This window comes from Pelophylax lessonae (assembly GCF_965119305.1).
Source record: "Pelophylax lessonae genome assembly, chromosome: 9".
Classification (NCBI taxonomy): Eukaryota; Metazoa; Chordata; class Amphibia; order Anura; family Ranidae; genus Pelophylax; species Pelophylax lessonae.
In genome coordinates, this window is record NC_138776.1 from 235,112,953 (window position 1) to 235,185,041 (window position 72,089).

Here is a 72,089-nt window from a genome sequence, read left to right on the forward strand (position 1 = left end):
GTCATGTTAGTTGCTCATATTACCTTGACGCTTTGAGGTTTCAATTTTGTATGCATTTACTGGAGCCCTAAGCCATGGAACCGACCATGAGGATTATTCTTTTCACTGTGTGGTATGGCCCATATCACTGTTCATTTTATTGCTGATCTTTTGATTTGCATTCAGTTTCATATGTCATTGAGCAGTTCTTTGTATTTACTGAATCTCAATAAAAAAAATGTATGAAAAAAAAAAAGAAGTGTACTGTATGTGGTAATCCACATTTAGGGCAAAATATTAGTTGCTCTATGACGGTGGTACTCAACTTTGTCCTAAATAAAGTAGCAATTAGGTTGAGATTTTTATGCTTTTGATTATTCTCTTGCAGGGAGAGTGCCGCAGCTAAGCCATAATTAAAAAAAAAAAAATAGAAAATCGCTAAAAATGTATGATGGTTTTCCTTTAACTTCTAAAAGTGTTCCCCGTATCTGATTCCAGCAGCACTTTATCTTTGTTCCTTTGAGCTGGAAGCTTCAGTAATGACGTTAATCATTCTTCCATTTAAACACAAAAGGCTAAAGAGCCAACATTTTTTAACACATATTTTAGCTGTTATGATGTGGAATAACAAACCACAAAGTGCAGGAAACATCAATCCTTTGTGAGGGATATTTTTAACTGACCTAAGGCTGAAACATCATTAAAAGTTCACAAAGATGCACAGCACTTATTACACAGTATGCTGGGGTCGGTACGGCGCTGGATTTAGGGGCTGACACTAGCTATAGATGTGGGCTAGCATGTTCTTTTCTTATAAGGAGGGTATTTATATTTATTAAAAAGTTAGGTCCACATATGCTGTACCCAGTCCAGTTCTACAAAAAAAAAAAATGGCGTTAATCTTTTAACCACTTCAGCTCTGGAAGGTTTTACCCCCTTAATGACCAGGCCATTTTTGCCACACGCCACTGCGTTGCTTTAACTGACAACGGCGCAGTCTTTCGATACTGTACCCAAATAAAAATTTCCCCACAAACAGAGCTTTCTTTTGGTGGCATTTGATCACCTCTGCAGTTTTTATTTTTTTGCGCTATAAACAAAAAAATACCAACAATTTTGAAAAAAAAAAAATATTTTTTACTTTCTGCTATAAAGCACATCCAATAAATTTTTTTTTTTTTTTTTAAATCAAAAATTTCTTCATCAGTTTCAGCCAATTTGTATTCTGCTACATATTTTTGGTAAAAAAAACAAAAATCCCAAAAAGTGTATATGGATTGGTTTGCGCAAAAGTTATAGCATTCACAAACTATGGGATAGATTTATGAACTTTTTTTTTTAATTTTTTTCATTAGTAATGGCAGCGAATTTCAGCGGGACTGCGACATTGCGGCGGACTAATCTGACACAAATTGACACTTTTTGGGGACCAGTGACACCAATACAGTGACTAGTGCTAAAAATATGCACCGTTACTGAATAAAGGATACTGGCAGGGAAGGGGTTAACAACAGGGGCGATCAAGGGGGTTAAGTGCGCTCCTAGGGAGTGCTTTCTAACTGTAGGGGGAATGGACTGACTGCAGGAAGAGAGAGATCTGTGTTCCTTGTTAGTAGATCTCCCTCTTCCTGTCTGACAGAACGGCAGTCTGCCTTGTTTACATAGGCAGACCGCCATTCTGTCATTCTCCTGAACGATCGCGGGTGAACATCGCGGGCGCCGGACCCGCTGATTGGCTCTTGCTGTGTCCAATCACAGAAGGAGCACGGTTTTGGTGGCGAGCGTGCGTCCCCTAGAGCCCTTTTACAAAATCAATACAGGTACGTGATTTTGCGCTTAAGGGCTGCCCTGCCACAGTAAATGTACGTGGGGTGTTCCTTAAGTGGTTGTAAAGGCTGAAGGTTTTTTTTTGTCTTCACACATTCTTTGCATGAAGAAAAAAAAAAAAAAAACACACCACCCCTCCTGTATGAAGCATCCCCCCCCCCCCCCACACACCCCACCCGAACACTTACCCAAGCCTCATCTTGATCCAGCGATGTGCACGAGAGCAGAAGTTCTCCCCGATCTCTCCCTCATTGGCCGAGACACCACAGCAGGCTCTCGCTGCTGTCAACCACAGGCGGTAAGGAGGGAACAGGGGGCGGGGCTGAGCCTCACTCTGGGTGTCTTATGGACACACAGAGGTGGCACAGGAACGAGTATGCATGAGTGCCCCCATAGCAATTGAGAACTCAACGAGTTTCGCGAGTCATATTTGCCCACTCTTTAGGAATAGATGTGCATGAGCCGGTCTAAAAAAATACATAAATATGCATGATATCAATTTATAGTATACATAATGCTGGCCAAAAGGTATGGAAAAAAGGTATACCCTTTGGCCAGCATTATGTATACTATAAATTGATATCATGCATATTTATGTATTATTTTTTTTTAGACAGGCTCATGCACATCTACCCCTGAGTGGGCAAATATGACTCACGAAACGCGTCGAGTTCAAAATAATAAGATGCGAGTTCAAAATAATAAGATGTTTCATAAGCAACACTGATACTGCAATTTCATCATCATGGCTATTATGCATTGTATTGATGTCTGTATTGGTTATTGATTTATGCATTACACCATTGTATGTTGTTTTTACCCAATAAATCAGTCATTACACTGATTACAAGTGACTATTGTGTCCACCTCAAAGTCCCAAAAGGGCAAATGTTTTTAATTTCAGTATTCAAGTAGGGATGGAGGTGTACCCAAAATTGGCAGTGTCGGACCATTTTTTTAAATTATTTTTTTCTTCTTCAACCTCTAGGGGAATGTGCCTTCATATAAAACTCACACTATTTTACCTCCCTAACCCTCCTGCTTCTCCTAACTTCTGGGGATACATCCCTTAATACTGAGCCTCCACCATCCAACTTCCACCCACTGGCACTCTCCTTCTGTCAGCAGCCAAGTTCACAAAATCAAATTTCTATTCCCTTTTTTTTCAGTCCGTTTTTCAGGCAGATCTGAACGGATGCCCCATGTATCTCTATGGGGCATCGGATGTCAGCTGACATTCGATCCGATAAATCCAGACGGATGGAAACCCTATTTTCCATCCGTCTGGCGGATCGGATGAGAACGGACAGACGGTCAGTTCTCATCCGATTCCCCCATAGAGAAGAATAGGGACCTGACAGCTCTGTCTCCGCACACAGCGCGGAGACAGAGCTACCATCCGCCTGCTCAGTGGGGGATCGGCGGATCGATCCCCCGCTGAGAAAAACAGAGTCCATTTGATGGACTCCACTGTGTCGCCCAATGTCCACTCTATAACAAGCTCAGCTGTGTCCATGACCTTTTTATCTTTAACTCTTAACCTATTTGCCCTTCCCAAAACCTGGCTTGAAGAATCTGACTCGACTTTCCAGCTGCTCTTTCGCATTGGTGGCCTCCTACTGGACTCACTCACCTAGACCCAGTGGATTAAAAGGGAGGAGCAGCACTTTTCAGGTTCTTCCCTCATCTCCCTCTCTTCTTTTGAAGCGCACTCATTTTTTTTGTCCAGTTTCTCGGAGGAGCTCTATGAACTATTGTCCTACTGGACTGCCATAATTTCCTTGACAACTTCTCAGCCCAGGTACCCTACTTTTTTTACCTCTGAAACACCCACAAACATTCTTGGTGACTTTCGCATCCCGGCTAATGTCAGCTACCTCTCAATTCCTCAACCTAACCTCCTCCAACATAATGGACACACACTTCTACTCACTCTGATGGCAACACTCTTGGACCTTGTATTTTCACACCTCCGCACTCCTTGCAACTTCTTCAGCACCCGCTTTACTCTCTCTGATCACAACCTTATCAGTTACGCACTCTCCATTCCTCTAATCGACAAACCGTTACCTGTAGAAACCTTCGCCACTAAAACTCCTCTCCTCGCTATTCTGCAAAAGACTACTTCTACGACAAAATATGGTCCCTGTCCTGGCCCAACCATGCCATTGATTCGGTCTACAACAGCTCCTGGTGGTAAGTACGTTAGATTGCAAGGTCCTTTTGGAGAAAACTGACATGTATGGGTCAACTAGTGATCGACCGATATCCGTTTTTCATTGCCGATACCGATATGCAATGGCCAAAATATCGGTAATCGGCCGATATTTTCGTACATTTTTTTTTTTTTTTTTTTTTACTTGACAGGTACTCTTGTGGAGGGATCTGGGGGTCTAAAAGACCCCGAACCCCTCCTCTGCACATAAAAGCATTCAAAACGCCAAGTTTGACTGTTTTGAATGCGGTCATTTTTTTAAAATCTGGCACCAGTACCCGGAAGTGATGTTATGACATCACTTCCGGGTTTTTGCATGGAGACCCGATTAGAGCCGAACACTGCTTTGATCGGGTCTTCGGCCGCTGTGCAGGCTAGTTGCCTAGGTCTCCCGGTGGGACGGGAGACCCGGGCGAACCGCGAGAGGGGGGGCGTCCCCTCCCGCTCCTTATAATGACAGCCGAGCGGCTTCTCAGCCGCATCAGTTGTCATTACAAGACATTCGACCGTCGGCTATGGACGCCGGTACCGGGGTGATGCCTCTAGCTGCAGGCATCACTCCGGTACAAGCACTTTCCCGAAATATTGGCCACCTTCGTGGCTGATTACGATATATCGGAGAAAGTGCATATCGGCCCTCGATATATTGGCCGATAATCGGTCCATCCCTAGTTCAAATATGGTGATAAATATAAATTATTCGTATATAAAATTCATATAAAAGATTCCATAAAGTGACTGTAATGAATAAAAGTCCAGAAAATGTTTTCAAAGTTTAAAATCCAATAAATAATCCAATAAATAAATACAGTGAGTCTCATATTGGCACCATTATCACCTTATGAAATGTATATATGAATTTTATGTATAATAATTATTGAATGAATTGATTATAGCAAGCGCTACAGGTAGCCATTTTAGACTACTTACCTGCAACACGTATACAATTTTTCTATAGCAGCTGCTACAAACGCACAACTTTGTATTTATTTAAATTATTCACTATATTAATTTACTATTCACATACCTACTCACATATTTATTCTGAACACTGGGCATATACCAAGTATATTCCTTACAGATCCCTAGTTCAAACCTACAAAAAGTTGCTAGTGAATTAACAACAAATGAAAAAGCTACAAACATTTTGTTAAACCTGCCCACCCATTTTGTCAAGTTTTTTTTTATTGTTTTATTTTTATTTATTATTATTGTTTTTTTTGTTTTTTTTTTAAAAAAAGGACAAAAACAAAGGCTCTCTTTTTATATGGTCTTGCAACATTTTTTTTTTTCTGCAAACCTTAAATAATAAAAAGGCAACAAAACTAAAACACATTACACTGAAAAACAAAAAACAAGCAAAAAAAAAGAAAAAAAAAAAAAGTTACTGCATATAAAATGTGCACATTATTCTGTAATTTGTCCAGTTTACAATGCCGATAAGATAGGATTCTGGTACAAAGCATTGGAAAGTAATTTTAATTTTGCACTTTTTTTAAATGGTAAATGTGTAAAAATATTAACAAACAAAACAAAAGTTGAATTATGAATAGTTAATAAAAAAAATAGAAAAAAACAGAAATCCACAGGAAAATGGAGACTAAGGAGTTAAAGTAAACTAAGGGATAATAAGGGGTTGTGAACAGAGGAACATTTTATTTGAAAAACAAAAAAACTTGTCAGGTTGCTTCAACTGACATCTGCAGATCTAAGTTTATCCTGCAGATAAATGAACAGAAAGATACAAAATGTAACAATGTTACTTTGTATCTTTTGGAGCAGTGTTGTTTGTAAACACTGATTCAGACTGCTGACAGTTAGCCCCCGTTCACACTGGGGCGACCTGTCAGGCGACCTGGTCGCCTGCCATACAGAAGCTGTGGACCCGTTCCAATAGGAGCGACACAAGTCGCTCCGACTTAGAAAAAGGGTCCGGAGCTTCTTTGGGGCGACCCGGAGCGACCTGCATAGACTTCAATGTTATGAAGTCCGTGCCGGCCGATCCGAGGTCGCGGTGCGAGCAGCGCGCCGCGACCTATGTGGTCGCCCGGGGAAGTCGGATCGCCCCAGTGTGAACGGGGTCTTAGAGCTGCAGACTTGCTCTCAGAGTATATTGTAATGCTGGCTCTGATTAAAAGAGGTTGCAAACCCGTACTTTTTTTTTGGCAACCTGTAAGAGAAACCCATAATGAGCTAGTATGCATCGCATACTAGCTCATTATGCAATACTTACCTTAGAACGAGCCCCCGCCGTGCAGCCCGCTTACCTGTATGACGGGCGACATGTCCAGTCGCCCGTTTTCCGGGATTGCGGCATCCAGCCATCTGATTGGCCGGAGCCGCGGTGATGTCACGCACGCGCGCGGGAGCCCACAGTCACGGCATGGGGCTCTGAAGGAACGGCACCAGCGGCCGTTCCTTCAGAGCGCATGCGCCAGTAATGTCACTGGCTGCATGTAAGGTAAATATCTCCTAAACTGTACATGTTTAGGAGATATTTACAGTACCTATAGGTAAGCCTTATCATAGGCTTACCTATAGGTAAAAGTGTCAGAGGAGGGTTTACTTCCTCTTTAAACCACAGGTGACAATTACAGTATACTTGGGGGGATCCCGGAAGCAGGACTGAGAGATTGGATATGATACACACACCCTGTATACAATGATGACGTTTTTGAGGGCATGTGTAGTAGTGATCGACCGATATCAGTTTTTCGTTGCCGATACCGATACTTTGGCCATCGCATATCGGTATCGGCCGATATTGTGTACATCCTATGTCAGGGTCCGAGACTAGTCTTCTCCTCCTCCAACCATTAGGCGGTGACTGGTGATGCTCATGTAAGGGTAAAATGAGGTCACATAGCATAATTCCGTTTACAAATGTTATTGAATATGCCACTCACATATGTACAAATTAAAGATATAAGAAATTCCACATTAGCAGATCTGCATCTCTCACCCCGGCGTGACCACGTGACCTCCGAGATCGTATGCCAGAGGGAGCAGTATCACCCGGGTGTTACTTATGGCAAGTGGATGAGAGGGATCTGTATCAGGTGGGTGGGAGATGGGGCGGGTGAGAGACAGAGCAGTATTGAGTGGATGCCAAACGGAGCGGTATCACCCGGGTATCACATACGGCAAGTGGGTGAGTGATACTGATCTGCTAATGTGGAATTGCTTATATCTTTAATTTGTACATGTACGAGCGGCATATTCAATAGCATTTGAAAACGGAATTATGCTATGTGACATCACTTTACCCTTACATGAGCAATATTTGGAATATCGGCCAGTTCCGGGGTCGATACAGATCTATCGGCAAAAGTCAATATCAGTCCTTGATATATCAGCCTTGCCGATAATCGTTTGATCCCTAGTGTGTAGCATGCCCAAAGTCTGTAACTAGTTAATCTTAAGCCCCGTACACACGTACCGATCGTCGGCCGACGGAACGTCCTACAAATGTTCGCGGCTGGTGTGTTTGTTGTTTGTCTGTTGAAAAGTGCTTAAAACTTGCCCAGGACATTTGTCTTCCGACAGAAAATGACGTCACTACGTTCCACGCACGTTCGCCGCTACAAAAGAGGAAGTGAGTGTTTGGCCGTGACCCTTCTGGGCATCTCGCGCTGATTTCGGTAGCATTTGTTTGGTTGACGACATTTCGCTATTTTCCGAGACATCGTTCGAGAATTTATTATGGCGACCGTGAATTCGTCCGTTGCTGTCGTTAGTGTTGGAGTTTTGGCTCTGAGACGACGTACGAGCAATAGGAAGAAGAAGCGGACCTCCTGGACGAAAAATTGGTTGCTTAACCGTGATCAATTTTCTCATATGTCCTTGCTGAGGGAGCTCCAGGAAAATAATCCTGATGACTTCAGGAATTATTTGAGGATGACGGATCCCATCTTTTACCGTCTTCTTGCCCTGGTGTCCCCCTATATTCTGAAGCAGGATACTTGTATGCGGCTTGCAATTACTCCTGAGCAAAGGTTAATTGCGACGTTGAGGTATCTTGCAACAGGGAGAAGCCTGCAGGATCTGAAGTTCACCACAGGCATCTCCCCCCAAGCTCTTGGAGTCATCATCCCTGAGACCTGCTCTGCCATCATCAAGGTCTTGCAGAAGGACTATATCAAGGTATGTTTGATTTTTTACATTACATTACATGTATTACTAGTTTCACCTGAATTATGATGTTTTTGGATGTACAGCAATTGACACAGGCCATTATTTGTAAACTACCCTCTGTCCGCATGCACATAGTAGTAAAGATGTAGATTATCTTTAACCATTTGTAAAATTACCCACTAACCACCCCACCATTCTCTCCTATGTGTCCCTAAACGCATTGCCTGTTAACAGTATTTTGAATTTGGGTCATTTTATTGCTTTCCCTCAAACAATTATTCCTTGGCCAATGTTTTAGTACCTAGTTAATGATTTATCTAAAATACATCAGTCCATCCATTCCCACCTATGATTCTGTATGTTTATGTAATGATGTTAAAACCTTCACTGACCACAAGCCCTAATTGATGTATAAATGCCCAGTTTTACTTACCCATCCCCCCACCCACATGCTAAATCTCAAAGTCAGCATATACCAAAGCTCAAGTTCAGAGGTCTTCAAACTATTGGCCACCAGTTGTTCACGAACTTCAATTTCCATCATGCCTAGTCATGTCTGTGAATGTCAGAGAATTACAAGGCCTCATGGGATGTGTAGTTCTGCAACAGCTGGATGGCCGTAGTTTGTAAATCTCAGCTCTAGCTGGTGAGTATAATGGGCCATACACACTAGAAGATTGTCAGAACAATTTATCCTTCCGATTTACCAAAACCAAATAATATGAGGTCCAACAAACACTTTCAAATCCTATGCAATCTGGTAGGCCCTTGCACTACATAGAAAAGGTAAATCTGCACGAAAAAGTCTTCAGAGAATCTTCTAGTGTGTATGGCCCTTTACAATATAAGAACAATAGGAGGTTGAAAATAAATGTATGTAGATGTTACATCCCCATATCCAAACCTTTGCCTTCCTGTTGTATATTTTTTTAGCAAGTTGCATAAGCATTTAACAGACAACTGTGTGTGTAATTAATAATGTGATGTGCTCAAGCACTAATTTTTTTTTTTTTATTTTTTCCCCACAGTTTCCTTCAAACGCAGAGCAATGGCTGGAGATTTCTGATCAATTTCTGGAGAAGTGGAATTTTCCCAATTGTGGGGGTGCTATTGATGGGAAGCACGTCCGCATTGTCCCCCCTCCGAATTCCGGCACATTTTATTATAATTATAAAGGTTTTTTTAGTATAGTCATGCTAGCCATAGTTAATGCAAACTATGAGTTTATTTTTTTGGATATTGGCAAAAATGGCCGCAATTCGGATGGGGGAGTTATTGATCAGACGGAGTTCGCTCGTCGTCTAAAGAACGGCACTCTGAACCTGCCATCCAGGGAGCAAACTGTTGAGGGTATGAGCTTTGTGTTTATCGCAGATGAGGCTTTTGCGCTTGGGGAGCATCTCATGAAGCCCTACCCTCAGAGGAACCTCACCCCAGACCAAAGGATTTACAACTACCGGTTGTCCAGAGCTCGCAGAGTTGTGGAGAATGCCTTCGGGATAATTGCCAACCGGTTCCGGATATTCCTGACGTCCATAAACCTGGCACTGTACAAAGTGGATAATGTGGTCTTGTGTTGCTGCATTTTGCACAACTTCCTACGCAGGAATGCACAAAATTATGTCTTGCAGCAACTGGATACTGACCCTGCTATGCCAGGTACAAGTGGAGAGGCCCAACCTTCTAACCAAGTGGAGTCCATGCCGTCAATGGAAGTTGGACGGTCAGCATTGGCATCACACAGGGCCCGTCAGATCCGCCAGGAATATCTGGACTATTTCGTGGGGAGAGGAGCTGTGTCCTGGCAGCAATCACTGTCACAAACACATTAATCTTGTTAAAGATTGGACACACAAGATAAATGTCAGAGATATATTATTTTTCAACACATTAAACAAAAATTGCAATGATTCTGTATTGTGGATTATAATCATTTGGGCACATATGCCAAACACAATTATTTGGGTTAATCATGTGTTATATATGTGTGACTTTGGAAGGGTTAATACATTCATCAGTGTGTTTCTTGACTGTAGTCTCTCACCAGCTGATCCAAAGTGATGATGGCCATGTGTTATTTTTTAGCCAGTGGTGTAAATACAAGGGCCTTCTGCACCCCACAAAATGTACACAAACCCTGTCACATTGAGAACTAGGTCACACCCAAGGTTCATCTAATGTCACCTTATATTGGTGTTCATTGTCCAGAAGTTGCCCATACTATATATTTCAGATAATACATTAGGGTATTAACAAAGTACCTACACCTGTTATGTTGTGTTCATTTATGACATCCTTCTCACTGCCCACCAATGTTAGGATATGTCAGTGTTATGTGAAACTTGATCATTGTTCATCTCAAAGTGTTATATATATAGGTAATGGAAAGTGAACTAGAGCAACGAACAAGCAATACACTATAGATTACACTGATCTCCCTACACTGATTGCTACTGGCAATATCAATGCCATATTGAATCCTAGGACTGCTAGTACCTTGAGTGTTGAGTCACACTTATGCGATGCGGGAAGTCTGCGACTTTGCAGCCTTCCAGCATTGCATAAGGGTGACCCGCCACTTACTTTTTCCACAGGATTGTATTCCACAAGTGTTAAGCACTGTGCGATCCAATCCAGATACATCAGAAATAAAGGGTCATGTGCGACTTGTATGCGTGTTCAGTGCGAATGTAGCCATACAAAGTGTATGTCTCAATTCACACTGCACATCTGATGGCATGTAATATCGTAGCGCACTGCTCCTTTATTACATGCGATCAGATGTTCATGCGAAAATCAGCTATACAGTTTGTATGGCTCAATTTGCACTGCACTCGCATAAAAGTCGCACATGATGCATTTATTCAGCCGCATCAGGATAGGATCGCACAGTCGTTCAAACTTGTGTGCTCCGATCCTGTGTGAAATGTCAGATCGCACTGTGATATGCGTTAAAACTGGGGGTATCTTTAACATTTCATTGACACCTCCAGCAACTTGCATATGGCAGTGTCCAAAATGCTTTCATTAACATGTAAATATGTGAATAGGACAGCCATCATACATTTAGTGCTTCTTTACACAGCTTTAGACCTCGACCCCCCAACGAAAGTCTAATAAAGAATTGAACACACATTGTTGAATGTAAAAATGTTTTAGTATCAAACATTCACAGGGTTAGGGTTAGGGTTAGGGTTAGGGTTAGGGTTAGGGTTAGGGTTAGGGTTAGGGTTAGGGTGTTGGAAAGTGCTTTTCCCAAACTTGGGTACACTCTTTAACATCTGAGTGTCATAAAACTGGCCTAAAATATTATATAAAAATGGGAACATCCCAATACAAACAGTAAAAAATTTTAAAATAATTATTTTTAAAATTTGGCAAGCATGTCCACAAAATCACGCATCTTTCCTTGCAATGCCGTTGCAGTCTCTTTTATTTGCTCGAGGTCTGAGCAGCATTGAAGAGCCTCACGGGTCAATTTGGCCAATGTGCAAGTGTGTAATACATGATCTGGAAAATAAAATACAACGGAGTCAATGTGAATCACCTACATGAGGTCATAATATAGAAACATTTGGTGTGCAGGTAATCTTTAAATTCCTCTCGAGTTAATACCTACCCTGTTCTTATGCTCTTTTGCCCTAGGCTCTTCATCTTCCTCCTGACCTCCTCCAATGCTGTTGCTGATGATTCTGCCGGTCTCCTGAGCTTACTATATATTCATTAGGGGTGTGAACGCATGATGACGTCATTGTGAGGGCATGGTTGTAATGTATATATATTAAGATGCAGAGACCAGAGACGGGCAGAATGCACGGCAACAGCATTGGAGGAGGACAGGAGGAAGAAGAAGAGCCTAGGGCAAAAGAGCAGACAACATAAGAGCAGAAGATTGGACAGCAGAAGACTGGAGAGGAGAAGATCCAAAGAGCAGAGTGGAGAAGACCGGATGAAGATCTTTAAGAACATTTCATAAACGTCTCCTGTCGTTATTCACATACACTTCCATTTATGTGGTTAATGTGTAGGGGTACTATGTACCCCATACCCATTCACATAGTGATTGGGGTCTGGGATCTGGGGGCCACCCTTTGTTAAAGGTTGCTTCCAAAGTCCTAGGAACCCCCTGGCCGCATGACCCCCCAAAACCACCAGACAGGGTTGTGGGGATGAGGCTCTTGTCCTCCTCTACATGGGAGTAAGGTGCTTTTGGGTGTGCGGTGCAGAGGCCCCCTGGCCCAAAGCAACAAAACCCCCCCATGTTGAGGGCATGTGTCCTGCTGTGGTCCAGGGGGTGTTTGGTCCGCTTGCTCGTTCTCTTTCCTGGCCTGACAAGCTGCATGCTTGTATAAGGGTCTGGTAGGGGTTTTGGGGGTAACCCACGCTGTCTTTTTGTTGTGGGCATACCCTCAAACTCAATACCACACACAAAAGGCCTGGTTGTGAACTTGGGGGGACACCCACGGTGGGTTGTTCAATTTTTTGGTGTAGTTCCCCCTCAAAAATCTTCACAACGCAAGTGGCCCCGCAAGTCAGAGCATCCTGATCCGACTTACGGTGCGACTTCCATTCAAATAAAGAGGCTCCCATAGGGAACTAGTGTTGTAAATTGGAGGCTAAAAATAACACTGATAAAAATCATTCTGAAAAAACCTACGTGGGCACACAATTGGCTCTTGGACACTTGGTCCTGGTTCCTCCACAGTTTCGGAAGTGGCTTCCATGCTGCTTGGCAAGTTGCCAGGAGATCGGGGTTCTGACATGGCTGGGGATGCCACATCCTGGCATGATGCAACATCTGCAATGTAAATTTGTAAGGGAATACAAGAATATAAGGTTAAACAATCATTGCAAATACACATATTTCTATGATACCACTACACAAAAATCTGTGACTACCAACCTTCTTGTTGCTCTGGTGTCTGGTCACTTGTAGGCTCCACCAGGATTATTTCCGGCATAATGTCTTCATCTACATAATACAAAACATTGGCCATATCATAAAAGTCACAAGAGGTACATTTGTTAGGACATGGTGCCCTGCTTGATAGCTCTTTTAGTAACAAATATGAAGACATGTACATGGTTATCTACGAAAAATATGGTACATTAATGTTTGACAGTGCATAGGAACCAATTACCTTTAGTGGAATCTGTGCCACCTTCTGTGCCCATGTCCTCATCTTGTTCCACAACTGCCAATGGAGCTGCCAAACCTCTCCTCCTCCTTTCCCATTGTTTGGCACGGAGTTTACGTTTTTCTCCTATTTAAAGGTTTGAATAATAATCTGTGATTAATAGGAATGTTTGCTGAGAAGATTTGTGCAGGAAAGAACGTTCGTTGCAACACAATACATATATTTTTCACTATGGCTTCCTGACTTTTAATGTCATATACTAAAACATCAACAATAGATCGATCAAATCACGACATGACAACTAAAATGAGTAATCTAACTTTTTACATAGACATTATAATCTAGACATGTTAATACAACATACACAAAATTATAAAAAACATATTGCATGATTAAAAAAATAAAGAAAAAATAAAACTTACTTTTTTTCAAAATCCGATGGATTTGGGAAAGCTGATCCTGCTCACGGTGTTTGAGGTCAGACCACCGTTTCCGAATCTGATCTTTCGATCGCTCGACACCGAATTTTTTGACCAAACAGGCCACCACCTTGTCCATGATGCCATCTTTCCTGGCATTGGGCCGATCGTAATTTGCCAACTTTCCATCGTAATCCATTTTTTCTAAAATGGAGACCATCTCCACCATTTCTGGCTTTGACATGGGTGTAGCCCTTGATTTTCGGGTGGCCCAATCACTTCGGCCCCCACTAATTGAGCTCCCAGATTGTTGAGACATGGTTCCTAATTAAACAATTATTATTCCACTGCCTCAGGTGTGAGTGTCGCATGTAGGCCTGATCTTCGGCACGTACACACCCCTGCACAAGCCCGCCACTGGAGGAGGAGTTGACGCCTGCGCTGTATTTAAAGGACGCCAGATCGTTCGGCCGACGATTCGCTAGCGGACATATCGAGAGTTGGAGCACGATCGAGCGGCGAATCACGACTTTTCCCCACAAACAAAGGTACGACTCTTTTAATAGAAAGTGTGTGTTTTGGGCCCTATACAGCTTTTATTAGGAATATCTTTATTATGTGCCAAAATACATGCTATTTTAATATGTTTTGTGTTGTTTTGTGTCTTGCAGGCATATACTGTCCTGCAATATGGTGGACAATTTCACCACCCACAACTTTTTAATAAGTTTTATTGATGAGTTCAGGCAACTGCCGTGTTTGTGGCAAGTGAAGTCCGCGGATTATAAAAATCGAAAACTCCGAAAACAGGCCATGGAACATTTGGTGGCCTTCTACAAGCCCGTCTGTCCTGGGGCAAATTTTAATTATATCCGCAAAAAAATAAACAGTATTCGTACTGCCTACAGGCGGGAGTTAAAAAAAATAGAGGAGTCCACCCAGTCTGGAGCAGGGGCACGGAATGTATATGTACCACGGCTGTGGTACTTTGATAACATGCGGTTCCTGGCAGACACCATGGAATCCAGGCCGTCAATTTCTACACTGCCTTCTACTTCGGCAGAGGGCTCAGTGTCGGTAGATCCAAGCCAGGATGAGGATTTCCTGGAGGAGACTTTTACTCAGGTAGGGCATTTTACAATATATTGTCTGCTAAAATGTAATCATGTAACAAAATTATAAGCTAAACCATAATTGACCCTTTAGGTAAACGGGCAGAGCAAGGGGTTGGCATGACAGGCAACCGCCAGGGGCGCAGGCCAAGGGGGGTGGGTCACAAAAACATTGGCATTGTTTTATTGTTTATTTTAACAATCCACTCAGCCTGCACACCCCAGAACCCCCAGTTTGCAGGCGGATTCATGCAGGTGTAAAACATTGAGAGCAGCTTCATGCAGGTGTAAAACATTGAGAGCTGCTTCATGCAGGTGTAAAACATTGAGAGCTGCTTCATGCAGGTGTAAAACATTGAGAGCTGCTTCATGCAGGTGTAAAACATTGAGAGCAGCTGAGCCAAAAGACCAGGAGACTGAGACTGCCTCTCACTGCATCCCCAGCACACCTCTGGTCTTACAAACACTGCTGCATCCCCAGCACACCTCTGGTCCTAAGAAACACTGCTGTAGCCTCAGCATTCCTCTGGCTCAACCTTTTTTAATACAAAACTAACAGCTCCTGCAAATGATCCATCCATCCTTGCTTCCATGTCTCTGGTCTCTCACTCTGGGTCAGCAAGGCAGGTGGCTTCCTTATTCATGTTTCCCTGCACTGCTTCACCCTCAATGCCCTACATCAAGTCCTCTGCAAGTTCAGGCCCCTCTCTCTCTGCAACCCCCTCCTCTCTCTCTCACACCCCCTCTTTCTCTCCCTCTCTCTATCTCTCAACCCTCTCTTTCTTTTTCACACCTGAGACAATGATTGCCCACTAGAGAGCTCTACACTGGGCAAACAAGGGGCAAATTAGAAACTTTTAATGCCCTTTAATTTTTTTTTGGGGGGGTGGGTTACAGTTTTACATTGATCTTGGGGGGGGGGGGGGTTGTTGCCAAATACAGCTCCTCAACAAGGGCACTGGAGACCCTAGATACGCCACTGTATGTAAAGTCTGCTATTTGTTCACAATAATATAACAAACATGACTTTTTATATACACTATAACATTCTAATCAATTGTTCATTTCATCAACAGGGAAGTGTCACTGAGGAGGAGCCAGGTTGCAGCCAGGAGCCTGGGGAGCCTGTGGAGCCTGAGGAGCCTGCGGAACTCTTTCCACCACCACCTCCTCCTGCCAAACGGAGGCAAAAGAGGAAGCACGTGGATGACATCACAGACGAATTTATCCAGGAGGCCACCATAGCCCTCCGTAGGAAACCGGAGGCCAATGAGTCCTTCGGGAATATGACTGCCAAAATCCTGGATAAGGTGGACCTCAGGCAGTGTCAGTATGCCAGAAAAATTATTCTGGATGTGCTGCAAAAGGCTGAAAACGGCATACTTAATGAGCACAGCCACGCATGCCAGGAGCACCCGTGCCCTCCACCTCCACCACCACCTCCACCTCCACAACACCCACCACCTCGCCAAATGCCACATGGCCAGTGGCAATATGGCCAGCAGGATCCAAACCTGCCCTCATGGCAACCTGATTACAGTTACCAGCAACTTTAATTTGTGTAACCCCCTATTATTTATTTTACCCCTGTTTGCCAGTTTCTAGTTTAATTTTGTCCAAATGGAACTTTTTTATGTTTAGTTATACGGAAAGTATTGATGTTTGCTTTGTTTTTTTTTTGCTGAGATCCAAAAAATAAAGAAAATTGAAAATAAAAAATGGCCTATCTGAATTTGTTAACATGTTTAATATTGTGCATAACCTGAAAAATATGTTTTAGACATTAATTCATACAAGAATAAAGGGTCATATCAATAGTTAGATCTTTGGTGTGAAAATACAAAAATAATGGTGAAGAGTTCAAATTATTTAATTATAAAATTTGATAGAACAGATAGAATAGACAAACATTATCTTCATCATAACAGAACACATGCTTTTTTATTAGAAAAGTATGGCATTATGAGCAGCATCTTCCTTCTTCTCACATTTATCAAGATGAGCATGTGCTCCGCATTTCACCTATTTCTTGGACTTCCGCGAGCCGAAAGTTCTTTCTGAATAAAATGTTGAGTTTACTAGAGAAAATTCTTCCGGGAACTCATTTGGTTTGATCATGCGTGTTGGGATTTGTAGCTGTGTGTCGGCCGAATTGTGTACTGACAGGCGAACAATCGTCCGTTCTGGTGTCGGCATACAAATATTTTCATGTTTGCACGAAAGACTTTTGTCCGCGGATTGTGCGCAGACATCTGTCGGAGGCACCATACTAACACGCGTACAATCGGCAGATCCTTCGTCCACCGACGTTTGTATGCCGACGATCCGTACGTGTGTACGGGCCTTTAGATTGCTTAGTGTGTGTGTGTGTACTAACGTATAAAACTAGAGATTCTAAAACTGAAATCTAATTAAAAAATTGTGTAAAAGCATTTGTGACTGAGCAGCTTCAGATGTACAAGTAAATATACGGAGACAATTTATTCATTAAAATCCATTTATTTACGTCATTTCAGAAAATAAGAAGTCTGCACGACTGATATAACAAAATATCTTTTAGCTGTATCATCCATGGTAATGCAAGTTAGCCAAACTGTATCTGTATTTTGGACTGCAGAGTACATGACAGGATCACAAAGCCAAGGAAATAAATCAAGATGGGTGGACCCAGACATGGAAGATTCTTGATAGTGGGAATCTAAAATAAAGGTCTACACTATAATAACCAGCTTCTCCCTCTAAGCTTTCTGTAGCACGTTAGAAGCTGATTACTTGCAACAAGTCACAGGGGCCATCCTAAGATACTTGGAGGATCAAAATAAAGAGGAAAGTCTATACGTAGTACAGGTGTGACTGCAAAAAGAAGCATTTAAATTACAGCAACATGATACTGGATAAGGCTGGATTCACACCTATGCATGTTGCTTTTGAGCATTTCTGTAGTGCTTTTTGCTGTGCTTTCCATGTTTCTTTACTGCGATTTTGCCGCGATTTGCATTTTTGTTTTTTTTTTTGGAAAATTTGTTGTTGGGCAGATTTAAAAACTCAAAACGCTAATTGGCAAAAACGCAATACTTGCATTTTGGATGCAGGTCCATTGAAGTCTATTACTGCATTTTGCAGGACACAAAGTCCCAGACCCTTTCCAAAAATGCAGAGGCACAAAAATGCATTGATGTGAACGTGTTCCATAGGAACTCCGGTTATAAAAATGAAATGCATTTCTGTAAGAAGCATGAAAAAACGCATCAGTGTGAATCCAACCTAAGGTTTGTGAGGCCAAAATGTGAAAATAAAAGGGTAATTTTACAAAAAAAAACATCATGGGTATGTGAGGGCACTGATGGGCCAAATCATCCACAAACATTTATTTCTTTAGAGCAGTGGTCCTCAACTCCGGTCCTCGGGGCACACTAACAGGACAGGTTTGCAAGATAACTAATGGCACTTTTCCACTGCAAGTACCGGCTCGGCTCTACTCGGCCCGGTTTGCTTTTCCACTGCTGGTACCGCAGGGTACGGTGTTGGAACGGTACGGTATGGTTTGCTTTTCCACTGCTGGTACCGCATGGTACGGTGTTGGAACGGTTCGGTACGGTATGGTTTGCTTTTCCACTAAAGTAGTACTAAAGTTAAGTGGGTGGGATAACAACAGGGTGGGTGGGATTCTCTGACCAATCAGTGGCTAGTAGTGACTGCATGCAAAGGATTGTGGGATATGGTACCGGGTATGGTACCTGTTGGAACCACAATCGAGTAGGTACTGTTTTTGAGAGCCGTACCGTTCGGTTCCATGCAGTGGAAAAGCGCCGCCGTACCATACCGAACCGTACCTACACCGTACCATGCGGTACCAGCAGTGGAAAAGCACAAAAGTGAGCCGAACCGTTCAGTTCCATGCAGTGGAAAAGCGCCATAAATTACATCACAGGTGATCTCATTTGCTGGTCAGTGATTGCAGTACTCTAGTCTGCATCTCCCCAAGGTAATACTTAAAATCTGGCCTGTTAGTGGGCCCCAAGGAACGGAGTTGAGGACCACTGCTCTAGGAGGACCTTAGCAGTGAGATCTTTCTACCAGAAAGATAGAATAGGAATCCTTCGAAAGACAAAAGCCTTTGGCAGGAGCGAGGAACTTGGGTGCAGATATTTCACTACCTAAGCTCCCAAGCGGATCAAATAATTCAGTGGATGACTGAACCTACGAACCCTCACCCTTAAATGCAAGGTTTAATTTTACTGACCCTTCAAAAGAACTGAAAGGGAACAGCTTTGGCCATGGATTGCCAGAAGTAGAAGTAGAGGACACAGCAAAGACCAGCTAGCTGCAGGGATTTTCCAACACTGATAGGAACCAGAAATAAGAAATGAATGTCTATTAGGAGTCAGAAAGCTTGTTAAAGCCAAATTCCATCCACAAATGGGATTTTGTTTTGGAAAGAGGTCAGTATAATAGCATGACTAGATGATACTTATATCTTTTAGGGAAACCACAGAAAAAGGTCTCACAATCACAAGCTCCTAATTTTGACTGCCAGCCACAGCAATGGGGCAAAAAAAAAAAAAAAAAAAACACGACTCACAATGGCCATGACAGGTGGGCATAGCTGAGATTCTGGACTTGGAGGTCTGGTAGCTGGGTATAGAAGATTAGCAGAATGGCAGATATTTTCCAAATCGATTAGGAGGCCGGTAAGTGTTGTATACCGCAGGTACTCATTCAGAGCTGAAATATCAATTTTGAGTGGGATAACCCCTTAAAAAAAATACAAAGCTGGCTGGATAGCAGTAGGCTTGGTCCTTTTCATCCATACAGGAGTCAACATGAAATAGTCAAAAGGTAAGACCAACAAGTCATACAGTATCCTTGAATTTGACAGCCAGGTCACAAAGCACCCAGTAGTGTAAAATGTTCCTTCATTGCCCTCCTGTGATGGACATCTGTAGAGCTGAGCCCCCCCTGTGATGGACATCTGTAGAGCTGAGCCCCCCCTGTGATGGACATCTGTAGAGCTGAGCCCCCCTGTGATGGACATCTGTAGAGCTGAGCCCCCCCTGTGATGGACATCTGTAGAGCTGAGCCCCCCTGTGATGGACATCTGTAGAGCTGAGACCCCCCTGTGATGGACATCTGTAGAGCTGAGCCCCCCCTGTGATGGACATCTGTAGAGCTGAGCCCCCCCTGTGATGGACATCTGTAGAGCTGAGCAGGAAGAATGGAGCATCAGATCTCAGAGATATGTTTGGGATGAAGGAGTTCGTCGTGTAACCTACCCAAGTTTTGTTGAGTTATGTCAGAGTTCATCATTAGGCCTGCTTTCAGATGTCTGCGTCTCCGGTACTTCTATGTTTTCTGCATTTGGCTTCTCAGGGTTCTTATTCTTTGAGTTTTCTTTGGCTTTCTTGGTTTTCTTTTTGCCCCCCTTATTTGAAGGTTTCTTTTTACCAGAGGAAGGAGCAGAATCTCCCTTCTTACCAGCCCACTTTTCATCTAGGCAACCTGCAGGTACAAGCAATCACCATAAAAATAAATACAAACAAAAAAGGAACCTATAATGTGTTATCTACCCGACCAGTATGGTTTACTGTAACCTACCCATCCCCAGCAGTCTATACTTCCCTGAATAAGTCACGTGAGCGACCGTGACGAAACGCGTAGGGCGTAGCACCGGAAGTGACGTACGGAACGCGGAAGTTTGACCCGCAGCTATACACAAACCGCTCAGATCATCACCATTTTAGCACTATAATTATTGTACCTCCCCCCATATTTTTCTATTCTTCTACTGCATGGTTAACAGTAATAGGTACAAGCAACATCAAGGTTATTTACATCTATAACTCTTAGGACAGCGCGAGGCTCATACCCACACATATACAGTCTATACTTACCTTTCTTTCATTCCCCCAATATTTGCTCTACCTCTGGAAGCCTAATAAAATACCCAATACTCCTATGTATGGAAGAGCAAGTGACAGCAGGGAACGTATATGAAGTGTATTTTCTTTTATTATGAACAGTACTAAAACTTTGTCAGCTAAACATGAAATATTGCATATAACATTGTGTATTTTCAATTAAATCCAATGAGCCACGCATTGGTCTCCCCACCACCCATTTACCCATGATTAGTAGCTCTGTTAAAAGAAAAAGGAAAAAAAAAAAAAAAAAGTGTTTATAGAGCTCAATAGCACAAGCTATTTATATACACACAACTAAATAGAGTCAGAGCTGCAGCCCATCCCAACCCCGTTTAGATGGGGTTGTAAGTATTTTTACGGAGAGTCTGAAAAGTAAGCAGCTTCTGCTGTTCACTATAAAGTAATGTGACAAGAGGATGAGAAATACAACCAAGTGGACCCAACCCTTGGCCAGCAGCTAAATAAATTTGTTTTAGACAATCTTATATGTGTGAGTGGTTCCTGCGCTATCTGAGGTGGTGTATATTTCCTTCTTACTGCTGCACCACGGTACTGGTACCAGGAACCAGTTAATACAGGTTAAATTAGTGTGGGTATGTGGCGCGCTTCGGAAGTGAAAATAATTTAATTTATAAAACAGTGTGAATATATATATGATACTTGAAAAAAATCGTGTTCTTATTAGCTGAAAATAGGTGATCACTTAAAAATATAGCCGTGATTAATTATATTGCGAAATATAAATAAATAAATTCAATATGCCTCTGTATTGTGCTGACTGTATATGACAAAGTGCTGGGTGCTTATTTTTCAATAAATAAATAAAATTCCTGTTAACAAAATATTATTATTCCTTCAAAATAACTCAAAAGTGCTGTGTGCTTTCACTCTTCAATTTAAAATAAATAAGGTGCAGTGTTCATATTGTCCATATAAACGAATCCAGAATAAAGTGCAATTCAATTCAGTATCTTCAAACAGAATACAAAGTGCTCTCATGCAAAATAAAGGTGTTGTGACTTGCTGCCTCCACCAGGTGTCACATCTAGGTGTTCTGGACTCTCACCTTAATAAGGTGTATATTGCGCCTGTTATATATGGCTTAGCCTCCGGATGGATGGTTAAGAGCTTTTTTTTGTTCCGAAATCCTGTTATAACCTTGGGGTATTTCCTGTCCTGTTCGTTTCTGGGGGGTTTTACACTTTCTGATGTCTTTAACTCCTTATCGTACCTCGGGCTCAGTAAGCATAAAGGGGCATCATGGTGCAGTATGTCAAAAACAATTTATTGTTAAAAACGTATATTACACTTACATTTAGCAAGTCTCCCTGAGGAAGTCACGTGACGTGACGTAACGCGTAGGAGGAGCCGCCAGACTACCGGAAGTGACGTTGGAGATCGGAGCGAAGCGCTCCCAACGCTGTATTTACATTCTGCTCGCGAACAAAAGACTTGCTAAATGTAAGTGTAATATACGTTTTTAACAATAAATTGGTTTTGATATACTGCACCATGATGCCCCTTTATGCTTACTGAGCCCGAGGTACGATAAGGAGTTAAAGACGTCAGAAAGTGTAAAACCCCCCAGAAACGAACAGGACAGGAAATACCCAGAGGTTATAACAGGATTTCGGAACGAAAAAAAGCTCTTAACCATCCATCCGGAGGCTAAGCCATATATAACAGGCGCAATATACACCTTATTAAGGTGAGAGTCCAGAACACCTAGATGTGACACCTGGTGGAGGCAGCAAGTCACAACACCTTTATTTTGCATGAGAGCACTTTGTATTCTGTTTGAAGATACTGAATTGAATTGCACTTTATTCTGGATTCGTTTATATGGACAATATGAACACTGCACTTTATTTATTTTAAATTGAAGAGTGAAAGCACACAGCACTTTTGAGTTATTTTGAAGGAATAATAATATTTTGTTAACAGGAATTTTATTTATTTATTTATTGAAAAATAAGCACCCAGCACTTTGTCATATACAGTCAGCACAATACAGAGGCATATTGAATTTATTTATTTATATTTCGCAATATAATTAATCACGGCTATATTTTTAAGTGATCAACTATTTTCAGCTAATAAGAACACGATTTTTTTCAAGTATCATATATATATTCACACTGTTTTATAAATTAAATTATTTTCACTTCCGAAGCGCGCCACATACCCACACTAATTTAAATAAATTTGTGCAGTCTGTGTTCCCAATTTAAAGATTTTTCATCACTTCCTGGGCAGACCATATTCGTTTAGCTGGCTATACACTGTACAATCTCATCTGGATTTACAAACAACCTTTCAAAGCGAGGACCTGATTGGCTGTGAATTGTAACAAATGATTAGATACGCACATCACCTCTACATAGTTTTTTGTAAACCTAAGAGGAAACTGTACAGAAATTATGTAAGCTGTGTGGCCCGCTTACATTTTCTTTAGCAGAGTGTCCAGTTTCTTCTTTCCTCCTATTGTAAAAAGTCCATTACAGAGCTCAATAGCCCAAGCTGAAGTTTAGAAAACGCACTCATTTCATGACCTGCACTGGAAGAATGACAGCTTGCAATGTGCCTGATCACTATGTGTAACAGAGGCATGCGTTTTCTCTCTTTGTTTATAGAAAACCGCACAAGAGGTCAAAAGAGATTGGTCAAACTTACTTTTGTCCTGTCCCTTTAAGACGTGTTTAGCACACAGGAAATCTGTAAGATCAGCTTGCTGGTGGTTTCGATACCAGTCTTCGATGACATCATCAAACTCCTCTATCATGGCATCACACTGATTGTCAAAAGGAAAGAAAGAAAAAAATGTTCTGGTAATAATGTCCTGGCATAGAAAATGTACTTCTAAAATAATAGTTCCCGTTCCGGGGCGCCTGGGCGACAACTGCTAGAATGATTGCCGGGCGCGTCCGGCACCCGTTTCCCTACGACCTCATGGTTGACAACTACGATATTGATGGGAGAATGCGGAATGCCATGCTTGTTCCTTTCACCGAGCTTACTTGCCATGCAACTTTGGTATTTAATGTAATCTGAATATTCTGCCTTGTTTTATTTGTTTAGGTTTCAAACTTAAAATCCAATAAAAAAAATCATTAAAACTAAAAAATAATAGTTCAGTATAGAAAGCAATTTCTACGTTAAAGTGGAGTCCCGGCCACAAAAAAATATTTTCAATGAAAATACCCCCGGGACAGTCAGGGCCAGTACATTCCACAATGGCTAGCCTCTGTACTGTCCCAGTTCGCACTTACCTGCAAGAAGAAATACTCACTTATAAAATTTCTTCTCCAGCGTTGCCATCTCTGTTGTGGGCAGCTGAAGCCAGCGCGTCCTCTTCTGCGTCTTCTTCCGTGTCCTCTTCTCCCAGAATGCGCCTGCACCGGCCCCTCTCGTCACTTCCGGTGCGGCGCCGCATTCCTCCACAGCTTCTGGGCATGCCCAGAAGCTGTTTAGCAGGGAATGCGGCGTCGCACCGGAACTGACGAGTGGGGCCGGTGCCGTCGCATTGATTCCTGGGAGCGATGACGTTCAGCTCCCAGGAATCACTGCAAACCGGAAGTGACGGCGCGCGCCGCAGCCGCCGAGGGAGGGAGTGGAAGAAAGGTGAGTATGGCCACAAAGCGGATGGCCACAAAATCGATTATGTCGATTTTGTGGCCGGAACTCCGCTTTAAAGAAAATGCAACCAGGATTTCTCTGTCTTTAAACAATGCCAGAGTTGCAAAAAAAAAAAACCCGTAGAAGTTCAGCATAAATGGGTCTTAAATCTTGAAGCCCATCTTTGCGCAAAATGTATTTTTCCCCATGCAGTGGGGCTGTGCGCTCATTGTTTGGGTCAACTCATTTTGTTTCTAGGGGTGAGCACAGTTTATACTCACCTAATCCTCCAATCCTCCAGAAAACAGCACTCCCCCACGGTCCAGCAGTGGACTGTTCCGGTCTACAGAGCATGCTGATGTCAGAAATACTCCATTTTCAGGACCGCTGGAGCACAAAATGTCAGACCGGTCTTATGCGGGGAAGATCAGAGGATCAGGTAAGTATTCACGCATGCAGGGAGGCTGCACAGAGTTCAGCTTTAACAAATTTTCCACTGGTTTATAGCAGTGGTTTGCAACCATTTTTCACCTGCTTATACCTTGGCGCCCAGTCTTCATAACTGTACCCCCTGGACAGAAATTTGAATAGAGAGTGGAGTTGGGGGTGGGGCTAATACGCCAAAGGATACTGGCATTTGTACTGGTCAGTCACACACACAATGCCTCCTGCGCTTAGGAAAATGGCCCCTCCGGATGGAAATGCTTCTACCTTCATTGCCTTTAGAAATGGGTAACCATGGTCTTGGTGCCCTCAAAGACTTAGGGAGGTCTAACACTGTAACTATACAAAACACACAGAGGGCGCAGTGCATTATCCTGAGACAAATGATTTCTTGTATAAAAACATGGTAAGTATTATACTCACAAAGGCAACAGAAAATTGCGCATCACAGATATCAGTACATTCCATCCAATATATCAACAGGTAGGGATATAACAGTCACTGAAGACCCTGTGGGCTGACGCGTTTCGAGGAATTCCTCTTCTTCAGAGCCACACGAGAAGACTACCCACACCCTTCTTATATCATAATTGTAACGACACCCCAAGTATGAAAGGGGTTACAGTCGTCTAGGATAATCCACTCCCGAACACCAGGACAGCTATCGACCACTCCAATCCACCATACATGAAGCCCATATCAATAATCCCCCCCCCCCCCCCCCAAGTATGAGACACGGCTCTGTAGTGAGATTCAAGCATATAAAGTACACGCTTTATATACACGTTAGAAGTAATGCAGTCATCACAGGATAATGACCCAAATCCAGCCCCCAACATCACACAATGGTTCCATAACGAGTCCCCAATACATATTACTCTGTCTCAATACATCCCTTAGCAGACAACAGGTGAGTTCATTAGCACACCCGATAATAGGTGAATGGAAAGCCACCTCAGACAAAAGCAACATTGTTAGACAGTCAGTCTCCTCATTGAACTTCCTGGAATGACCATATTAGGAGTTGTACTTCCTGTGCCTGACAGTCTAAAGAAATAAGATAGATCTCCATATTTCCTGAGAGATATGGTTAATGCATATTATTGTCCCATTTGAAGTAGTCCAAAGCATATTCTCAGTGTACACCACCCTCCCGGTCACCCTGCATCCATAAAAGATGCAGGGTGACTTAAACATAAGAAAGCCACACAAGGCTGGACATGATGCCTCCCAACCTCTAAAGGAATCTGGGGTCCACAACCCCCATGCCCAAAGTGACTCCTGTCACAATAATATAATAATATAAGAAGGGTGTGGGTAGTCTTCTCGTGTGGCTCTGAAAGAGGAATTCCTTGAAGCGCGTCAGCCCACGGGGTTTTCAGTGACTGTTATATCCCTACCTGTTGATATATTGGATGGAATGTACTGAGATCTGTGATGCGCAATTTTCTGTTGCCTTTGTGAGTATAATACTTACCGTGTTTTTATACAAGAAATCGTTTGTCTCGGGATAATGCACTAGGTCGGCGCGCCCTCTGTGTGTTTTGTTTCTTTGTACTATGTAGACAGTCCCCGGTTAATGGAAACCCTCGATGTGGGTTGCCATCGTCCCTATGCAAAGAGAAAAACAAAGGAATCCCTCTAGGGATGGGACTATGTAGGCAACCACACTTCCAAATAAGGTAAAAAATATATTAATTTATTGATAGTAAATAAAAACAAATCATAGTACAGTAAAACCTTGGATTCCGAGCATAATTCGTTCCGGAAGCATGCTTGTAATCCAAAGCACTCTTATATCAAAGCGAATTTCCCCATAAGAAATAATGGAAACTCAGATGATTTGTTCCACAACCATTTATTCATAAATCCTTCAATTTATAGTCCATATAAAAAGATTATAGCATTGCGATAGGTTGTGGAACCATAAAATGTCGATCTACAAATAGCCGCTTCCACAAGGGGATTAGAAGCAAAATCCAGCAGGAGCTACAGAGTATCTAAGAGAAGAGAGGCACCTCTTAAGTGTAGCAATATGGTTCCATTTAATGAAGGTACAACATTTAGCAACTCAAATGGTTGATGAATAAAACAGGCACATCTAAGTATGCAGGCATCCGGGGTAAAGCTGTCCACATAGACCATCTTCTGCACCGCCGGCTGCCTGTCTGTAATCCTGACCGGGAAGACCACCCTGCAGTAAAGCGATCTGAAAGCGAGGGGCAGCATGGAAGGGAAGACGTAGATGATGGTGGATGGTCCTATCTGGACAGCTTTACCCCGGATGCCTGCATACTTAGATGTGCCTGTTCCAATCATCAACCATGTGAGTTGCTAAATGTTGTACCTTCATTAAATTTAACCATATTGCTACACTTAAGGCGCCTCTCTTCTCTTTTATACCCAGTTGTGACTTGAGGCTACTTGTATATCAAGACATCGCTTGTATATCAAGTCAAAATTTATTTGAAAAATTTGCTTGTCTTGCAAAGCGCTCTTAAACCAAGTTACTCTCAAACCAAGGTTTTACTGTATAGGGTTATGACCAAATATTGGTCACATACAGGTGCATGACATACAAAAAAAATGACATAGGTATGATAACCTAGAAGACAATAATAAAACCACATAAAATGTAAATGTTATGCAGTGTGAGTCACCGATGCATAATATACATATGAAAATCCTCCAACCCGACGTGTTTCAGGCACAGCTGCCTTTCTTCAGGGGTATATCAATGGAGAGATTTGATTTCCAGACAAATGTGCAAGGCGGCAAGAGAGCTGCATGCAGATAAAAACACAGATGGTAGGTGCCTGCTGTGGAAGATGGTGTGTCTGGACGGAAACAGCTCGTGAGTAGCACGAGCAGAAGCCGCGATCTCCTCCGTGGTTCCAACAAGTAACCCCAGAACAATGGGTCAGTATGTGTTCCCCTATAGAGCAGTGGTCCTCAACCCTGGCCAACAGGGCACACTAACAGGCCAGGTTTGCAAGATAACTGAAATACATCCCAGGTGATATCATTTGGTGCTCAGTGATTGCAGTATTCTAGTCTGCATCTCCCCAAGGTAATACTTAAATTCTGGCCTGTTAGTGGGCCCTGAGGACCGGAGTTGAGGACCACTGCTATAGAGAGAGTGACTCAGAATGGTCTGCGTCAATGTCAGTAAATTGTAGAGAAGAAATTGTGGGTAAGGTACATCCAGGCGAGTATTGTACCGCACCACAGCCGGAGGAAGAGGAAATCCACCTAATAATGCAGTATGGACCTTCAATGGCCATCTGAGGGTGGAGAGTGCACAGGGATGAGGGAATCCAAGCGCCAGCAGCAGCGAGAATTATTTGTACTGGTCAGTACTTGAATGCAGCAGTATTGTTGAATCTAATTCCTTCTCTAGTGTGCATTACCTGCAGCCTGTGCTCCCTTCAGTTATTCCTCAACGTGTGCACGTTTCCTCCTCTTCCTCACCTTCACTCTCCTGACATTGACACAACTGAACACTTTGCAGGGATAGCAAGGAATAAGAGTGCCAGGGCAGAGCATAGCGAATATCATCACTCTGCTAGTATTTACTTTTAAAGCTCACCAGGCATTGACATATCTGCTGTAGTTCACTTGCTTACTGATAGCAAAGCCAGCCGAGAGTGAAGAGGGCATAAAAAGGCTACTTCTACACCAATAGCCATGTTTGCACCAGTTAGCTTCATGCTGCTCGCCTACAGGGAACCTGTGCCTAATGGGTGCACAGGGCTTGTGCAAGAAGTAAATAGCACAGTATGCACATATAATAGAATGGGTGGCAGGAATGGTGGGAAGGGCAGATAGGCAGTGTCACAGACAGCAAGAATCTCCCAAAAGTGACAATAATGCCGCCCACCCTGAATAAAGTGTCATGCGTTTATGTCGGCCACTAGCACTATGGAAACATATGATGCTGTGCAACGGGATCGCTTGCCATTTTTTCTTATTTTTTGGGACTCATTAAGGACTGGAATAGTACCACTGGATTGGCTTAAGGCCAATGTGGTGCCTATATTTAAAAAAGGATCAAAGTCTTTGCAAAGTAACTATAGACCTGTTAGTTTGTTTAACTTCTATAGGTTGAGAAGATACTGGAGAGTTTAATAAAAGACCACATAGATGAGTTCCCTGTGGCCTGTGCCTCTGACATTTCCAGGAGTGGTTACAAGCCTGTGTGCCTCCAGCTGTCCACCAGCGCTTGGCTCCCACCAGCCTATCGTCCAGCCCGCTCTCCAAATTCCCCATGCCCAGAACCAGAAGCTACTGGACTTTCAGTGGAAGTGCCTGCCTCCACTGGAAGGGACGTCACCCGCCACCCGGAAGCTACACTGCTGGCCGCAAGATGCGGGAGGACTGGCCACACCTCCGCAGCGCTCCCCTGAGTGACAAAAAGCAGACCATGACAGCCTCGGACCCCCTGGAACCAGAAGCTGCGGGACATTCAGTGGAAGTGCCCGCCTCCACTGGAAGTGATGTCACCCGCCAACCGGAAGCTGCAATGCTGGCCGCAAGATGCGGGAGGACTGGCCACACTGGCAGCGCTCCCCCGAGTGACAAAAAGCGGACCACGACAGCCTTGGACCCCCCCTGAGAAGCTGGGGTGATGTCAGGCAGCCCCAAAAAGGGTAATCCTTGCTACCTACCCAGACCCTTAACTGGAGAGGCCTTAGCCTCCCCCTGCCAGGAAACACAGCCTCAGCCTCCCTGGCTGTTCAGCCCTGGTTCCTGGCGATTGTTTGCTGGGAAAGGAGGAGCCAAGGTCTCTCAGAGGTGGCTTTCCTAAAAGATGAGGGGGGGGGGGGGGTTTAATATCACTTTAGGCTGGCACTGGTCTAAATATTCTGCATTAAATGCTTGGCAATCTATTAGCATATTTGTTGATTAGAAACTCCAATCGATGATTCGAAGTGCTTCTCACAGCCTGCAGAGACATTCTGCTGTATTACAATATCTCTAACTAGATAACGCTGCTCCTTTTTTTCCATAAATTAAAAATTAAAGACACCCTTTCCTTTCACCATGTAAACCAAATCTATACTCTGGCCAAGTTAGACAATATCTCATGAAAAGCCTTCTCAGGATAGCGAAGACTGCCAACACAGTAAAAGGGAGTACTATCAGCATACTGAAACTCTTCATTTTATAATGTGACATTAGCAGGGCCGGTGCTTCCACTAGGCAAACTAGGCACCCGCCTAGGGTGCATTGCCACTTAGGGGCGCAGCCACGAGTCGGCACTCTCTCGCCATCATGAATGATTATTGTGAGCTGAGGGGAGGGGTGGCGGTGGGGGAGGAAGAAGGGACAGAGGAAGATGCCAGGTGTCTTGGGCAGTGGCAGAACTACCAGGTCCTTGCTTTCCACCGCTGTTGGAGGGGCCCCAAGAGGCAGGAAGGGAACCCACCAGAGTGCTGCCTGCATGATGATCCTCTTTGGCTGGAGCTAAGCGGCCTTAACCCCAGGCAGGAAGAGACTCTCTGCACTGAGTTGGTAGACAGCCGTTCATTTCCCTGGGTCGGTATTAAGCAGGGAGCAGAGGAAAGCTGAACCTGAGCCAGAGCTCGGCACTGACTGCTGCTTTTCCCTCCACCAGGAGCCGGTTGGAGCTGTGGTGAGCACTTTGGTCCAGGAGAGGAGCGTCCTGGGAGAAGGAATCAGCAGGATCACAGTGAGGGAGGGCAGAGTGCGGGTCACTCTCTTTATACCGTCCAGTGAGTGTCCCCAGAACAGGGGATCGGGCCCCCTGGGTGTTACATGGAGTATCCCTGGTATGAAAGGGAATCGGGGTCACCAGGTGTGCCATGGGGAATCTGAGTCACCAGGTGTGACATGGAGTATAGGGGTCACCGGGTGTAACAGGGGTTCGGAGTCACCAGGTGTGCCATGAGGAATTGGGGTCCCTGGGTGTGCCATGGGGGATTGGGGTCCCCAAGTGTGACACGGAGGAACATCAGGGTCCCCAGGTGTGACATGGAGGAACATCAGAGTCCCCAAGTGTAACATGGAAAAACATCAGGGTCTGACATAGAGAAACATTGGGGTCACTGGGTATGACAGTATGACATTGAGGAACACAGGGGTCCCTGAGTGTGACATGGAGGAACATCAGGGTCAGTGGGTATGACAGCATGACATGGAGGAATATTGGGGTCCCAGGGTGTGACATGGAAAAACATCAAAGTGCCTTGGTGTGACATGGAGGGACATTAGGGTCCCCGGGTGTGACATGGAGGAATGTGGGGGTCACTGGGTATGACAGCATAACATGGAGGAACCATCAGATCAGGGTTACTGGGTATGACATAAACAAGTTTTTAACCCCTTCCCTTTTTTTGGGGGGGGCGCAAGTAGCTAGTCTTGCCTAGGGCGTAAAATAGTCTAGCACCGGCCCTGAACATTAGACATGCAGGAGTCCTGATATCTGTGGTCATACAGTGTATCTGACTATTTATGGACCGTCTGTGCTTCAAATGTATAGTTTAATCCCGTTATATTACCTGTTTCTTCATGTCAGCAACTTCAGCAGAAGTTTCATTCCAGAGTTCATATGGAATGTCCATCACGACTTTCACTCCTTTATGGACAAGGTGATGCAGAGTTTGAAAGGTTTCAGACATCCCCTGAGGAAGAAAAATGACAAACAAAGCCCAATTTCCATTAAAGACTGCCACTGAGACCCAACATCAGTATTACGGTATAGGTTATATCTAAACATTTTTAAACAAGTGAAAAAAGGCACCCCTTAAAAAAACATCCCTTACAAAATGGTTTACAAGAAATAGAATATATACCCAGAAGTATAGAGTGTTGTCACCCTAGGATGACATATTGTTCGGACTATAGAACACCTCCCTCACTGCATAACATGGGAGGAGAAATTTAGTAATCCACGAGGAGAGCTGCCAACAACTTTACCATTAAAATGTGCACCTGAGAGCACAGAAAGGTATCAGCCCCTGGATTACTGTCAGGATCAATACATATTTATACCTATAATTAAACAGAAATAACAATACACTTTTAATGGAATTTTAAACAAACCAAAAAAGGGAGAAAATAAATAAATAAAAAAAAAAAACAGTATGTCTCTTCTGCATTAAAAATCCTGCCTGTTTGCATTTTTTTAACACTAAAAGTTCCACTTTAACAAAAAAGGGAAGACTTTGTGCACTAAAATACCTTAGCAAAGCGATTGCTGCCAGTTCGCTCTTTGTGAAGGCTGTACTCCAATAGTCTTTGACAGAGACCTTCTGTGACGTCGATCAGACGGATATCTCTGCAAAGAAGAATAAGAGATTTCCAATTACTTCTGCTGTCAGAGAGGGAAGACTTGGATAACAGAAATCTGCACAGATAATATTGTGTTGGGGGTCATACCGCAGCCAACACTTTAAAAAAAAAGAAATAATCAGATTTAACCACTTAAGCCCCGGAAGATTTTACCCCCATTCCGACCAGGGGGTATTTTGCGATTCGGCACTGCGTGACTTTAACGGACAATTGCGCGGTCGTGCGACGCTGTACCTAAACGAATTTGGCGTCCTTTTTTTCCCACAAACAGAGCTTTCTTTTGGTGGTATTTGATCACCTGTGAGATTTTTTGATCATGCGCTATAAACAAAAAAAGAGCGTCAATTTTGCAAAAATAACAATATTTTTCACATTTTTTTATATGAAATTCCCCCCCAAAAAATGTAAAAATCAAAATTTTTTAACATTTTCGGCCAATTTGTTTTATGCTACCTATGTTTGGTTTAAAAAAAAAAAAAAAAAAAAAAAAAAAAAAAATCGCAAAAAGCGTATTTTGATTGGTTTTCGCAAAAGTTATCGCGTTTACTAACAAAGGGAAAGATTTTTGTCATTTTTGTTGTTTTTTTTTTTTTTAACGCGTAATGGCGGCGATCTCCGATTTTTTTGCGGTACTGCGACATTGCGGCGGACAGATCGGACCCTTGACTGACATTTTTGACACTTTTGGGGTTACCAGTGACATTTCTACAGTAATCAGTGCTATATATATGCACTGTTACTGTAAAAATACACTGGTAGTGAAGGGGTTAACTTTATTTGGGAGGGAGGGGCTGTGTGTGTCCCTAGGGGCGTGCTTTCTACTGTGATTGGCTGGGGCTTGAGCTGTAAGGACACTGATCAACGGATCTACATAGTAGATCCATGTGATCAGTGTCTTTACAGCGAGGAGAATGACAGGTGGCTTGTTTACACAAGCTGCCTGACTTTCTCCCTCTCCCCCGCCGATCGCCGAGTGGCCGGCGGACATCGGGTCCGCTGGTCACACGCGCGGGGGGGGTCCGTGACCACGCGGGAGCGCGCCTCCGGCGGCGCTGGCTCGCTCCCTAGACCCTCACAAGCAAGCAATGTAGCCCTACGTTAGTTTGCCTGTGAGGGGCTGACCGCCGACGTAGATAGTCGTGCAGCGGTCGGCAAGTGGTTAAATAGCATGGAAACAAAAAAAATAAAAAATTTAATTCAAAAATGGTTACAAGTAACTTACAATAGAAGTAGAAAGAAAAAAAAGTAACAAAAACGGATGCAATCAGAGGTTTTGGGTTGCAGGCAAGGCCCTTTCTCAATAATATTGCTCAAAAGAGGACAATTCCACTTTGTCTGTACTGTATGTTGCATAGAACAGTCTTCCGCAGTACTATTACATAGTGAATCCGGAAAGTATTCACAGCACTTCACTTTTTCCAGATTTTATTATGTTACAGCCTTATTTCAAAAAGGATTTAACCATTTTCCTCAAAATTCTACAAACAATACCCCCTAATGACAACGTGAAAGAAGTTTGTTCGAAATCTTTGCAAGTTTATTAACCGGTTGCCGACCGCCGCAAGTACATATACTGCGGCGGTCAGCCCCGGCCAGGCAAAGTGACGTACCGGTACGTCACTAGCCTGTCACTTGCTTGTGAGCCAATAGCGGGCGGGCGCGTGCCCGTGGAGGCGCGTGCCCACCCCGGCTCGTTCCCTGGGAAGTCCGTGCATGTGACCGGCGGACCCGATGTCCGCCGGTCACTCGCGATCGTCCGCCGTGAAGGGAGAAAGGCAGACGGCTAATGTAAACAAGCCGCCTGTCATTCTCCCCTGTGTAGGAATGGTGATCTACTATGTAGCACCATTGATCACTGTTCCTACACCAGTAGCCATGTCCAATCACAGTAAGAAGCACGCCCCTAGGGACACACTTAAAGCGGAGTTCCGGGCACAGATGTGATTTTTCAATAAGCATACCCCCCGGACAGTCAGGGCTAGCACATTCCACAATGGCTAGCCTCTGATCTGTCCCGGTTCGCACTTACCTTTTAGAAGAAATACTTACTTATAAAATTTCTTCCACAGCGTTTCCATCTCTCTTGTGGGCAGCTGAAGCCGGCGCGGTCCTCTTCTGCGTCCTCTTCCGCGTCTTCTTCTCCCAGAATGCGCCGCACCGGCCCCTCTCGTCACTTCCGGTGCGGCGTCGCCCGGAAATTACATGCGGGGCCGGTGCCGTCGCATTGATTCCTGGGAGCGATGACGTTCAGCTCCCAGGAATCATCGCGAGGCAGGAAGTGACGGGGAGAGCCGCGGCTCCGAGGGAGGAAGTACCCTGAGGTGAGTATTTACGATCTACAATTACAAGGTGAGTTTTAAAAAAAAAAAAAAACCTAACTATTCAATTCCTTTTCCGGTTAGGCTGAACTAGCAGACGGGCACAAAAAAAAAACATCGATTTTGTGCCCGGAACTCCGCTTTAACCCCTCCTTCCCCAATAAAGTTAACCCCTTCCCTGCCAGTGTCATTTTTACAGTAACAGTGCATATGTATAGCACTGATTACTGTAGTAATGTCACTGGTAACCCCAAAAGTGTCAAAAATGTCAGTCAAGGGTCCGATCTGTCCGCCGCAATGTCGCAAAAAAAAAAATTGCAGATCGCCGCCATTACGCGTTAAAAAAAAAAAAAAAAACACCAAAAATGACAGAAATCTTTCCCTTTGTTAGTAAACGCAATAACTTTTGCGCAAACCAATCAAAATACGCTTTTTGGTATTTTTTTTTTTTACCAAACATGTAGCATAAAACAAATTGGCCTAAAATGTTAAAAAATTTAGATTTTTAAATTTTTTTGGGGGGGAATTTCATATAAAAAAAAATGGGAAAAATATTGTTATTTTTGCAAAATTGTCGCTCTTTTTTTGTTTATAGCGCAAAAAAGTAAAAACCGCACAGGTGATCAAATACCACCAAAAAAAAGGTGTGGTTGTCGGAAAAAAAGGATGTCAAATTTGTTTAGGTACAGCGTCGCACGACCGCACAATTGTCCGTTAAAGTCACGCAGTGCCGAATCGCAAAAAAGGCCCTGGTCAGGAAGGGGGTAAAATCTTCCGGGGCTTAAGTGGTTAAAAAAAAAAAAAAAAAAATATCACATGTACATAAGTATTCACAGCCTTTGCTACGATACTCAAAATTGAGCTCCGGTGCGTCCTGTTTCCACTGATCATCCTGAAGGTTGTTCTACAACTTGGAGTCCACCTGTGGAAAATTCAGTTGATTGGACACGATTTGGAAAAGCACACACCTGACTATATAAAAAGTTCCACAGTTAGCAGTGCATGTCAGACCACAAACCAAGCCATGAAGTCCAAGGAATTGTCTGTCGATCTCCGAGACAGGATTGTATCGAGGCACAGATCTGGGGAAGGTACAGAAAAGTATCTGCAGCATTGAAGGTCCCAATGAGCACAGTGGCTTCCATCATCCGTAAATGGAAGACGTTTGGAACCACCAGGACTCTTTCTAGATCGGGTGGTCCGGCCAGTGATCAGACCTTAGTCAGGGAAGTGACCAAGAACCTGATGGTCACTCTGACAGAGCTCCAGTCTTTCTCTGTGGAGAGAGGAGAACCTTCCAGATGAACAACCATCTCTGCAGCATTCCACCAAACACGTCTGTATGGTAGAGTGGCCAAACAGAAGCCACTCCTCATTAAAAGGCACATGACAGCCCACATGGAGTTTGCCAAAAGGCACCTGAAGGATTTTCAGACCATAAGAAACAAAATTCTCTGGTTTGAGGAAACAAAGTTTGAACTCTTTGGCCTAAATGGCAAGTGTCATGACTGGAGGAAACCAGGCACCGCTCATCACCTGGCCAATAACATCCCTACAGTGAAGCAAGGTGGTGGCAGCATCATGCTTCGGAGATATTTTTCAGTGGCAGGAACTGGGAGACTAGTCAGGATTGAGGGAAAGATGAATGCAGCAATGTAAAACCTGCTCCAGAGCGCTCTGGACCTCAGACTCGGGCAAAGGTTCATCTTCCAACAGGACAATGACCCTAAGCACACAGCCAAGATAACAAAGGAGATAACAAAAAAACTCTGTGAATGTCCTTGAGTGGCCCAGTCTGAGCCCAGACTTGAACCCAATTGAACATCTCAGGAGAGATCTGAAAATGGCTGTGCACTGATGCTCCCCATCCAACCTGATAGAGCTGAAGAAGAAAGAATGGGAGAAACTGCCCAAAATTAGGTGTGCCAAGCTTGCAGCATCATACTCAAAGACTTGAGGCTGTAATTGGTGCCAAAGATGCTTCAACAAAGTATTGAGCAAAGGCTGTGAATACTGTACATGGGATTTTTTTTTCATTATTTTTATTTTCAATAAGTTTGCAAAGATTTCAAACAAATTTCTTTCCCATTGTCATTATGGGGTATTGTTTGTAGAATTTTGAGGGAAATAATGAATTTAACCACTTTACCACCGGTTATGTCTGGGCCACTTTTTGCGATTCGTCACTGTGCGACTTTAACAGACAATTGCGCGGACGTGCGACGCCGTACCCAAACTAAATTTACGTCCTTTTTTTCCCACAAATAGAGCTTTCTTTTGGTGGCATTTGATCACCTGTGCGATTTTTACTTTTTGCGCTATAAACAAAAAAAAAAAAAAAGAGCGTCAATTTTGAAAAAATACCAATATTTTTCACATTTTTTTATATGAAACTCCCCCCCAAAAAAATGTGAAAATCTAAATTTTTTATCATTTTAGGCCAATTTGTTTTCTGCTACATATTTTTGGTTAAAAAAAAAAAAAAAAAAAAAAAAAAAAAAAAAAATCGCAATAAGCGTATTTTGATTGGTTTGTGCAAAAGTTATTGCGTTTACTAACTAAGGGAAAGATTTCTGTCATTTTTGGTGTTTTTTTTTAACGCGTAATGGCGGCGATCTGCAATTTTTTTTGCGGGACTGCGACATTGCCGCGGACAGATCGGACCTTTGACTGACATTTTTGACACTTTTGGGGGTACCAGTGACATTACTGCAGTAATCAGTGCTATAAATATGCACTGTTACTGTAAAATTACACTGGCAGGGAAGGGGTTAACTTTATTGGAGAGGGAGGGGTTAATGTATGCCTGGTGCTTACTGACTTGTGGGGGGGGGGGGAGGTGACTGAGTGACACAGGGACAGATCGGATGTTCAGCTATGCTGAACCCTGCAATCTGTCACTGTCTGTCACTTAGGAGATCCGCCCGCTCTGTTTACACAAGCGGGCGGATCTCCAAACTCGATTCCCCGACGATCGGGGAAGAGCAGCGGTAATCGCCGCCGCTCCTCCCCTGGTCCGACTCCCGCTGTGACTGAAAACAGCGGGAGCGCGCCGCCCACAAGGGGTGGAGTCCAGCGACGTAGGTCTATGTCGCTGGACGATAACGAGCCACATTGCCGCAGTAGTAGCAATGTGAGCAGACGGCAAGTGGTTAAAGTTTACAGATGAATTGCCTTGTTTTTGTCATTCTGTTTTGTTCTTTGTGATTTGATAACCTCTGAACTTAAAAAAGATGTATTGCCAGAAGCAGAAAATTACTATTAAAGAGGAAGTAAACCCTCCCCAAAAAAATTAAAAAAAAAAAAACCTTGTAAGACAAAAGGCATAATGAGCTGGTATGCATCGCATACTAGCTCATTATGAAATACTCACCTTAAAAACGAACCCCCCCCCCCCCCCCCGCAGTGCCGCCAGCTCAGCGACAGGACAGCTGACATGTTCGGCCGTCCTGCTTCCTGGTTCGTGTCCTCCGGCCATCTGATTGGCCAGAGGCACGATTACAGCACATGCGCGCTGGAGCCAACGTTCATGGCACAAGGCTCTGAAGGAATGGCTTAATTTTTTATTTTTTATTGCTTAGAGTAAATATCATGGTTCTCTCATGATTCTCGGCTTAACATAGTTACATATTGCACTTTTCCACTGTAAGTACCGGCTCAGCTCCACTCAGCACTGCTTGGCCCAGCTCGGCTCAGTTTGCTTTTCCACTGCGTGGTACGAGTCGGCACCTTTCAGCACTGTATAGGCTCTACTCGGCTCGGTTTGCTTTTCAACTAAAGTAGTAAGTGGGTGGGATTACAACGATTCTCTGACCAATCAGTGGCTAGTAGTGACAAACAATCAAGGCTGCATGCAAAGGATTGTGGGATAGGGTATAGGTACAGCCCGCTTGGAACCCCAACCGAGGTGGTACTGTTTAAGTGAGCCATACTATGTAGTGGAAAAGCGCCGCTGTACCAAACCGTACCGAACCGTTCTAACCAGTACCATGCGGTACCATGCAGTGGAAAAGCACCAATAGTTACTATATTACACCGAGAATCATGAGAGAACCGTGATATTTACTCTAAGCAAAAAAAATTGTGATCCCCACAATCCTTATCCTTCTTTCTACTACTATCTACTATCTTTCCTTCTTACGGCAATGGATAAATCATGAAACAAAGCTTCAGACTTGTTTCTTTATATGTTATTATTATAAGCAAAGGTTTAAAAGTAATATGAGGAAGTATTACTTTACTGAGAGAGTAGTGGATGCATGGAATAACCTTCCTGCAGAAGTGGTAGCTGCAAATACAGTGAAGGAGTTTAAGCATGCATGGGATAGGCATAAGGCTATCCTTCATATAAGATAGGGCCAGGGACTATTCATAGGATTCAGATATATTGGGCAGACTAGATGGGCCAAATGGTTCTTATCTGCCGACACATTCTATGTTTCTAAGCAAAACTTCCTCTTACTTATTGTTAACTGTCTCACAAATGACAGCCATCGCAGTTCCTTTTGTCTTATATTATTTGGAAGTTGATTCATGCTTACTCATGTACTCCCCATGTTGTACCGACTTATTTCTTTCTGTAAAATCCGATAAAATTTTTTGGCAAAAAAAAATAAAACAAATGTAATTGTGATTCTCATTTTATTCAGAATCGTGCAGCTCTAGCATTGATACATTCCGACCGCCTGGCAACAGCCAGAATGGCAGAAAATCAACTAAAGTCTATGGCCACCTGTAGAGCTGGGCTTTAAAGCCGTTCTGGACCCACCTAAGCACTCCTGGGCCCATTCTTAAAGTGGAGTTCCACCAATTTTTAATAAATTGGATTACATAGATATATGTAATCCCCTTTAAAACTACTTTTACCAATGGAAACTTTTTTTTTTTGCTAGTAAATACCTTATATTCTTCTTTATTCATCCTCTCCTCACTTCCGGGTCCGGCCGCCGATCACGTTATTCGTCGATTCGCAGGGGGTGCTGGGATGTAGCTCATGGCATGAAATCTCACATTATTACACAGGAGCTGAGCTGTACTGTTTGTATTGAGGCCGTGCTCTGCTCCGCCTCCACCCCGCCTCCTCTCAGTGAGCTGTACTGTACGTATTGTATTGAGGCCGTGCTCTGCCCCGTCTCCTCTCAGTGAGCTGTACTGTATGTATTGTATTGAGGCCGTGCTTTGCCCCACCTCCGCCCCTCCTCCTCCTCTCAGTGAGCTGTACTGTATGTATTGTATTGAGGACGTGCTCTGCCCCACCTCCTCTCAGTGAGCTCAGTGAGAATATAATGCTTTCAGTCCTCGCTCACTGAGAGGAGGCGGGGCAAAGCACGGCCTCAATACAATACATACAGTACAGCTCACTGAGAGGAGACGGGGCAGAGCACGGCCTCAATACAAGGCATACAGTACAGCTCACTGAGAGGAGACGGGGCAGAGCACGGCCTCAATACAAGGCATACAGTACAGCTCACTGAGAGGAGACGGGGCAGAGCACGGCCTCAATACAAGGCATACAGTACAGCTCACTGAGAGGAGACGGGGCAGAGCACGGCCTCAATACAAGGCATACAGTACAGCTCACTGAGAGGAGGCGGGGCAGAGCACGGCCTCAATACAAGGCATACAGTACAGCTCACTGAGAGGAGACGGGGCGGAGGCGGGGCAAAGCACGGCCTCAATACAATACATACAGTACAGCTCACTGAGAGGAGGCGGGGCAGAGCACGGCCTCAATACAAACAGTACAGCTCAGCTCCTGTGTAATAATGCGAGATTTCATGCCATGAGATACATCCCAGCACCCCCTGCGAATCGCTGAATGACGTAATCGCCGATCGGCGGCCGGACCCGGAAGTAAGGAGAGGATGAATAAAGAAGAAAATAAAGTATTTACTAGCAAAAAAAAAGTTTCCATTGGTAAAAGTCGTTTTAACCACTTACCGCATACTAACGTAGGTCTACGTCGGTAAACTTTGCGGTAGTGTACCGGGATGATGCCTCTAGCTAGAGGCACCATCCCGGTACCGTGGTTTAGAGCCGACGGTTGGCTTTCCGTCGGTACCGACCGATGCGGCTCGGGAGCCGCTCGATCGGTCCCCGGGGGGGGCGGGAGGGGACGTCCCCCCCCCTCCTGCCGCCTTCGGTGGCTTTGCCCGGGGCTCCCGTTCCACCGGGAGCCCCGAGCACCCAGCCGGCACGTCCGCCGGCTGGATGGAGTCCCGATGAATGCCGGAAACGGCATCGATCGGGTCTCCGATGACGTAACCCGGAGGCGGCGTCCATGACGTCACTTCCGGGTTACTGTGCTGCAAAAGGCGGCAAATTTGAAAAACGGCTGTATGCAAAAATGCCGTTTTCGGCGTTTTGCATACAGGGAAGTGTAGTGGAGGGGTCTAGGGTCTTTTAGACCCTCGATCCCTCCATAAAGTGTACCTGTCACTACATATTGGTGTCACAAGGGATGTTTACATTGCTTGTGACAGCAATAAAAGTGATTAGATTTTTTTTTTTTTTTTTTTTTTTTTAAAAACTTTAATAAAGTTAAAAAAATAAATAAAATAAATGGGAAAAAAAAAAAAAAAAAAAATTTAGCCGCCCCCGTCACCGTTAGCTCGCGCACAAAAAAAAACGTATACGGAAGTCGAGCCGCAAATGAAATCGCTGTTCAAACCACACATGTGAGGTATCGCCGCGATCGCCAGAGTGTGAGCAATAATGTAAAAAAAAGTGCTACACTCTAACTCAAAACTGGTAACCGTTAAATAAATTTAAAGCGTCGCAGATTGAGATCTCTATTGACCGTAGTTTGTCGCGATCCCACGGGGGGGCGCAATTTTAAACCGTAACATGTTGGGTATCTATTTACTCGGCGTGACATCATCTTTCACAATATACAAAAAAAATGGGCTAGCTTTACTGTTTAGTATTTTTTAAAATTAGTGAAATGTGATTTTTCAAAAATTTTCCAAAAAAAATGGCGCTTTAAAGACCGCTGCGCAAATACCGCGTGATAAAAAATATTACAATGACCGACATTTTATTCTCCAGAGTCTTTGCTAAAAAAATATATATAATGTTTGGGGGTTCTAAGTAGTTTTCTAGGAAAAAATACTGATTTAAACTTGTAAACAAAAAGTGTCCGAAATAGGGCTGGGGCTTAAGTGGTTAAGGGGGATTACATACATCTAAAGTTACTAAAATGGGTGGAACTCCAGTTTAATCTATGCTACTTGTTTTTCCTACAAATGAATGCTAAACAAAGCTGTGAAATAGATTCACCTTTTCTTAACAAAATGCAACATTGGACATATGGTCTCTACTGAAGTCCTTTGGGGACTTGGAGAACTGACTTTCTGGAAGAAACAGCCAATCAGCACACACTCCTTCCCTTCAAAAAAAGTCAGATGATCAATGCCAAAGCATTTGTCATGTTGTTGCAGCAATCTGGAATCCAGTTTTCCCATGGAACACCAATTTAGCATTGATTTCAAGAAAGGATTAGAAGAGGAACTTACGAGTCTGTGTATTTGATCTTTTTCTTATTTCTGGCATCCAAAAATCCATACTGGGTATCAATCACTTCACGTGTCCGAGATGTCTCTTCAAAAGAGGATTTCAGTTCTACAGCAACATACTTGCAAACTGCAACATAAAACATCATGCATCGAGTCATAATGTGAAAGTTACAGTCTGTAAGAGGATGGTCCTATTCTGTATCTTGCTCTGTCACGGTAAACTTTTGTTTTACGTAAAAGGGAGAGGGACACATCTTGGAGATCAGTCCAGATGCCATTTCATGTGGCCCTGGCACCTCTCCTGCAGGTGTGACAACTCTCCTGCAGGTGTGACAACTCTCCTGCAGGTGTGACAACTCTCCTGCAGGTGTGGCAACTCTCCTGCAGGTGTGGCAACTCTCCTGCAGGTGTGGCAACTCTCCTGCAGGTGTGGCAACTCTCCTGCAGGTGTGGCACTTCTCTCACCCCCCCCCCCTGCCCCCCACCTTGTCTTAGTAGTTGGCATCAGAGAGGAAGACCAAACTCCTCCTACTGATCCTGCGCTTCTCTGTACAGCTGTAGCACCCCCTCATCTCTGCCACCCCCTGATCTCAGCATTAAGCGGATTCCAGCCATCCTCTGGTCCACCTCCATACCCTGCACTTTTTGCTCCCCAGCAGCAGCAAAAGGTAAGGGAGGGTGGGGGACTCTGACTTATGGTTGAAGGGGGGGGGGGACTCACAGCGCTGTGATAATTCATTGAAAATTACAAGGTGACAGCCACAAAGGCTACCGGACCATGTCGTTTTCCATTCACAGTGCACTGTGAATGAGTGACACATCTTTTTTGACTTCTGGCAACAGACATGGGGAGGAGATCCCCGGTCTGCTGTCACAGTGGGGATTGGGGGCCGCTGCATTCATACCATGCTACATCCTGAATATAGGTGTAACATGTTCTGAAAGGTAAACTTATCCTTTAGGCTGGCCATAGATGGTTCAGATCCCTGCTGAACTAGCCAAGATTTGTTCCATCTATGAGCAGGCCAATTGTACCCAAATCGACCAACTTGGGTACAACCAGCATGCGATTATGGCCACTAACAATAATCACTGTGTTCTCCCTGCAGGGATGGCTCCGCAGGAGGGATTCCCCTATCAACACTGATTGCGTTGATGGTGGAATCTACCTGTAGTGGCAGGAAAGGAAATCCCATCATCTATGGCCTGCCTTACTGGCCTAGTCTAAACTGCTAGTTAGAAGATTTTTTTTTCCCTTGAGGTGGCTCTGATAATAGCTAAAATAGGTCAGTTCTGAAGAAAGCTACAATGCTGCCAGTTCTAATCTGACAATTCAGTATACTAACATTCTGTATTTATCACAGACATACATTTACACTGCTGGTAATACCTTCACATTTACTGGGCAAATGGACCCAATCAGTATCTACCGCACCACCCAGTCCAAGCTGTAATGGAAGTAGAACAAGCAGGAACCACATGTTTGATGGCTGCAAGAAAGCAAAGCAGGAAAGAAAATCGAATTAGTAATCAGGAATAACACAAAACACAAGCTAATCAGTGACTATGCCATTTTCTAGGATATCACACACCACACAAGCTACATAGTTGTAGCAAAGGAAACCTCGCGCTTATGGATAAAATGATAAAATATAAAAGTGCAATTGCGACAAAATAAATTAATACAAGCTGCTGCTAACATAAAAGTGCCTGCGCCTTTAAACTGAAATAACAAAAAATGTGAGCGCTGCTATATACGCAAATAAAGTGCTAACTGTGCTTAATCTGTATGATGCAGTGAACAGTGCAATCCTATAGAAGCATTAAATACCCATATCCGTGTGTATATAAAGATATTACCGTATATACTCGAGTATAAGCCGAGACCCCTACTTTTACCACAAAAAGATGGGAAAAATCATTGACTCGAGTATAAGCCTAGGGTGAGAATACAGGGCGGCGGGCATGGTACAGGAGAATGCAGGGTGACTGGCATGGTGCAGGAGAATGCAGGGTACTGGCATGGTGCAGGAGAATGCAGGGTACTGGCATGGTACAGGAGAATGCAGGGTACTGGCATGGTGCAGGAGAATGCAGGGTACTGGCATGGTGCAGGAGAATGCAGGGTACTGGCATGGTGCAGGAGAATGCAGGGTACTGGCATGGTGCAGGAGAATGCAGGGTACTGGCATGGTACAGGAGAATGCAGGATACTGGCATGGTGCAGGAGAATGCAGGGTACTGGCATGGTGCAGGAGAATGCAGGGTACTGGCATGGTGCAGGAGAATGCAGGGTGACTGGCATGGTACAAGAGGATCCGGGGGTTGTGGGCATACTACAGGAGATGCAGTGCTGTGGGCATGGTACATGTGGACCATGCCCACAGCACTGCATCCCTCGTAGTGTGCTCGCGGCCCATGGCAGGTAGTGAAGCTGTTTCACTTACCTGTTCCAGAGGCGCCTTCATTTTAAAAATGGCGCCGCCCGGCGCCGACACGTCATTGCGCACGCGCCGCCGCCGCTCGTATACTTTCGGCTATTCCCGGCCTCTCCCGAGCGGCGCCGGGAATAGCCGAAATTACACGAGCGGCGGCGGCGCGTGCGCGGTGACATGTATGCGACGGGTGGCGCCATTTTTAAACCTTAAACCCGTCGGAGCGGACAGGAAATTATTTTTTTTTCCTTGACTCGAGTATAAGCCGAGGGGGACGTTTTCAGCACAAAAAAAAGTGCTGAAAAACTTGGCTTATACTCGAGTATATACGGTAAACATAAAAATAACAATTCATAATCAAATACAATAATAAAAGTCCATATAAAGTGCTCTCATTGCTTCAAGTGCTTGGTAAATGCTTCTTTTGGTGCTGCAAACGTGCTCCGAATAGTGCTCCCCTATGGAGACCCTACTCACCAGAAAGGTGAAATTCATAAGCCTGGGATTAAAATGTAGGTCCTGGTCCCATTCAAGTTTAAATATATTTTATCAGTAAACACACTAGAGCTTTCTGTAATAGAATAAATGTAGAATTAGTCACATACGTCCAGTATATACACTTCCGGCGGAATAGGCAAAGGGTGTTTTGATTAGATGAGGAGTAGGAGGAGTATGCAGATATAAACTACATTGTACTCTATGGACGTTAGCTATGGACGTTAGCTATGGACAACGCCCTGTGGGAGGGCGAAACGCGTCTAGCCAATCCAGAGCGTACCACGTAACTTCTGGTCAGTGGAACGCACGCCAGAACTACACCGGAACCACCGCACCGCACATACATAGGAGGAAATCAAGTCATTTAAATGTGAGTGGATATTTTTATTTCTAATAAACTGTTTTTACATACATCACCATGGAGATCCCCTCTCTCTATTTTGAGTCACGGAGCTACACGGTATTCTAAGCAGTCCTCACTGGAACAACGCACCCCCACCATCATTCATACAGACAGGACCAGGACCTACATATTAATCCCACGCTAATAAACTTCACCTTTCTGGTGAGTAGGGTCTCCATAGGGGAGCACGTTTGCAGCACCAAAAGAAGCATTTACCAAGCACTTAAAGCACTTTATATGGACTTTTATTATTGTATTTGATTATGGATTGTTATTTTTATGTTTAATATCTTTATATACACACGGATATGGGTATTTAATGCTTCTATAGGATTGCACTGTTCACTGCATCATACAGATTAAGCGTAGTTAGCACTTTATTTGCATATATAGCAGTGCTGAGCTTTTTTGTTATTTTATTATAGTTACATAGTAGTTGAGGTTGAATAAAGACATCAGTCCATCCAATTCAACCTGTGTAGGTGTGTGTGTGTGTGTGTGTGTGTGTGTGTGTCAGTGGCTTGCTCATTTCCCATAACCGTGAATGTTGTGATCTGTGAGATGTACGGCCAAGAGTCTTTTAAAAGTAGCCATACTCCCCGCAGCTACCACCAATTGTGGAAGAGAGTTCCACATTCTCCCCGCCCTTACAGTGAAGAACCCCTTACGCAGCATAAGGTTAAACCGCCTCTCTTCTAATCTCAATGTGTGGCCTCGTGTCTTCTTGCACTCCTTGGGACTAAATCATTTTCTACCTATGCTGGGATCGCCATTGATGTATTTGTAAATGCCTATCATGTCCCCTCTCAGGTGTCTCCTCTCCAAGGAGAATTAAGCGATTTTAGACGCTCCTTATAATTTTGGTCCTCCAATCCCCCAATTAGTTTAGTTGTCCTTCTTGGACTCTTTCCAGTTCCAGCATATCCTTTCTGAGGATTGGCAACCAGAACTTGACAGAATACTCCAGATGTGGGTGGACCATGGTTTTGTAAAGTGGTAGGATTATAATCTCTGGACTACATCCCTATTCTTTATGCATGCTAATATTCTGCCGGCTTTGACGGCTTGACATTGCATGCCATTAAGCCCCGTACATACGCACAGATTGTTGGCTGACCGATCGGCCATCTTTTGTCCAGTGTTGTTGTGTTGGTTGAAATGTGCTCTAGACTTGCACTGGACTTTTGTTGGCCAACAAAAACCAACTTCAGAAGTGATGTCATGTGATGGTTGACTTTCCGTGTGTTTTTTCTTCTCTGAGCATGCCCAGTCTTGCTTATCTGATTTTTGTCTGCCGAAATCTGTACTGACTGAGGAACAATCGGCCGTTTTGTTGTTGGCCAACAAAAATTTTATAGCATGCACACCAGATTTTTTTCGGCCGAAAATTCGCAGTTGGTTGTCAGAAGCATCATACTAACAAGCCTACAATCGGCCGATCGGACGTTGGCCGACTATTTACGGCCAACAATCTGTGCGTGTGTACAGGGCTTTAGTCTATCCTCCACTAGAACCCCCAGATCCTTCTCCATCCTGGATTCCCCCAAAGGTCCCCCCCCCCCCAGAGCATAATTTGCGTTTATGTTTTTTGATAGCTTACCAGCACAACACCAAGAAGACCATGGATGTGATAGACAAAGCCCAGCAAATGCTATTGAATTTTCACAGGTCATGTGACCAATACGAACAAAGCAGAAATCAGGTAGTACAGCAGTTCAATAGGAACTTCACCTGGCTAGGGAAAAATTAAAGTCAGCAATTCTGAGGGTACGTCTTCCTCGCTTAGGTGAGGAAAGAAGAAGTGCAAGCGAGAAATACCGAAAACAGGTACCGTACTTGCTTCGCGGGGAAAAAAAAGGAAGTTGTTGTGTAAATGGTAAGGAGGGGTGGGGAAGAATGATGCCATCATTTTATGGTAAAAATTTGATTACCGTATATATTCGAGTATAAGCCGACCCGAGTATAAGCCGAGGCCCCTACTTTTACCACAAAAAGATGGGAAAAATCATTGACTCGAGTATAAGCCTAGGGTGAGAATGCAGGGTGGCGGGCATGGTACAGGAGAATGCAGGGTGGCTGGCATGGTACAGGAGAATGCAGAGTATTGGCATGGTGCAGGAGAATGCAGGGTACTGGCATGGTGCAGGAGAATGCAGGGTGGCGGGCATGGTACAGGAGAATGCAGGGTGGCGGGCATGGTACAGGAGAATGCAGGGTGGCGGGCATGGTACAGGAGAATGCAGGGTGGCGGGCATGGTGCAGGAGAATGCAGGGTACTGGCATGGTACAGGAGAATGCAGGGTGGCGGGCATGGTGCAGGAGAATGCAGGGTACTGGCATGGTACAGGAGAATGCAGAGTACTGGCATGGTGCAGGAGAATGCAGGGTGGCGGGCATGGTGCAGGAGAATGCAGGGTACTGGCATGGTACAGGAGAATGCAGAGTACTGGCATGGTACAGGAGAATGCAGGGTGGCGGGCATGGTGCAGGAGAATGCAGGGTGGCGGGCATGGTACAGGAGAATGCAGGGTACTGGCATGGTACAGGAGAATGCAGGGTGACTGGCATGGTGCAGGAGAATGCAGGGTACTGGCATGGTGCAGGAGAATGCAGGGTACTGGCATGGTACAGGAGAATAGAGGGTACTGGCATGGTGCAGGAGAATGCAGGGTACTGGCATGGTACAAGAGGATCCGGGGTTGTGGGCATACTACAGGAGATGCAGTGCTGTGGGCATGGTACAGGTGGACCATGCCCGCAGCACTGCATCCCTTGTAGTGTGCCTTCAGCCCTGCATAATGGCAGGTAGTGAAGCTGTTTCACTTACCTGTTCCAGAGGCGCCTTCATTTTAAAAATCGTGCCGCCCGGCGCCGACACGTCATTGCGCACGCGCCGCCGCCGCTCGTATAATTTCGGCTAATCCCGGCCTCTCCCGAGCGGCGGCGGCGCGGTGACATGTATGCGACGGGCGGTGCCATTTTTTAAAGCTTAAGCCCGTCGGAGCGGCCAGGGACTTTTTTTTTTTCCTTGACTCGATTATAAGCCGAGGGGGACGTTTTCAGCACAAAAAAATGTGCTGAAAAACTTGGCTTATACTCGAGTATATACGGTATTTTTGTTGGATTCCGTGGGGTGGGGCTGCTTTTCCTTTCTCTTTCCTGACTCTTCTTCTTGGTCTTCTACTCATTTTTTTCTGTCTTTTCTTCTTTACTTCTTATTTCTGGTTATTTATAGCCAGAGGCTCGTGTGTGGAGTTTGTTACTGTTTTCTGGCCACATTTTTGGGATCAGTTTTTTCTCCCCCTTTTTTCTCAAAATTATTTTTATCTAAATATATTCTTTTTTTTTTTTTTTGGTCTTTGAGAGGATTCTCGGACATTTTTACATGTGCAAACATAGGTCAATCTCAGGTATTGTATGATATTGGCTACATGATTATCTCTGGAATATGGTTTGCCTAGCATACCTTCTGGGCTTTGATCATTGAAAGCTATACGATTTATTACCCCATTGTCAGGGTGCCAGAAAACCAGACCACACAGGGATGCAGGTAAAATTAAGCAGTTTTGTGGAGCAAACAATAAACACACAGCAAGAGTGAGGAAGTGAGAGCAGGAACAAGTCCAGAAGCGGGTAGATCAGCACAGATTTCAACTTAGAGACCTGAAAAGAACGTTTCTTTACCAAATGGCAGGACTTTCTGACATCGCTATCGTATGGCGAAGAATTGGAGTCTTTTCATAGAACTTTCACTTATTCTGCTACCAGTTAGTGATCATTTACTATAGGACTAATGCTTCTTGACTCTCCCCCACCCTCCACCACCACCACAATTTTTCAGCCACTTTCGTGGTCCATTTTCTGCGATCCATCCAACTATCTCACTGTTATGGTTGCATTCATGACTCATTTCTTTTTCATCTGCTTAGCCTCGTACACACGCTTCGAAATTCGGCAGGGAATTTTCGTCCAACGTCCGATTTCCGGCTTGTTAATATGATGCTTCCGACAACCGACTCCGACTTTTCGGCCGAAAAAATTCTGGTGTGCAGGCTATAAAATAAAACACGTCCGATTTTCGTGCAGTCAGTACAGATTGACAGGGAAAAATCTTATGAGCAAGTCTGGGCATGCTCAGAGAAGAAAGAACACAAAGAAAGCAATCCAACACACGACATCACTTCTGAAGTTGATTTTTGTTGGGCAAGAAAATTTGTCTGCAGTCTAGGCACATTCCAACCAACAAAACACAACTCTGGACAAAAGACGGATGACCGGTCGGCCGATAATCGTTGCGTGTGTACGAGGCTTTAGACTACGTATTGGCGATAGATGCATTTATTGTCTAGTCACACCAAAATTTGTTGCACAAACTGTTTTTCTTGTTTTTTGTGCTCCTTTTCTTTCAATGAAGTCCATTTGAAAAAAATAAATAAATAAATAAAAGGAAACTTACCTGTCCAGGGATACAGTACTGTCCTCCCCTGGGCAAGTTCTTTGCTGATCTCTGGGTCCCTGGTGCTGGCCTGTTTAGTGTGGGAAGCCAGCTGTGAGCCCTTGTGACTTCACAGCTGGCTTCCTACTGGGCATGCGCCAGTTGTGCTGCACTGTGTGAATGGTCCCACAGCCTTCAGGACCTGACGTGTGAAGAGGTTGGGGGGGGGGGGGGCAAACCTAGACAATCAAACTGGAAATGGGTGCAGGTACCTACCAAAACATGGTACCCGCTCCCCCCGATAAGAAAAATGTCCAAAAGTGTTAGAGGATGATGGAGGAGGAGGAGGAGGATGGAGGAAGAGGAAGAAGGATGGAGGAAGAGGAAGAAGGATGGAGGAAGAGGAAGGAGGATGGAGGAAGAAGGATGGAGGAAGAGGAAGAAGGATGGAGGAAGAGGAAGAAGGATGGAGGAAGAGGAAGAAGGATGGAGGAAGAGGAAGGAGGATGGAGGAAGAGGAAGAAGGATGGAGGAAGAGGAAGGAGGATGGAGGAAGAGGAAGGAGGATGGAGGAAGAGGAAGGAGGATGGAGGAAGAGGAAGGAGGATGGAGGAAGAGGAAGGAGAATGGAGGAAGAGGAAGGAGGATGGAGGAAGAGGAAGGAGAATGGAGGAAGAGGAAGGAGAATGGAGGAAGAGGAAGAAGGATGGAGGAAGAGGAAGAAGGATGGAGGAAGAGGAAGAAGGATGGAGGAAGAGGAAGGAGGATGGAGGAAGAGGAAGGGGAAGGATGATGGAGGAAGGAGGATGATGAAGATGAAGTTTTGCTTTAAAATTGATGGGTTTGGATCTGCTTTAAATTGGCATACAGAGACAGGCACGGTTGCTGCCACTACCCATGTCCCCTACCCACCTGTCACTGGTTGGCAAGGACTCTGGGGGAACCTGATGGGAAAACGGAGATACTAGTTCCCCATCAGTTCCACTCTCTCCTTGCGATTGACAAAAAGCAGTGGGTAGATTCTATATCCAATAAAAGACTGCCCCAATGGCTATGGATCTGCCCAGTGCCTGCTCTCAATAACAAGTGGATTGGACCTAATGGGGAATTTAATGTCTCAGCCTCCCCATCAGGCTTCACTCACCCAGCTACAAAACTCCTCCTTACTGTGCTGTCCATGTGTCTGATACAGAGACAGGAGGGAGCTCTGCTGTCCCGGGGATGAAGTGTCCAGTATGGATACCCCAGTCCAACACACGCATGAATCAGTCACCCAAACCGACATTTGTCATGTGGAGGCATGATGGAATACTAAAGAATGTCATAGATGCTCCTTATGAATTCCCAGTTACTGTACTTACTAGTTAATGGATTCCAGTGTTGCCTTCATACAGGTGAAGTTCTGCTTGCTCTGCCCTTCTCCTGCACCACCATCTTTAACCAAGACCACAGTGTATGGGTCCTGGCAGAGACCCCCAGCTGGTCTGAGCATGTACCAGACATACAGCGGGGGATCTGCCAGATAGCTGGTAGTGCAGTGGGTTTGTACCGGAGCAGAATCTGGCGCATCGTCCCCTGGGATGTGTGACGAAGATATCCCAGGAGGCAGCAGTGGCAGGAAACACCACCCTCACCTAGGTGAGCCCTGTGGATGTAAAACTATTTACAGTACAGGAGAAAACTTACATCTGTGTAAGAGGGTGTTGAAAGTCCACTTTAAATTCTAAATGGTCTCTTATATCAGGGGCCTCCAAACTTTCGAAGCAAAGGGCCAGTTTGCAGCCCTTCAAGCTTTGTGGGGGGGGGGGGGGGGGTAGAAAATGTCCCAGATTCAATGGGAATAAATAGGCTTAGTGGCCAATGGAAGTAAATAAATAGCATAGTGCCTGTAGTCAGCGCCAGGAACGCCCCCCCCATCATTGGCGTCAGCAATGGACCCCCCATCGTTATCAGCGCCAGGAACGGACCCCCTCCCCCCATCATTGGCGGCAGCCCCCAGCAACGCCATCGTTGGCGGCAGCCATAGCAACGCCCCCCGCCCCTATCGTTGGCGGCAGCCCCAGCAAAGCCCCACCCATCGCTGGCGGCAGCCCCAACCCCCCCCTCACCCATTGTTGGCGGCAGCCCCAGCAACAGCCACCCCTCACCCATCATTGGCGTCAGCCCAGCAACAGCCCCCCCCCCCCCAACCCATCGTTGACAGCCCCCCCCAACCCATTGTTGGCGGCAGCCCCAGCTACAGCCCCCCTCACCCATCGTTGGCGGCAGCCCCAGCTACAGCCCCCCTCACCCATCGTTGGCGGCAGCCCCAGCAACAGCCCCCCTCACCCATCGTTGGCGGCAGCCCCAGCAACAGCCCCCCTCACCAATTGTTGGCGACAGCCCCCTCCCCCCCCCAAACCATCGTAGACAGCCCCCCCCCCCCCAACCCCCCAACCCATTGTTGGCAGCAGCCCCAGCTACAGCCCCCCCCTCACCCATCGTTGGCGGCAGCCCCAGCAACAGCCCCCCTTACCAATTGTTGGCGGCAGCCCCAGCAACAGCCCCCCCCTAACCCATCGTTGGCGGCAGCCCAAGCAACAGCCCCTCCTATTGTTGGCGGCAGCCCCAGCAACAGCCCCCCCCCTCACCCATCATTGGCGGCAGCCCCAGCAACAGCCCCCTCACCCTTCGTTGGTGGCAGCCCCAGCAACAGCCCCCTCACCCTTCGTTGGTGGCAGCCCCAGCAACAGCCCCCCCTATTGTTGGCGGGAGCCCCAGCAACAGCCCCCCCCTATTGTTGGTGGCAGCCCCAGCAACAGCCCCCCCTCACCCATCGTTGACGTCAGCCCAAGCAACAGCCCCCCCTTTTGTTGGTGGCAGCCCCAGCAACAGCCCCCCTCACCAATTGTTGGCGGCAGCCCCAGCAACAGCCCCCCCCCCTCACCCATCGTTGGCGGCAGCCCCAGCAACAGCCCCCCTCACCCTTCGTTGGTGGCAGCCCCAGCAACAGCCCCCCCACCCTATTGTTGGCGCCAGCCCCAGCAACAGCCCTCTCACGTCTCACCCATCGTTGGCATCAGCCCAAGCAACAGCCCCCCCCATCGTTGGCGGCAGCCCCAGCTACAGCCCCCCTCACCCATCGTTGGCGGCAGCCCCAGCAACAGCCCCCCTTACCAATTGTTGGCGGCAGCCCCAGCAACAGCCCCCCCCAACCCATCGTTGGCGTCAGCCCAAGCAACAGCCCCCCCTATTGTTGGCGGCAGCCCCAGCAACAGCCCCCCCCTCACCCATCGTTGGCGGCAGCCCCAGCAACAGCCCCCTCACCCTTTGTTGGCGGCAGCCCCAGCAACAGCCCCCCTTTTGTTGGCGGCAGCCCCAGCAACAGCCCCCCCCTCACCCATCGTTGGCGGCAGCCCCAGCAACAGCCCCCTCACCCTTCGTTGGCGGCAGCCCCAGCAACAGCCCCCCCTATTGTTGGCGGCAGCCCCAGCAACAGCCCCCCCCCCCCTATTGTTGGCGGCAGCCCCAGCAACAGCCCCCCCCTCACCCATCGTTGGCGGAAGCCCCAGCAACAGCCCCCTCACCCTTCGTTGGTGGCAGCCCCAGAAACAGCCCCCCCTATTGTTGGCGGCAGTCCCAGCAAAAGCCCCCCCCACCCATCGTTGACGTCAGCCCAAGCAACAGCCCCCCCCCCCTATTGTTGGCGGCAGCCCCAGCAACAGCCCCCCTCACCAATTGTTGGCAACAGCCCCCCTCACCAATTGTTGGCGGCAGCCCCAGCAACAGCCCCCCCCCCTCACCCACGGCAGCCCCAGCAACAGCCCCCCTCACCCTTCGTTGGTGGCAGCCCCAGCAACAGCCCCCCCCCTATTGTTGGCGCCAGCCCCAGCAACAGCCCTCTCACGTCTCACCCATCGTTGGCATCAGCCCAAGCAACAGCCCCCCCCCCCCCCATCGTTGGCGGCAGCCCCAGCTACAGCCCCCCTCACCCATCGTTGGCGGCAGCCCCAGCAACAGCCCCCCTCACCAATCGTTGGCGACAGCCCCCCCCCCCCCTAAACCATCGTTGACAGCCCCCCCCCCAACCCATTGTTGGCAGCAGCCCCAGCCCCCCCCCCTCACCCATCGTTGGCGGCAGCCCCAGCAACAGCCCCCTTACCAATTGTTGGCGGCAGCCCCAGCAACAGCCCCCCCCAACACATCGTTGGCGTCAGCCCAAGCAACAGCCCCCCCTATTGTTGGCGGCAGCCCCAGCAACAGCCCCCCCTCACCCATCGTTGGCAGCAGCCCCAGCAACAGCCCCCTCACCTTCGTTGGTGGCAGCCCCAGCAACAGCCCCCCCCCTATTGTTGGCGGCAGCCCCAGCAACAGCCCCCCTCACCCATCGTTGGCGGCAGCCCCAGCAACAGCCCCCTCACCCTTCGTTGGTGGCAGCCCCAGCAACAGCCCCCTGACCCTTCGTTGGTGGCAGCCCCAGCAACAGGCCCTCACCCTTCGTTGGTGGCAGCCCCAGCAACAGCCCCTCACCCTTCGTTGGTGGCAGCCCCAGCAACAGCCCCCCCTATTGTTGGCGGCAGCCCCAGCAACAGCCCCCCCCTATTGTTGGCGGCAGCCCCAGCAACAGCCCCCCCTATTGTTGGCGGCAGCCCCAGCAACAGCCCCCCCCACCCATCGTTGACGTCAGCCCAAGCAACAGCCCCCCTCACGAATTGTTGGCGGCAGCCCCAGCAACAGCCCCCCCCCCCCTCACCCATCGTTGGCGGCAGCCCCAGCAACAGCCCCCCTCACCCTTCGTTGGTGGCAGCCCCAGCAACAGCCCCCCCCCTATTGTTGGCGCCAGCCCCAGCAACAGCCCTCTCACGTCTCACCCATCGTTGGCATCAGTCCAAGCAACAGCCCCCCCCCCCATTGTTGGCGGCAGCCCCAGCTACAGCCCCCCTCACCCATCGTTGGCGGCAGGCCCAGCAACAGCCCCCCTCACCAATTGTTGGCGACAGCCACCCCCCCCCCCCCCAAACCATCGTTGACAGCCCCCCCCCCCAAACCATTGTTGGCAGCAGCCCCAGCTACAGCCCCCCCCCCTCACCCATCGTTGGCGGCAGCCCCAGCAACAGCCCCCCTTACCAATTGTTGGCGGCAGCCCCAGCAACAGCCCCCTCCCTAACCCATCGTTGGCGTCAGCCCAAGCAACAGCCCCCCCTATTGTTGGCGGCAGCCCCAGCAACAGCCCCCTCACCCTTCGTTGGTGGCAGCCCCAGCAACAGCCCCCCCTATTGTTGGCGGCAGCCCCAGCAACAGCCCCCCCCCCCTAATGTTGACGGCAGCCCCAGCAACAGCCCCCCCCCCTCACCCATCGTTGGCGGCAGCCCCAGCAACAGCCCCCTCACCCTTCGTTGGCGGCAGCCCCAGCAACAGCCCCCTCACCCTTCGTTGGTGGCAGCCCCAGCAACAGCCCCCCCTATTGTTGGCGGCAGCCCCAGCAACAGCCCCCCCCCCTATTGTTGGCGGCAGCGCCAGCAACAGCCCCCCCCACCCATCGTTGACGTCAGCCCAAGCAACAGCCCCCCCTATTGTTGGCGGCAGCCCCAGCAACAGCCCCCCTCATCAATTGTTGGCGGCAGCCCCAGCAACAGCCCCCCCCCCCTCACCCATCGTTGGCGGCAGCCACAGCAACAGCCCCCCTCACCCTTCGTTGGTGGCAGCCCCAGCAACAGCCCCCCCACCCTATTGTTGGCGCCAGCCCCAGCAACAGCCCTCTCACGTCTCACTCATCGTTGGCATCAGCCCAAGCAACAGCCCCCCCCCCCCCCCATCGTTGGCGGCAGCCCCAGCTACAGCCCCCCTCACCCATCGTTGGCGGCAGCCCCAGCAACAGCCCCCCTTACCAATTGTTGGCGGCAGCCCCAGCAACAGCCCCCTCCCTAACCCATCGTTGGCGTCAGCCCAAGCAACAGCCCCCCCTATTGTTGGCGGCAGCCCCAGCAACAGCCCCCTCACCCTTCGTTGGTGGCAGCCCCAGCAACAGCCCCCCCTATTGTTGGCGGCAGCCCCAGCAACAGCCCCCCCCCCCCTAATGTTGACGGCAGCCCCAGCAACAGCCCCCCCCCCCCTCAGCCCATCGTTGGCGGCAGCCCCAGCAACAGCCCCCTCACCCTTCGTTGGCGGCAGCCCCAGCAACAGCCCCCTCACCCTTCGTTGGTGGCAGCCCCAGCAACAGCCCCCCCTATTGTTGGCGGCAGCCCCAGCAACAGCCCCCCCCCCCCTATTGTTGGCGGCAGCGCCAGCAACAGCCCCCCCCACCCATCGTTGACGTCAGCCCAAGCAACAGCCCCCCCTATTGTTGGCGGCAGCCCCAGCAACAGCCCCCCTCATCAATTGTTGGCGGCAGCCCCAGCAACAGCCCCCCCCCCCCTCACCCATCGTTGGCGGCAGCCACAGCAACAGCCCCCCTCACCCTTCGTTGGTGGCAGCCCCAGCAACAGCCCCCCCACCCTATTGTTGGCGCCAGCCCCAGCAACAGCCCTCTCACGTCTCACCCATCGTTGGCATCAGCCCAAGCAACAGCCCCCCCCCCCCCCATCGTTGGCGGCAGCCCCAGCTACAGCCCCCCTCACCCATCGTTGGCGGCAGCCCCAGCAACAGCCCCCCTTACCAATTGTTGGCGGCAGCCCCAGCAACAGCCCCCCCCAACCCATCGTTGGCGTCAGCCCAAGCAACAGCCCCCCCTATTGTTGGCGGCAGCCCCAGCAACAGCCCCCCCCTCACCCATCGTTGGCGGCAGCCCCAGCAACAGCCCCCTCACCCTTCGTTGGCGGCAGCCCCAGCAACAGCCCCCCTTATTGTTGGCGGCAGCCCCAGCAACAGCCCCCCCCCTATTGTTGGCGGCAGCCCCAGCAACAGCCCCCCCCCCTCACCCATCGTTGGCGGCAGCCCCAGCAACAGCCCCCTCACCCTTCGTTGGTGGCAGCCCCAGCAACAGCCCCCCCTATTGTTGGCGGCAGCCCCAGCAACAGCCCCCCCCACCCATCGTTGACGTCAGCCCAAGCAACAGCCCCCCCTATTGTTGGCGGCAGCCCCAGCAACAGCCCCCCTCACCAATTGTTGGCAACAGCCCCCCTCACCAATTGTTGGCGGCAGCCCCAGCAACAGCCCCCCCCTCCCTCACCCATCGTTGGCGGCAGCCCCAGCAACAGCCCCCCTCACCCTTCGTTGGTGGCAGCCCCAGCAACAGCCCCCCCCCTATTGTTGGCGTCAGCCCCAGCAACAGCCCTCTCACGTCTCACCCATCGTTGGCATCAGCCCAAGCAACAGCCCCCCCATCGTTGGCGGCAGCCCCAGCTACAGCCCCCCTCACCCATCGTTGGCGGCAGCCCCAGCAACAGCCCCCCTCACCAATTGTTGGCGACAGCCCCCCCCCTAAACCATCGTTGACAGCCCCCCCCAACCCATCGTTGGCAGCAGCCCCAGCTACAGCCCCCCCCCCCTCACCCATCGTTGGCGGCAGCCCCAGCAACAGCCCCCCTTACCAATTGTTGGCGGCAGCCCCAGCAACAGCCCCCCCAACCCATCGTTGGCGTCAGCCCAAGCAACAGCCCCCCCCTATTGTTGGCGGCAGCCCCAGCAACAGCCCCCCCTCACCCATCGTTGGCAGCAGCCCCAGCAACAGACCTCTCACCCTTCGTTGGTGGCAGCCCCAGCAACAGCCCCCCTATTGTTGGCGGCAGCCCCAGCAACAGCCCCCCCCCCTATTGTTGGCAGCAGCCCCAGCAACAGCCCCCCCCCACCCATCGTTGGCGGCAGCCCCAGCAACAGCCCCCTCACCCTTCGTTGGTGGCAGCCCCAGCAACAGCCCCCTCACCCTTCGTTGGTGGCAGCCCCAGCAACAGCCCCCCCTATTGTTGGCGGCAGCCCCAGCAACAGCCCCCCCCCCTATTGTTGGCGGCAGCCCCAGCAACAGCCCCCCCCACCCACCCATCGTTGGCGGCAGCCCCAGCAACAGCCCCCCCTCACCCTTCGTTGGTGGCAGCCCCAGCAACAGCCCCCCCTATTGTTGGCGCCAGCCCCAGCAACAGCCCTCTCACGTCTCACCCATCGTTGGCATCAGTCCAAGCAACAGCCCCCCCCATCGTTGGCGGCAGCCCCAGCTACAGCCCCCCTCACCCATCGTTGGCGGCAGGCCCAGCAACAGCCCCCCTCACCAATTGTTGGCGACAGCCCCCCCCCCCCCTAAACCATCGTTGACAGCCCCCCCCTAAACCATTGTTGGCAGCAGCCCCAGCTACAGCCCCCCCCCCTCACCCATCGTTGGCGGCAGCCCCAGCAACAGCCCCCCTTACCAATTGTTGGCGGCAGCCCCAGCAACAGCCCCCCCCCCTAACCCATCTTTGGCGTCAGCCCAAGCAACAGCCCCCCCTATTGTTGGCGGCAGCCCCAGCAACAGCCCCCCCCTCACCCATCGTTGGCGGCAGCCCCAGCAACAGCCCCCTCACCCTTCGTTGGTGGCAGCCCCAGCAACAGCCCCCCCCTATTGTTGGCGGCAGCCCCAGCAACAGCCCCCCCCCCCCCTATTGTTGGCGGCAGCCCCAGCAACAGCCCCCCCCCCTATTGTTGGCGGCAGCCCCAGCAACAGCCCCCCCCTCACCCATCGTTGGCGGCAGCCCCAGCAACAGCCCCCCCCTCACCCATCGTTGGCGGCAGCCCCAGCAACAGCCCCCCCTCACCCTTCGTTGGTGGCAGCCCTAGCAACAGCCCCCTCACCCTTCGTTGGTGGCAGCCCCAGCAACAGCCCCCCCCCTATTGTTGGCGGCAGCCCCAGCAACAGCCCCCCCCACCCATCGTTGACGTCAGCCCAAGCAACAGCCCCCCCTATTGTTGGCGGCAGCCCCAGCAACAGCCCCCCTCACCAATTGTTGGCGGCAGCCCCAGCAACAGCCCCCCTCACAAATTGTTGGCGGCAGCCCCAGCAACAGCCCCCCTCACCCTTCGTTGGTGGCAGCCCCAGCAACAGCCCCCCCCCCTATTGTTGGAGCCAGCCCCAGCAACAGCCCTCTCACGTCTCACCCATCGTTGGCATCAGCCCAAGCAACAGCCCCCCCCCCCCATCGTTGGCGGCAGCCCCAGCTACAGCCCCCCTCACCCATCGTTGGCGGCAGCCCCAGCAACAGCCCCCCTCACCAATTGTTGGCGACAGCCCCCCCCCTAAACCATCGTTGACAGCCCCCCCCCAACCCATTGTTGGCAGCAGCCCCAGCTACAGCCCCCCCCCCCCTCACCCATCGTTGGCGGCAGCCCCAGCAACAGCCCCCCTTACCAATTGTTGGCGGCAGCAACAGCCCCCCCCAACCCATCGTTTGCGTCAGCCCAAACAACAGCCCCCCCTATTGTTGGCGGCAGCCCCAGCAACAGGCCCCCCCTCACCCATCGTTGGCGGCAGCCCCAGCAACAGCCCCCTCACCCTTCGTTGGTGGCAGCCCCAGCAACAGCCCCCTCTATTGTTGGCGGCAGCCCCAGCAACAGCCCCCCCCTCACCCATCATTGGCGGCAGCCCCAGCAACAGCCCCCTCACCCTTCGTTGGTGGCAGCCCCAGCAACAGCCCCTCCTATTGTTGGCGGCAGCCCCAGCAACAGCCCCCCCCCCCCCCACTATTGTTGGCGGCAGCCCCAGCAACAGCCCCCCCCCCCCACCCATCGTTGACATCAGCCCAAGCAACAGCCCCCCCTATTGTTGGCGGCAGCCCCAGCAACAGCCCCCCCCCCCACCCATCGTTGACATCAGCCCAAGCAACAGCCCCCCCTATTGTTGGCGGCAGCCCCAGCAAAACAGCCCCCCCACCCATCCTTGGTGTCAGCGGAGGAATGGTACCCCAAGGGCCAGATAAGGTTAGCGAAGGGCCACATCTGTCCCATGGCCACAGTCTGGAGACCCCCGGCTTCTACCAATAACAGATTTTCCAGGATATAATGGAAGGCAATGGTGACACCTGAACAGTCATAGAAATCCCCATCCAGTCCTCACAAAGCCGTCTGTAGGGACAGTCAGACATACAGATGGACATCAGACATGTAAACAAACCATAAAAATGGAATCTCCATCACCTGACCAATCACACACAGCTAATGTCACACAAAGCCCATCCCCGCCCTATGAGGCCGATCACCCCGAATACCGGGAAACAAATCACAGATCCATTCATTTCATCATCTCACCCTTCCAGCTTCTCTCCGCTAACTTCCCCTTCTCAGCCGTCATGTGACCTGGCAGTCCAATTACAAGCTGATAAATCCCATCCAATCGCAGCATCCAACGTGCAGCATCAGGTTCTTCTTTTACAGACCAGCGAGCCAAAAAATTCTAGAATGCTAGAATGTCCTCAGTTCCCGTACACAGAGACACGGGGCGGCCATTTTGTTGTAGTCCAACGCTGACTTATTTCACCAGCACAGCCAGAAAATATATTTCCGCCTCTTGTGACAGAGAGTAGCCGTGCAGGTTTCTCCTTACAAATGAACACCATATAAATATAATAACTATACGACCAGAACATACAGAAAGTAAAATAGTTTTCATTTCCCGCTCCGTCATGAGATAGAGATTGCAAGTTCCAAATAATACAATAATAATATAATAACCTAGAATATAATACAATATAATAGTATAACAACATAGAATGCAATACAATATAATATAATAGTATAATTACATAGAATGCAATACAATATAATAGTATGATAACATAGAATATAATACAATATAATAGTATAATAACATAGAATGCAATATAATAGCATAATAACATAGAATAAAATACAATATAATAATGAAATAACATAGAATAAAATACAATATAATAATATAATAACAAAGAATGCAATATAATAGTATAATAACATAGAATATAATGCAATATAATAATATAATAACCTAGAATATAATACAATATAATAATGTAATAACCTAGAATAAAAACAATATAATAATATAGAATGCAATATAATAATATAATAACCTAGAATATAATACAATATAATAATAACATAGAATATAATACATTTTAATAGTATAATAACATAGAATGTACTACAATATAATAATATAATAACCTAGAATATAATACAATATAATAATATAATAACCTAGAATATAATACAATATAATAATATAATAACATAGAAAATAATACCATATAATATATAGAATATAATACAATAATAAAGTATAGTAATATAGCAAAATAATAATATAACAAAAACGCAAAATAGAATATCATAATATATAATATAATAATATGGAAAATAATACAGTAATATAAAATATAACAAAACAGTAAAATATAATATAATGATCTAGTAATATATAATATAATAATATAACATAACATATATAACATAATAAAATATAAATTATAATAATATAGAATTTAATATATTATTAATATAATACTATAGTAAAATAGAATATAATGAAATTAAATAGTAGTAAGGATTATAATAATAATATAGTGACAACATAATATAGTAAAATAGAATATAATGTAATAATATAATATAATAGTATAGTATTAATTGCAAAATGAGCAAACAGTGTGACCAGGCAGTGGAAAAAGTGAATAGAATTCTAGAATGCATCACTAGAGGGATCACCAGCAGGAGGAAGGAGGTTCTGATTCCTCTATATCACACGTGTCAAACACAAGGCCCTAGGGCCAAATCCGACCCACCATGCCATTTCATGTGGCCCTCGCACCTCTGCTGCACCTCATTGTTGCCCCCACCTTGTTAAAGCAATCATCAGTAGAGAGGAGGACCGAACTCCTCCACCAGATACTGCACTTCTCCATGCAGCCACGGAGAGGCTCGTATCTGCACCCCCCCTACCTGTCTCAGCAGGCGGCAGCAGAGAGGAAGACAGAACCCCTCCTACAGATCCTGCGCCTCTGTGTGCAGCTGCAGTACCCCCTGCTCTCCACTTCCCCTGGTCTCACCATTCAGCAGACTCCAGACCTCCTCCGGTCCTCCTCCAGACTCTGCACTTTCTGCTTCCCAACTCTGCCTCCAGCTTCTTCCTGGCAGCAGCACAAGGTAAGGGGGGGGGGACTCCTGACTTCTGATGGTGGGGGGCTCTTAACATCTGATGTAAGGGGAGTGGGGCACTCTGTACATCTAGTCTACAGATACAACTGGCACTTTGACAGCAACCATAATGCTGATATGGCCCACAATCAGTGTTGGGGTAGTTACTCAAAAAATGTAACTAGTTACTAGTTACTTCTGTAAATTGTAATGCGATTTCTTTACTAGTTACTGTATTTGAAAAGTAACTTCACTACTTATTACTTTACTTTACTTTTGAAAAAAAAATATGAACAAATTCCAATGCGCATATTTATTTGTAGTGCAAAAAAAACCAATACAATATTTATTGTTTTATTTCTATATATATATGACCACAGCGTGTCCCATTTCAATGCCAGAGTGACCACAGCGTGCCCCCTTTCAATGCCAGACTGACCACAGCGTGCCCCCCTTTCAATGCCAGAGTGACCACAGTGTGCCCCCTTTCAATGCCAGAGTGACCACAGTGTGCCCCCTTTCAATGCCAGACTGACCACAGCGTGCCCCCTTTCAATGCCAGAGTGACCACAGCGTGCCCCCCTTTCAATGCCAGAGTGACCACAGCGTGCCCCCCTTTCAATGCCAGAGTGACCACAGCGTGCCTCCTTTCAATGCCAGAGTGACCACAGTGTGCCCCCCTTTCAATGCCAGAGTGACCACAGTGTGCCCCCTTTCAATGCCAGAGTGACCACAGTGTGCCCCCTTTCAATGCCAGAGTGACCACAGTGTGCCCCCTTTCAATGCCAGACTGACCACAGCGTGCCCCCTTTCAATGCCAGAGTGACCACAGCGTGCCTCCTTTCAATGCCAGACTGACCACAGCGTGCCCCCTTTCAATGCCAGAGTGACCACAGCGTGCCCCCTTTCAATGCCAGAGTGACCCCAGTGTGCCCCCTTTCAATGCCGGAGTGACCACAGCGTGCCCCCTTTCAATGCCAGAGTGACCCCAGTGTGCCCCCTTTCAATGCCAGAGTGACCCCAGTGTGCCCCCTTTCAATGCCGGAGTGACCACAGCGTGCCCCCTTTCAATGCCAGAGTGACCCCAGTGTGCCCCCTTTCAATGCCGGAGTGACCACAGCGTGCCCCCTTTTAATGCCAGAGTGACCCCAGTGTGCCCCCTTTCAATGCCGGAGTGACCACAGCGTGCCTCCTTTCAATGCCAGAGTGACCACAGCGTGCCCCCAGATTGACCACAGTGTGCCCCCAGAGTGACTACAGCGTGCCCCCAGAGTGACCACAGCGTGCCCCCAGATTGACCACAGTGTACCCCCAGAGTGACCACAGCCTGCCCCCAGATTGACCACAGTGTGCCCCCAGATTGACCACTGTGTGCCCCCTTTCAATGCCAGAGTGACCACGCCAGAGAGACCAGTGCACTTACCTGCAGTGGCGGGCATCTTCTCCTCAGTCCTCCCGCCTCCTCCTCGGCCACATGATCCCTCACTCTCCTGGAGTCCATCCTCCCACCTCCTCCTTGGCCACACGATCCCCCGATCTCCTCGAGCCTGTCCTCCCGCCTCCTCCTGGGCCCGCGCGAGATGTCAACAGCTTGGGTAACGCAGGAAAGCGCGTTACTCAAGCCGAGTAAAGTAATGCAGTTACAAATGTTACGAATGTAACGCGTTCGAAAAAGTAACATAGTTAAAACAAGTAACGTAGTTAACGTAACGCGTTACATTGTAACTCGTTACCCCCAACACTGCCCACAATTACCTTTAGTTTGACACCCCCTGCTCTATATAGATGTTTAGTGAGACCTCATTTAGAATATGGTGTCCAGTTCTGGAGACCTCACTTACAGAAAGATATTGATAAGATAGAACAAGTCCAGAGACGGGTAACAAAAATGGTGAAAGATTTGGAGGATAAAACATGTGGAGAGAGACTTAATATGTACAGTCTGGTGGAAAGGGGAGACAGGATTGAAACCTTTAAATACATCAAGGGGGTGAATAAGGTTGTCACGTACCTGATAGGAGACTGAATTGAAGAGGCCGGCCTCTCTTATATCTCCCACCCTGGCCCCACTGAGCACAGAGGGTGCCGATGGACAGGAGGGACATGAGTGCCTGTGGGTGTTGATTGCAGAACCCTCAGTGGGGAATGTGACTCCCAGGAGGCCGTGGAACCAGAGAGGCAGGAACAGTGGTTATGTTCGGAAGACTGGTCCAAGTTAAAGGGGCACTCCGCTTAAACTGATAGTTCTGGATAGGCCGATTGACCAGATTCCAGAGGCAGGAGCGAACAGCGGTATGCAGGACTGATGCCGCAGGCAGCCAGGCAAGAACTTGAGTAGGACTGTGGGCCAGGATCAGAGGCAGGAACAAAGTCTTAGGAATAGCCAGGGTTGTCAATAGGGGGGCAGCGAGGTACCAAGTCAGGAACGAAGCCGGGTCAAAGGTAAACAGCCAGGCAGAAGTGGAATCCAGGATCAGGTCAAGAACACGCCAAGTCAGCAACAGGAGCAGTGGCGACTGGTGCTCCATGGGCCGGGGGGAGCGGCAGACGGACCGCACCATACAACCCAGACCCCCCCCCCCCAGCCCACACACCCTAGCATTGCCACCTGCAAGAGACCATACACAGGCAATTAAAATTTCAAAGAAGCAGATCCTGCAGACAGACACCAAGACAGGACTGGTGCATTCATGGCAGGCAGATCACAGTGCAGATCTCCCTGTGCATCACACACAACACACGCCAATGGTGCTCTTTTCTGCACTTACCTGATTTGCAGCGGCAGCTTCTCCTCCGTCCTCAGTACCCCGCGTCTCCTCGAGTCCTCAAAGTCCTCCCTCCTTCTGCTCCATGGCCAATGGCATGGGTTCAACTTTTGGCCAATTGGGAAACAGGTCTCGGACCCGCTTCCTGATTGGCCAGGAGGAGGATCTATGTGACAATAGCGAATATTCATTATTCAATATTCATTCGCTATTGTCACACAACTGGGTGGGCTCGGGGCGCAGTGCTCTGCGCCCCGAGCCCACCCTTTTCTGAAGCCTATTAGAGCCTCTAATCATGTGCTTCAGAAAAAAAAAAAAAACCATTGAACCCCATGTGTCCGGCGATCCTCATATAGATTAGGGGGCCGGACACATGGATGGGGGGGTGGTGCCCCTGCGTCCCCAACGCACCAGCCGCCACTGAACAGGAGAACATGCAGGAAACTACCAGGACACAGGACACAGCTGAAGATCAGTCAGCAAAGGAAATGGGAATGGGATCCCTTTAAATAGCCCGTTTGGCACCAAGAGCAATTGTGCGTGTGCGCATGCGCGTTCGCAAATTCTTGCACGCATGCGTGCGCCTATTAGGCAGTTCTCGGGAAATACCTTGCGCATGCGCAAATATATGCGCCAAGCATCTCACAGGGATTCCCTGACAAAGGTTCATGAGGGCAGGTTTTTTTTTTTTCTTACTTTGAAACCATAATTAAGAACACGGGGATAAGACCTCAGACTCACTGGAGAAAAGTTCAAAACTAATCTTAAAAAAATATTATTTTACTGAAAGGGTAGTTGACGCTTGGAAAAAACGTCCAGCAGAGGTTGTGAGTCAGACAACAGTAAATGGCCTCAGGCATGATTGGGACAAATATAGATCTACTGTATATATCTATATAAGAAAGCAAAAAAGTATTAAAAAAAAACAAAAACGAGGTAGAATCAATTGACTCCTCGACCTTTTTTCTGCCGTCACATTTCTATGTTTCTAGTATTTAAATTTTGTACTTAGAAGAAGCAGTTTTTAAAGAATACCTTTACTACATGGCTGGATTTGGAAAAATATAATGGGGGTTTGTATTTTTAAGATCATACAGTATGCAGGAGCTGACAAAGGAGATGAGGTCTTGCAGACCCACACAAGCACAATGGTGCCTTCAACAATATACCAGAAAAATCCCGCACATACCCGGGATTCCACCAGCATATTTCTAACATCAACACTCTGCCACCCCCCACTCCACATTTACGCTGCATCCCCTACGCTGTTACCACACTGCGGTACAACCCTGCTCTCACCATTCTTCCCTTCTCCCGTGGGAACAAAGTAGGGAAGTCTCACTCCGACACCACAGCAAGCTCCAGCAATAGCAGCTGAAGTCCTTAAAAGAGAATGAGGATCCAATATCACTTTAAGGGTTCTGTACATAAAGGTTTTTATTTTAATAATTTCTATTGGTTGAACTCAATGGATATGTCTACTTCACTTACTCTAGGTTCACAACTATGGGTTTTTAGTACGTTTTGCAGTTTGCAGAAAAGCACTACAGTCCATTTAACGTGGTTTCCTATGGTATGGGCACGTGACATCACAAGGGGTTGGCTCTCTCAGTGACATCGCTGGATGGCTACACCCCATGGCTATAAAAGAAATGGCAGACAGCGGTAGTTGACACAACAAAGGCAGACAGCAACAGTGGAAGACTCTTTGTTATTTTTAGTAGTGGTGGCAGTGGACGAAGAAGACGACATCACCAGAGTGAAGAGGGAGATGAAACCAACGAAGGGAGAAGAAACACCAGAGAAAGAAAAGAATGAAGAAACACCTGAAAGAGAAGAAACACGAGAGAAAGAAGAGGATGAAGAAACACCGGAGAGAGAAGAAACACCAGAGAAAGAAGAGGATGAAGAAACACCGGAGAGAGAAGAAACACCAGAGAAAGAAGAGGCTGAAGAAACACCAGAGAAAGAAGAGGATGAAGAAACACCGGAGAGAGAAGAAACACCAGAGAAAGAAGAGGCTGAAGAAACACCAGAGAAAGAAGAGGATGAAGAAACACCGGAGAGAGAAGAAACACCAGAGAAAGAAGAGGATGAAGAAACACCGGAGAGAGAAGAGGATGAAGAAACACTGGAGAGAGAAGAAACACCAGAGAAAGAAGAGGATGAAGAAACACCGGAGAGAGAAGAAACACCAGAGAAAGAAGAGGATGAAGAAGCACTGGAGAAAGAAGAAACACCAGAGAAAGAAGAGGATGAAGAAACACCGGAGAGAGAAGAGGATGAAGAAACACTGGAGAGAGAAGAAACACCAGAGAAAGAAGAGGATGAAGAAACACCGGAGAGAGAAGAAACACCAGAGAAAGAAGAGGATGAAGAAGCACTGGAGAAAGAAGAAACACCAGAGAAAGAAGAGGATGAAGAAACACCGGAGAGAGAAGAAACACCAGAGAAAGAAGAGGATGAAGAAACACCGGAGAGAGAAGAAACACCAGAGAAAGAAGAGGATGAAGAAACACTGGAGAGAGAATGAACACCAGAGAAAGAAGAGGATGAAGAAGCACTGGAGAAAGAAGAAACACCAGAGAAAGAAGAGGATGAAGAAACACCGGAGAGAGAAGAAACACCAGAGAAAGAAGAGGATGAAGAAACACCGGAGAGAGAATGAACACCAGAGAAAGAAGAGGATGAAGAAGCACTGGAGAAAGAAGAAACACCAGGGAAAGAAGAGGATGAAGAAACACCGGAGAGAGAAGAAACACCAGAGAAAGAAGAGGATGAAGAAACACCGGAGAGAGAATGAACACCAGAGAAAGAAGAGGATGAAGAAACACCGGAGAGAGAAGAAACACCAGAGAAAGAAGAGGATGAAGAAACACCGGAGAGAGAAGAAACACCAGAGAAAGAAGAGGCTGAAGAAACACCAGAGAAAGAAGAGGATGAAGAAACACCAGAGAGAGAAGAAACACCAGAGAAAGAAGAGGCTGAAGAAACACCAGAGAAAGAAGAGGATGAAGAAACACCGGAGAGAGAAGAAACACCAGAGAAAGAAGAGGATGAAGAAACACCGGAGAGAGAAGAGGATGAAGAAACACCGGAGAGAGAAGAGGATGAAGAAACACTGGAGAGAGAAGAAACACCAGAGAAAGAAGAGGATGAAGAAACACCGGAGAGAGAAGAAACACCAGAGAAAGAAGAGGATGAAGAAGCACTGGAGAAAGAAGAAACACCAGAGAAAGAAGAGGATGAAGAAACACCGGAGAGAGAAGAGGATGAAGAAACACTGGAGAGAGAAGAAACACCAGAGAAAGAAGAGGATGAAGAAACACCGGAGAGAGAAGAAACACCAGAGAAAGAAGAGGATGAAGAAGCACTGGAGAAAGAAGAAACACCAGAGAAAGAAGAGGATGAAGAAACACCGGAGAGAGAAGAAACGCCAGAGAAAGAAGAGGATGAAGAAACACCGGAGAGAGAAGAAACACCAGAGAAAGAAGAGGATGAAGAAACACCGGAGAGAGAATGAACACCAGAGAAAGAAGAGGATGAAGAAGCACTGGAGAAAGAAGAAACACCAGAGAAAGAAGAGGATGAAGAAACACCGGAGAGAGAAGAAACACCAGAGAAAGAAGAGGCTGAAGAAACACCAGAGAAAGAAGAGGATGAAGAAACACCGGAGAGAGAAGAAACACCAGAGAAAGAAGAGGCTGAAGAAACACCAGAGAAAGAAGAGGATGAAGAAACACCGGAGAGAGAAGAAACACCAGAGAAAGAAGAGGATGAAGAAACACCGGAGAGAGAAGAGGATGAAGAAACACTGGAGAGAGAAGAAACACCAGAGAAAGAAGAGGATGAAGAAACACCGGAGAGAGAAGAAACACCAGAGAAAGAAGAGGATGAAGAAGCACTGGAGAAAGAAGAAACACCAGAGAAAGAAGAGGATGAAGAAACACCGGAGAGAGAAGAGGATGAAGAAACACTGGAGAGAGAAGAAACACCAGAGAAAGAAGAGGATGAATAAACACCGGAGAGAGAAGAAACACCAGAGAAAGAAGAGGATGAAGAAGCACTGGAGAAAGAAGAAACACCAGAGAAAGAAGAGGATGAAGAAACCCCGGAGAGAGAAGAAACACCAGAGAAAGAAGAGGATGAAGAAACACCGGAGAGAGAAGAAACACCAGAGAAAGAAGAGGATGAAGAAACACCGGAGAGAGAATGAACACCAGAGAAAGAAGAGGATGAAGAAGCACTGGAGAAAGAAGAAACACCAGAGAAAGAAGAGGATGAAGAAACACCGGAGAGAGAAGAAACACCAGAGAAAGAAGAGGATGAAGAAACACCGGAGAGAGAATGAACACCAGAGAAAGAAGAGGATGAAGAAGCACTGGAGAAAGAAGAAACACCAGGGAAAGAAGAGGATGAAGAAACACCGGAGAGAGAAGAAACACCAGAGAAAGAAGAGGATGAAGAAACACCGGAGAGAGAATGAACACCAGAGAAAGAAGAGGATGAAGAAACACCAGAGAGAGAAGAAACACCAGAGAAAGAAGAGGATGAAGAAACACCGGAGAGAGAAGAAACACCAGAGAAAGAAGAGGCTGAAGAAACACCAGAGAAAGAAGAGGATGAAGAAACACCAGAGAGAGAAGAAACACCAGAGAAAGAAGAGGCTGAAGAAACACCAGAGAAAGAAGAGGATGAAGAAACACCGGAGAGAGAAGAAACACCAGAGAAAGAAGAGGATGAAGAAACACCGGAGAGAGAAGAGGATGAAGAAACACCGGAGAGAGAAGAGGATGAAGAAACACTGGAGAGAGAAGAAACACCAGAGAAAGAAGAGGATGAAGAAACACCGGAGAGAGAAGAAACACCAGAGAAAGAAGAGGATGAAGAAGCACTGGAGAAAGAAGAAACACCAGAGAAAGAAGAGGATGAAGAAACACCGGAGAGAGAAGAGGATGAAGAAACACTGGAGAGAGAAGAAACACCAGAGAAAGAAGAGGATGAAGAAACACCGGAGAGAGAAGAAACACCAGAGAAAGAAGAGGATGAAGAAGCACTGGAGAAAGAAGAAACACCAGAGAAAGAAGAGGATGAAGAAACACCGGAGAGAGAAGAAACGCCAGAGAAAGAAGAGGATGAAGAAACACCGGAGAGAGAAGAAACACCAGAGAAAGAAGAGGATGAAGAAACACCGGAGAGAGAATGAACACCAGAGAAAGAAGAGGATGAAGAAGCACTGGAGAAAGAAGAAACACCAGAGAAAGAAGAGGATGAAGAAACACCGGAGAGAGAAGAAACACCAGAGAAAGAAGAGGATGAAGAAACACCGGAGAGAGAATGAACACCAGAGAAAGAAGAGGATGAAGAAGCACTGGAGAAAGAAGAAACACCAGAGAAAGAAGAGGATGAAGAAACACCAGAGAAAGAAGAGGATGAAGAAACACCGGAGAGAGAATGAACACCAGAGAAAGAAGAGGATGAAGAAGCACTGGAGAAAGAAGAAACACCAGAGAAAGAAGAGGATGAAGAAACACTGGAGAGAGAAGAAACACCAGAGAAAGAAGAGGATGAAGAAGCACTGGAGAAAGAAGAAACACCAGAGAAAGAAGAGGATGAAGAAACACCGGAGAGAGAAGAAACACCAGAGAAAGAAGAGGATGAAGAAGCACTGGAGAAAGAAGAAACACCAGAGAAAGAAGAGGATGAAGAAACACCGGAGAGAGAAGAAACACCAGAGAAAGAAGAGGATGAAGAAACACCGGAGAGAGAATGAACACCAGAGAAAGAAGAGGATGAACTTTTTTTTTTTACATTCAGTTGTCAGTGGGGAACAGCTGATGATTTATCAGTTGTTAGGTACGCCGCAGGCAGCTTCCCAACCTGCTCCCTAGCAACCATCTATATGCAGTGTGCTTAAAGAGAAAAAGAAAAACATAATACACAAAATGCATGAAAACTGAATGCAAAAACACATAAAAACTAGGATTTAAAAATGCTAAATGCACTGCAAAACATTCCTGAAAAATGCATCAAGCGCAGACTTAGTCCTCAGTCAGAAAAAATTAGGCTGCTGCAGACAAATGCGGCTGAACGATATCTGGATGCAGCAGTACTCTGTGCAAGCCTTTGATCTGTACAGGATAATAATCTGGCTGTATTGGTTCCCACATATTGTGCATAGAGATAAAGTCCCTCTGCAGGCAGGTATTACAGGTTCTTGCTGACAGAGAAACACATTGGTTGTCTAAATGAGGCTTTATTGAGTTCAGTGCCTTTCACTTTGTGTATCATTGTTCATAAATTATGTTGTTTGTATATTTATTTTGTAACCCTGGAATGTGAAATACTGTAGTCTATATAATTTTGGTATCTAAAAATAGCTCTAAAGCAGGGGTGTCAAACTCAATTTCATTGTGGGCCGCACCAGCATTATGGTTGCCCTCAAAGGGCCAGTTATATCTGTAGCATTAGATGTTTAGAGCTTCCCACACCCCCTTACACCCTTACATGAGATGTCAAGAGCCCCCCCACCATCAGAAGTCAAGAGTCACCCACCCTTTCTTACATCACAATGCAACCCCTTACCTTGTGCTGCTGCCCTGATAAAGATTTGGGTCGATCTGGTAAGAAGTGCAGGGTCTGGGGGAGAACCAGAGGAGGGTTGGAGTCAGCTTCCAGAGTCTGCTGAATGCCCAGGGGAGGCAAATGCAAGGTGGTGTTGCGGCTGCACAGAGAGGTGCAAGGTCTGTAGGAGGAGTTCTGCCCTCCTCTCTGCTGCAGACTTTTGAGAATGGGGAGGGGGGGCAAAGAAGAGTCTTTCTGCCACTGCACAGAGGAGTGCAAGATCTGGCAAAGGAGTTCTGTCCTCTTTGCTGCTGACTACAGAGTAAAGGTAGGGGCAGAGATAAGGGGGGTGCAGCAGCTGCAGGAGAGGTGCGAGGGCCACATGAAATGGCCTGGGGGGCCGCATTCGGCCCGTGGGCCTTGTGTTTGACACCTGTGATCTAAAGTTTTGGTCTGTTTTGTCCCACTTACATGTATTTTTTGGTGTTTTATTGAGTAACATCAGGTTGTCATTGTTCAGTAGTATGCTGAAATCTAGTGGCGTTTTTACAACTTATTTGCCATGTGGTATGGTATCTTCCTCTGTCCTCCCTGCACATCTAGTTTACAGATAAAATTGGCCCTTGGTGGGGAGGCTCTTGATGTCTTATGTAAGGGTAGGGGATGCTCTGAACATCTAGTCTTACAGATACAACCGGCCATTTTGAGGGCAATCATAATGCTGGTGCGGCCCGCGATTAAATTGAGTTTGACACCCCTGATCTACAACAATCCCACTCTTTAGAATTTTAACCCTAAACATTTAAGATACAGCACATCTAATATTATACTCCTGATAATGAACCCCTTGCTGGACACTTTGCCACTAAGTACCCTTAGGAAATCAGTGTTCTACAACCATTTCATTATTACAGAAAGCATTCTCTTTATTTCTTAAACTTCTTCAAGAGCTCCAAAGTGGCTAACCGAAGATTTACTTTGAGGACTA

At 46.8% G+C, this 72,089-nt stretch overlaps 1 protein-coding gene across 1 annotated transcript; it reads right to left on the bottom strand.

Moving 5' to 3' along the window:
• Positions 1 to 20,105: 20,105 nt before the first annotated feature.
• CNPY3 (canopy FGF signaling regulator 3) lies at positions 20,106 to 60,060 on the bottom strand. Its single transcript, XM_082269358.1, has 7 exons — positions 59,910 to 60,060; positions 43,341 to 43,440; positions 41,951 to 42,077; positions 32,008 to 32,104; positions 31,326 to 31,448; positions 23,419 to 23,536; positions 20,106 to 20,323 (listed from the first exon to the last, which is right to left on the bottom strand). The coding sequence occupies exons 2-7, from the start codon at positions 43,429 to 43,431 to the stop codon at positions 20,118 to 20,120; spliced, it is 762 nt and encodes a 253-aa protein (XP_082125484.1). The 5' UTR covers positions 43,432 to 43,440; positions 59,910 to 60,060; the 3' UTR covers positions 20,106 to 20,117.
• Positions 60,061 to 72,089: the final 12,029 nt, after the last annotated feature.

What these genes read in the sequence shown, in the direction of transcription:
- CNPY3 (XM_082269358.1), bottom strand. Translation starts at nt 43,431, where the DNA reads ATGTGGTTCCTGCTTGTTCTACTTCCATTACAGCTTGGACTGGGTGGT. An exon ending in TTTGCCCAGTAAATGTGAAG is followed by an intron (nt 42,078 to 43,340) that starts GTATTACCAGCA and finishes TTTATGTTGCAG; the next exon opens with TTTGCAAGTATGTTGCTGTA. An exon ending in CTTAAAGGGACAGGACAAAA is followed by an intron (nt 20,324 to 23,418) that starts GTAAGTTTGACC and finishes TTGTACCTGCAG; the next exon opens with GTTGCCTAGATGAAAAGTGG.